The following is a 72,089-nucleotide window of genomic DNA, read 5'->3' on the forward strand; positions in this document are numbered from 1 at the left end:
AAGACTAAAAAATTAAGACAAAAACAAATGATTGACATACATTCAGAAGACGATATTATAGATTTTTCTCAGCTCAGAAAAAATTTGAAACCGAGGGGGATCATGTGAATAATTGTTCTACTGACAATTCATTGGTGAGTGACAATGATTAAAGTGAGGGATCTGATTTACCTGGTGAGGTTCTGTTTGCTAAAAGTAACTGATCACCGAGCAAGAAAGGAATCCACATATCTCTTCACTATTTAAACATGCTCTCCCAAAAGATGAGCTTGAAGGGTTCCATATAGTTACTTCTTGTTTTAAATGGCATGTTCCTAAGAAAATGTAAACCACCAAATGTACCAGCTTCGGAAGGTTGGACTGTAGTTTACCTAATCGCTGTTCCAAAAATATATCATTTTGAAATATTGAAAGTTGCAGATGGACTCTTTATGTGAGGTTACCTAGATATCAACAACATGCGTAACGAAATTATGACACATTTCTTTTGGCCAAGAATAAGGTAAAGTTTTCTCAGTTTTTTGTAAATCTAAATGGATCGGAGAAACCAAACCAGAAAATTTCGTTACTCCGTCACGTGATTATTGACCCTGTTGACCCAAAAAGACAATATTTGTGTTCAAGCACTTTCACCTGCTATAATTTTATGAACATTAGGTTATTTGTTTTGACTGGGTTATGTACTGTCATGATTTTTTGAAATTGTATAATTCTTTGACTATATATTGTATATAATATATTGTTGTAAATGTGTATATATATATATATATATGTATAAAACTTTAAAATATTACAAATATGTAACATGCTCGCCCTCCCAGCCGTGGGGGGTGTATAATGTGACGGTCAATCCCACTATTCGTTGGTAAAGAGTAGCCCAAGAGTTGGCGGTGGGTGGTGATGACTAGCTGCCTTCCCTCTAGTCTTACACTACTAAATTAGGGACGGCTAGCACAGATAGCCCTCGAGTAGCTTTGTGCGAAATTTCCAAACAAACAAACAATATACATATATATAATATCTTAGTTAAAAATTGTCTAAAGCCAATTTCAATTTTTAATTCTCTAAGGAGGAAGGTGTAACGGATTTAATGTTATTTTAATATCTATGTTTGTTTCAATTTAATATATATTTAGAAATGTATGTAACTTGTATTGTTGGATGTGTATTGCGCAAGTCCCTCCTGTTCTTAAAAATCTGTAGAAGCTTCTTGAGTGTAAGAATCAACAACATATATTTTAGGAAGAAAAGTACTAACGTATCTCCAAATATTGTTGGGCCAACTGAGCTTTCTAGAACTTCGCCTAGTTATTATAAATCGATGCGTCAAGAGACAATTTCAGAATATTGTTTGGTCGCTACAGTCAGCGTACTATAAGTTTCGGAAGCAATAATTGTTACAAACGTTTATTAACCGGAAACTACAAATATTAGACCAAGAACGTTTATAGATTTCGAACATTTCAGACTTCAGTGAATTAACATCAGGTGTTAGTATTTCTACGAGAACATTAGATATTTTCGTCGGGAAAAGCTAACGTATGAAGAATAGAGCTAGCTAGCATTCCCGTAAAGCGAAGTGTATCAAGCTGAAAGTAATTTGCACCTCGTGAACCGTCAACAAAGTATTTAGTTCTAGACCAACTAGAGGACTTAATATTGTTTGTAAAACTTTTGTATATAAATCATTATTTGTAATAAATCTTATTACAAATTGTATTGCTGTTTGTTTATGAAAATACATTTGTGCTAAGGAAAAAAAATCTGTGTATCAATTTTATTGGGAAATATCATAAATTTAGCATGTATATATTGACATTCAATTAACTTCTATATTAAAATTAAAATTTCCAGCTATTTCAAATCGTAAGACGTAAAGTACGTAATAAACATAAGAATCTAAACTTTCTTTTCGTATTTAAAATATTTCCTACGTCTCACAATTAACAATATTTTTCATCTTGAAAGGTTCAGCAGGCTCATTCATCTGTTTGTCTGGAGACGGTGTCTTCAGGGTAAGTTGTTTGGAGGAATAGTGTCAGGTAAAAATCGGAGACAAATTACAGTCTTACAACACTAACTTTGCTCATAAAATATAACGACTTGCAAATGTTTAAATAAATGGTATTTTTAGTGGAAGTGTAACATGCAAGTAATGTTTAAAATTTGATAAACATTAATTTTTCATCAGCAGGTGTAAGTGGATTGAATGAAATATTTGTTCTTTGTGTGTGTGTGTGCGGTATTATGCGGATTTACAACACTATAAATAGGGTTTCGATGCCCGTGGTGGGCAGAGCACGGATAGCCCTACCAACAACTGTATATACAAACAGTTTTAGAAATATTTGTATGTTTTTGTCCATTTTTGCAAGAAAGAAATTTAACTTTTTAATAAATTATCTTTACATAGATAAACTTTAATATTTTATGTATAAATCACAAATTATTTATGAAAATGCGTGATTGAAACTATTCAGGCTTAGAGAATAACAATAACTGTATCAATATTTACATAATAGACGCTATAGATTGTTATGCTAATAATTACCTTAAACACTAGAAAAGTTCCATAATTACGTGAGTCACGCTAAGAAGTGTTTTGTAACACACTCAACTTGAAGAACACGTTGCTTTCCTCAGCACATTTCCTAAGGTTTATCAACCAACATGTGAAGCCGGAACTCGTGATACATAAACAACTTCAGCTCAGTGTGTGATATATCCACTGGAGACTGTTTAATATTCTGTTAACCTTCTGCTTTTATATATTAGACTTTATTAACTTCATGCTGAGCCTAGGTATACTATTCTTAAAACACCGCTTGCAGAGTCATGAAGAAATGGACAGTAAATAATTAAATAGACATGAATATTAAATGGATATAGGGAAGAAAACGTAGTTAGCTACATGTTATGATATCGTTTTTAATCGGCTTTTTCAACGTGCAACATTAAATACACTTAGTTTCATTTTGAAGATAAGTTTACACTGAAATAAAAAAAATAGTTAACATATGTAATTTCCGTAAACAAAAGTTTTGTCCAAATAAGGTAAAAGATCGTTTATTCTAAAATTTTTTTCCAATGTTTGACACACATTTAAGTTAAAGTTGTTATAAAGTGAATCAACGTCTTCTGTGTATCTTCAGTTAATATGAAACAGTTTGATGTGAACGAAACCGATGAAATACACTTTAGGGCAATATTAATACGAAGACGGAAGGTAAGTTCCTTCGGTTCCATGAGAAACGCACAAACAACGTTCTATCAGTGCAGTAATACTCTATTATTTTTTGACGAATACTCATGTACACGACATATAATGATATTATTTCACGGCGTACCAGGCGCATATCATTTTCATCTTTTCCAATTTTCTTATGCTGAAATTAGGTATTGCAAGACTCCGTAAAGCAATTTCCATTGCACATAAGCGTCAGTTTTCCGTGCTAACGTAGAATAACACACTTGCCATGTATTAGTAGAGTGACATTAAACAGCGCTGTGGGAAGACGTTTAATGAAGGAGGTTAAGCCATAACTGTGATCGTTTTCCTCCAAGTGGGTAATATTATCCCACCTCATTTCTTCACTCGATATTTTGACGAAGCAGTACAATACCAATTACTTCTTTACCAATATATATATATATACACCAATAAATTACTTGCAAATTGGCAAAGAGACACTCTTTACTCTAACAAGGGAAATTTCCTTCGTGAATTTTTAGACGAATTCCAGTAAGTAAGGAGTAAACCCGTGTAGTTCCCTCTTTTAGCTAATGGAATGGTGTGTGTTCTATAGTTCAGAAATGTAAAACAAATATTGACTGCTTTTAGTTCGGTTGACGTGGAACTGAAGAGACGACATATGCGACGAAAAGTTTGACTCTAAGCGGTTTGAAATTGTCTTTTAGATTAATGTGTTTTATGGTTCATAAATAAGAAAACTAAAATACTTCTGCAGTTTTTCTGATTCAGACGAATCATGGGTATGTTAACAATTTTGATCAAAGCGTTAATCTTCCAGCAGATTAAAATATAGACCAATCAATAAATATTATTTATTTATTATTATTATTTGACAACGTTTAAGGGAAAGTGAAGAAACCTTTGATGCAGATATAATTTTACAAACTTTTAGTTAGTTAAAATGAAATTCCTCTGGTAAGACAGCGGTATTACAACGCTACAATTCGAGGTTCAATTCTCAGCAATAGACACAGCAGATAGCCCATTGTGGCTTTGCTCTGAAACAAATAAATAAATAATTTGTGTATTGGTATAAAACTTCAGTCTATTTTAATAAATAATTTGTGTGTTGATATAAAATTCATGTATATTTTAATGAATCCTTCGTGTGTGGGCAGAACCTTAAGTTAAAATTTGTAATCTAATTTCAATAATATTAAATGGTGTGGGAATAAATAATTTTTGTTCTCCTTTTTATGTTCTGGAAACTTCCTATATAGAACATCTCACGAAGTGGGAAAGACAGAAAAGACCCATTTTTACCATTTTAACCATCACTTTTCCTTTCTTAAGTGTTTCAGCAAGCGTTACTTTGTCACTTTCTCATAAGACAGAAATAAATAGTTTTTAAAAGTTGGATTGCATGCATTCATAGATGTGTAGTCACTAGTTTGAAGACCAGTATGATGTTTCTATTACTGAGAAACAGAGAGACGGAAAATTTTATTTGTATGTATATCTAAGCCCAAAACTACACAATGTGCTATTTATACTGTTACTACTACGAGTATAGAACCCGGTTTTAGCGTTATAAGCCTTAAAACATGTCGCTGTGCCACTGGGGAACAACTCAGATAAGAGTGACTAAGTTCAGTCCTACAAAGTATCACAGAAACGTATACATTAAAGTAGATTTATCTAAATGTTTATATAGTCTGTGAAACATCTGCATACATTACTGTGAAAGGTATTCTGTTATATATGCTTATGATATGTATTGTAATCAATAGCAGTCAATATGGTATGTGTTGTGACTAATAACAGTCATTGTGATCAGAGATCTCAATAAATTCTACATCAAACAATTTCTGACAAAGTAAATTAAAGCTAGCATTGATCTAGGCAAAAATAGCGCGTTGTTGTTGTTTTGCTGTTTTGAATTAAGCACAAAGCAACACAATGGACTATCTGTGCTCTGCCCACCACGGGTATCGAAACCAGGTTTTCAGCGTTGTACGTCCGCAGACATACCGCTGAACCACTGGAGGCAAAAATTACACGTATTTAACGTGATTATTTTAAAATCACATTCCTGCTATGCGTCATAGTGATTATTTAAAAATCACATTCCTGCTGTACGTCATAGTGATTATTTAAAAATCACATTCCTGCTATACGTCATAGTGATTATTTAAAAATCACATTCCTGCTATATGTCATACAAATTTAGTCCTAATTTCGTACAAAATACTCATGTCTCTTCAAAATTTCGCTAGTTCACGTTTTTCGACCTAGCAACAGCTACACTAGGTAGATCATATACTAGTCTTTGCCAGTAATTCTGTATATAGCGTGTTAAAATAAATAACAACAATAAAATAGCTAATTTACAAGTCAAAATAAAATATCAAAGCCGAAGTTATTTATAAAAGGGTATACATCAGTCTTGAGAACAAATTTTAGACAATGGTTCAACATCGTAGCTTTTCTGAACTTTCTTTGGACCATTTCGTCTGTTTGTTTGTTTCTCGTTAAGCGCAAAGCAAAACACCAGGGATTTGTAGCGATATAAGTTCTCAGACCTACCGCTGTGTCACATGGGGTGGGGACACTTAGTATCAGAACCACAAACCAATAACGAATGTAACAAATATTTATTGTTTGTCCAGTTGATAAAAAAAATAAATTTACGTTCGTTATTATTGCAGAAAGAAATATTTGTCTTTTGTTTAGATGCAGGTAAACCATCATTTCTGGTCAATAAACTAATACCTGAAAAACTTAGGCTCTGTGGAGTACCAGAAACTGAATAGAATTTTAATAACTAGAACTACATGTGTGTTCACAGCTACACGAGGGCTGTCTACGCTTGCTGTCCCTAATTTAGTAGTGACAGACAAGAGGAAACGAAACAGTCGTCATCATTCACCGCAATATTTTCTTTTACCAGAGAATAGTGGGATTGATCATCACTTTATAACGCCCTCACGGCTGAATAGACGAGCATGGATGGTGAAACGGGGATACAATCCCGCGACCCTCAGGTTGCGAGTGAAACGCCCTACCCACCTGGCCATTTTTACACAATGGAACTATTCTTTCAGAGATATTTCGGGATTTTTTTTTCTGTTAGCAAAAGCCTTTTACATTTAGAAATATATGATATATAAAATATACGATACTTTGGTAATTTCTTTTGACTGATTTTTTTAACATCAGTATGTTTTGCTATGACAAAAGAGCTCGTGATACCTGAAGGGTTAGGTAGAAAACTGCTTGTTCATGCTTCGAAATCGATAGACTAAAAAACTTCAGTTGTAACATAAATTCTTGTAACATAGTCTATAGTTTGGTTAACTACTAGCACTGTAAAGTAGGTTTAAGATTTAAATATTACGACCTGAATTATGTTGAAGATTCTATCTGCCAGAACAGCAGAGGAAATTTGTAACATTTCAGACTCCACTACTATAGTTCATAAAATCGATACTTCGAGATTAATAGACAAAACATTGTCGAGAGAAAGCATTACGATAAATCCCTGATAAGTGATGAATCATCTTTTATAGATACGATATAATTTGTTATACCCAGTTATGGTAGTTGACGTTACAGGATAGTTCAAGGGGTTCAGATTGTCATAACTTTACAAGATGTAAAAGTATTTTTAAGAAAAGATTAATTTTTATTTTTACGTTAAAATTTCACATTATTAATGATAAGGTTCTTCCTTATAAGATACCATCGTTAACAGACGCAAATTTTATTAAACACTGTGAAAAATAAAACGTAGCTAGACACTATTCTAAAGATTCGACATGACCAGGTGGTTAAGGCGCTCAACTCGTAATCCGAGGGTTGTGGGTTTCGAATACTCGTCACATCAAATATGCTCGCCCTTTCAGCCGTGGGGCGTTACAATGTGATGGTCAACCCCACTATTCGTTGGTAAAAGAGTAGCCTAAGAGTTGGCGGTGGGTGGTAATGACTAGCTGCCTTCCCTCTAGTTCTATACTACTAAATTAGGAATGGCTAGTGCAGATTGCCCTCTTGTAGCTTTGTGCGAAATTAAAAAAACAAACAAACACACTATCTTAGCTTAAATGAACTGTCAACTGATTAGCTCTTATGGAACACCAACTTACCTGTCACTAGCGCGCATGGCCAGGTGGTTAGGGAGTTTGACTTAAAATTTGAGGGTCGCGGATTCGAATCCCCGTATTACCACCCCTACTCGCCCTTTCTGGCGTGGGAGCGCTATGATGTATGATGATACAGTCAATCCCACTATTCTTTGGTAAAAGAGAAGTCCACGAGTTGACACTGGGTAGCGATGACTGCTTTGTTCGCTATATTATTTCGCTGCTAAATTAGGGACGGCAAGTGCAGATAGCCCTCGTGTAGTTTTGCGTGAAATTCAAAACAAACTGTCACTGTATTTTATACTCTTGTATAATTAATGGTGTATCGTGTGCAATTTGTTTAGGCGCGTATCATCTACACATTGAGAATCAGCTTGTGTTATTTTTTATGTATTTCGGAAATGACGATGTTTCTTCATCTACATTTAATGAAACATGTATAACATGTATTATGTCGGAGTTGTTCATAGAGATAGTTGTCATTTTTTAATTAAAAGAGACTTAGTACTATTTCACGAATGGCTTTAAAAATATTGCACGAAAGTAGTATTTGGTATTGAAATAATTTGAAAGTATCTTCGACACAAGTTTTTTAGTGGAATTTAAAAATAAGTATATATTTACAAAGTGTTTTGTGTGTTTGTGTTTTTCTTTCAGCAAAGCCACAAAGGCTATCTGCTCAGCCCACCGAGGGGAAGCGAACCCCTGATTTTAGCGTTGTAAATCCGGAGACATACCGCTGTACTAGCGGAGGGCGCAAAGTGTTTTAATAAATCCTAAACACATAACATTCAATATGATTTTAAAAATAGATAGATATTTACAAAATGTTTTAATAATACCTAAACACATGCCTTTGAGTATGATTTTAAAAATACGTAAATATTTACAAAGTGCCCGGTCGCGCCCAACATTCTCGCACTTTCAGCCATGGGGGCGTTATAATGTGACAGTCAATCCCACTATTCGTTGGTAAAAGAGTAGCCCAAGAGTTGGCGGTGGGTGGTGATGACTAGCTGCCTTCCCTCTAGTCTTACACTGCTAAATTAGGGACGGCTAGCACAGATAGCCCTCGAGTAGCTTTGTGCGAAATTCCAACACAAAAACAAAACAAATTTACAAAGTGTTTTAATAAATCCTAAACACATAACATTCAATATGATTTTAAAATACACAGATATATACAAAATGTTTTAATAAATCCTAAGCTTGTGCCATTCATTGCGACTTAAGATTGAGACATTTAACATTTAATCTTCAATTTGACTTAGCACGATTTAAAAAAGAACTAATGTACGAGTAGAGAAGGGTAACTTGATTAATTCTGTATGATTTGAAAACTATTACATTTCAAATAACATACGAAACCAAGTATGTAAAAGGGATAATTTATAAAAAGAATTAGGTTACATATTTGATACTTATGGTTTTTGAAGTCCAATAATACAATGTCTCCAACTCATGCCACATTTTTTTTCGATTAGTGTAGATGTAACGAACAAATAGTCCCTGGAAAGTTCTATACAAGTTTGATTTAAACTCGATACAGTGAATATAGACACGAAACTCTTGTTGAATATAGTTTGCAGAAATAATTTGTGAGATCATAAACATCGTTTAAAAAGAATCTTCCAATAGAAATATTTCACGACTTATCTGTCATATGTAATCGTGAAGGACTGCATTAGAATTACTAATAAAATGTAGCTTTCAAAAACCTTATGTCCTTTCAACTTAAATTTAAATTTCTATCGAATAAACCTATATAGAAAAACAAGAACAACAGAAACACTCTTCAAGTACAACACAAGGTTCATACCCACAGGGAATTAATAATGTAAGTAGGTAAGAAAAATTGACACAGTACAGAACAAACTCTCTAGAAGTATGAATTTATTTACGATATTTTTACTAAGTTAGTTTGTTTTGAATTAAGCACAAAGCTACCCAATGGGCTATCTGTGCTCTGCCCACCACGGGTATCGAAACCCAGTTTTTAGTGTGTAAGTCCGCAGACATACCACTATGCCACTGGGGGGGGCTTTTCTAAGTTATACTGACCAGAAATTATTTATAAATTTTGGAATACTTTTAATACTGACCTTGTTCCAGTCTTAATGTAGTAGAAAGACATAATAAGTACGACATGATTGGACATTAATGCTGGAATCAGTAAAAGAAATAAAACTACCTTCGGTAGTAACAGGCTGTTGTGAAGGGCACAAAGAAAAATTCAGTTGCATAACAAATATAGTGAAGGAAATACGAAGTTGAAATCGTTCTTCGGTAAAAGAGAAGCTAATTCCACGATTTTCTTGTCGCACTAATTACAGTAGATGAACAATAACGTTAACATCATGTTATAGATTCAATCATTGTCTTCATTTCCTTTGTTCTTCGGACTGGTGTGGCCTAGTGGTTAGCATGAAAAAAAGTGTTAGTACGAGAGTCATGGTTCGAGTCCTCTTGCCATAAAACACGAACTCCAAACTCGAAGCACTGGGTGCATTAAAAGGGTGACAGTCAAATCTCATTATTCTATTAAATTCACCAAAGAATTACCAGTTAGATGGTGTTAAGCAGCAACCTTCCTTATAGTCAATATAGTGTATCAGATATTTATATATATCCGAACAAACACTGGTCGTTAAGAATAAATTTTGACGGAATTATTGAGCTTATAATGCTCAAAGTTCGTTTGTTGCTAAACTTCGTTAGAAGTATCAACTTTAAGTGTGGTTGAATTATGGAAATATTTAGTGTGTTACTAGGTCTTATGAAGATAAAAATTTATTTTCCATGAATAAGCGAAGTCCGAGACGACTTGAGATATAGCCCACGACTTTCCTATTTGGTATCAGGTTCGAAATACATTGAAGTTTCGTCTTCATTTTTTTCAGAAAAAAAAATCCAACCTTATAGCACAAAGTGCGTAACAAAATAAAGACGAACTTAAATTCGAGTTTTTCTCGTTTGCTATCAAATTACAATAAATTACGATTGGTCAAAAAATGAAATAGTTGATGTACGTCCTAAAATATATTATTACATTTCTTTCAAACTAGACAGATGAGTCTTACTTGAGTAAATTGATCTTGTAAAAAACAAAATATTTCATTAAAAGTTCCCTTAGAAATGTCCATGTCAATCAACAAATGTTTTCTTTTAAACTGCGTATATTTTATTCTTAGGATATTTGAACTAGTGAAACACACAAAGACTAGCTGCCTTTCCGCTAGTCTTACACTCATAAATATAAGACGGCTAGCGCAGATAGCTCTCATATAGCTTTGCGTGGAATTGGAAACAAACAATCATTTAAATGATCTAAAGTCGTATTGTATTAGATTTACACTAGAAGCTATGAAATTTTAGACTCAGCTTTTCTATTTATTTACAGTAAATGGTCTTTATATGCTCTTGTGTTGTCGTGTATGAGTTGATTACAGTTTGTAGAGCAAGTTTCAATCTTGTTTATATAAGTTTGTCATAAAATGAGATTATCACTGATACAAGAAACGGAACAAGGACTATTTACCATTCTGTAGAAGCCAAACGAGATTTTGCTTTTATATTAATTTCGATATCACGTTTTGAGATTGTATACTACTTCCTGCCACGCACTTAAGCTAGTCTCTATCTGTGCAAGTCTCGCTATTATCCAATCAAGTCACAAAAATTCAGCTATATCTAATATATTTTATATTTTATAAATAATTAATTGTCAGTCTTCATATTTACGAAATACTTTGAGTAAATAATATGTAATCTGAGCCAGTTATCTGTTTAGTATCAGTTATGTATGAGCCATGGATGTTCGCTGTGTGTTACTAATATTTGCTTCTGCTCTCAGTTATAACTAAATCAAGTCATGGCTATCTTCTCTGAGTCATAAGTGACTCAATTCGGTCAGTTGTTACTGGTTACTGGTCTTAGCAGTAATTCCCATAATCAGGTAAAATTGTAAGTAATGTAGAATCATAAAATATAAATAAATAATAATGTATAGAATTAAAAAGCTAGGTTAATTAACCAATAGAAATCACAACACTAATTTTAAAAATATATACATTTCTAGATTAAGCCTGTGTAGGGTTAAATGTTTCTGGCTTAGGCAAAATCCTTGTAAATTTGGATCCTAGAGTATGTGATGTTGGGGATTATAACACCATCACGAGGTTAAGTGGTTTTTCTTCTGTACTTTTGGTAATTATTCTTTACTCCAAGTTCCCGACAAAAACAAGACAAAAAATGCCTATATCAAAGGACATTGTCTTAATTTGGCAATACGTCTTTCAACTAAACTCATCTGACATCATGGAGGAGACTCTTTTACTTCAAGGTGTATTAAATCCAATATGACAAGGGAAACTTTCCAATTAATCAACAGTTCTACCTAAAGACGTAGTGATATCGTAATATTAGTTTGCCAAAACAACTTAAGGTATGAGTGTTAAGATTTCCTAGCGCCTGTTTTAACAATTTGGTCATACGGAAAGTTATAGAAATTGCATTTAGTGACTTAACCTTATTATGTCTTTCTATAAAATAACATGAATACCTTGTTCATTCTACAGGTGAAAGAAGTACTCAACAACTGAACAGGAAGTATGACTGAAAGTCCTATATTAGTTAACTAATAGCATGTTGGTCTTGTTTTCAGATGGAGATCGGGCCCGGCATGGCCAAACGTGTTAAGGCGTGCGACTCGTAATCTGAGGGTTGCGGGTTCGCATCCCCGTCGCGCCAAATATCCTCGCCCTTTCAGCCGTGGGAGCGTTATATGTGACGATCAATCCCACTATTCGTTGGTAAAAGAGTAGCCGAAGAGTTGGCGGTGGGTGGTGATGACTAGCTGCCTTCCCTCTAGTCTTACACTGCTAAATTAGGGACGGTTAGCGCAGATAGCCCTCGAATAGCTTTGTGCGAAATTTAAAAACAAACAAACAGATGGAGATTCTTCTTGGCTATGTAGCAAATCGTTTCTTTAGGCACACAGACATCTTTTACAAGTGTTTTTTGAGTTCATGGATTCTAACCCGTTGTTTTACTTACCACGGTTGGGACATGACTTGTTAAAGGTCTCTTTGTAAATGGTCTTGGTACCTTAAGTTGATCCATAGTTCTTTGTTTCCAATGCCATGAAATACAAGTAATATGCCTTTCTTGGAGGATATAAGGTCCCCATCTCATCACGTTTTTATTATCTGCGTATATGAATGTTTTATGTGAGAAAAGACTATCAGATATTTTCCCCCAAAGTGATTAATTATCAGTGGTATAACGTATTTACGAAAGCCAAACAGTGTTAAAATTTGGTTCTGATACATACTGTTCCATCAGGACTTTACATTGGCTGTTATTTGCCGATTTACGCATTCAAGATTGTTTTAATATAATGTTATTATCTGTTGGAACTCGTTGTGACTCTTATATATATGTGTCTATCGCTTTTGTGTTTAAGAATTATTTTCGTCAACACATAGAGTTTCATTGGACAAAACGTATGCCTGATTAAGTGTCTGAAATGCTCTTAGCAAATTATTATTTTTCTGCGAGAAACAAAAGACTTAAAAGATGGTTTAAGGTATGTTACGAAAGCTTCTCCGTGAAATTAATCGTGGTTGGAAGTTACAACAAAAGCAGAAATATAATCATTTGGGGAACTGGATAGATGCCATAATGAACCACGCTTTTACCAGGCTAACTTGCTGATATCTCTAATACCACAAGAAAGGCCATATTAGATGTGCCAACAAGATGTGGCTTCATTAAATCAGAGGATCCAGCCACATCTTCCAAGTCAACGTGACACTTCTTCCATAAGTTGCAAATACAGACGTATATTTCTCTATGACATTTACAGGCAATTTGTATGATTTCTGTGCTTTGAGGTTGTTGAAATTGGCTTTTGAAAGCAGTCGTCAGCCGACAGACGTTGAAAAGTAAAGAGGAAGGGAGACAACACTCATCTTGGCGTGTGTTGTGAAAATATTAAAAAACACAACAAAAACCTGTAGTATAAATTTCACTTCAGATCAATAATCCAAGATTGAAAGTGGTCTAAAGTTATTTGATTCACACTTAAACCTCTTCTGTGCGGATAAAATTGAAACACCAAAGTGCATTTGTTCTTTGTAAGTATTCTGGTTTTGATATGTACTACTCGCACATATATTCTAACAAAAAACAATATACTTCTCTGGAGACCTAATGTTTTGGTCGTTCGGCACTTGTTTATGGTTCTCTGGTGAGTCAACGGAAAGTTATTCACTTACAACGCTATTTTCGGGGTTCAATACCCCACAGTAGCTCGATCGCAAATATTCCATTGTATAGCTTTATGCTAAGTAAATCATCAGCAACATACTGATGGTTCTAAGGGAAACAAAGAAAACATAATAGAGCAAATCCGTATTTTATTTTCAGAAATAATTCATTCCATATATGCTGTAGGTATTGTTATTATAGTTTATTTGCGCTTCACTGCAATGACAGAAATTGGTTCGTTTGTGCTTGTAGAGCGTAGCTCTAATTGATTTTCTTTTAATGTGAGACCTGAGTATGACAAGTGTCGTTGCCTTTGGTGTAAGTTACTTTTTGTTCCTTAAGTTTACAGAACATTTTTGTTTGTCTCTTACTTATCAACGGTACCTTTACTTGGATTCCTGATTAAAACCTTTTCCGTAATGATTCTGATCCGACGGTTCTCCATTCGCAGTAAAAGACATGGACAGTCATCAGTAAACCCTTTTTACACCTTATTTTCTCCTTCTAATCTAGCAACTCATTTGTTACCGTCATAATCTTTACAGATTAATAGATATTATAAAATAATTAGGCATGTTCACCATTATGAAACTATAAAAAAATTTTACATTTCAAAAACTGTAATTTAAGTTAATAATTTTAACACTGTAAGACTGGAGGAAATGTGGAAAGTAACGGGTAATATATGCATGTTAGAACGTGGATGTTAATTTTGCCCATTACGGGATTGAAATCAGAGATGTGTCAAAGTAGCGTTTTGGGTCTAGCTTTCATCGTCCACAAGTAGACTTTTCATTTGATATTAAGACCCGTCATCTGGCTAAACAATGTAAAAATAGGTTTGCCTGAAGCGCTATCTGTGTAAAGAAATAGGTTGTTTGAAATTAAGTACAAAGCTACACAACGGGCTATCTGTACTATGCTGACCACAGGTGTCGAAACCCGGATTTTAGCGGTGTAAGTCCCCAGATATGCCGCTGTGCCACCGGGGACGTAAAGAAATAAGACTAATATTTGTGAATAAAATATTTTGACCACATGTATATGTATATATATTTTTCACGTTCCTCTTAATTCGACTTTCATTTTCTACAGAATTTAAAACAGAGATTTGAAAAAGAATTGTTTCAGATCAATCTCAAGAAGGCTTCACGTTCAATATCACTGCTCGTAAGATCAGAGACGAATTAAGACGAAAGCGGAAAACAATGTCAGGTCCAACGTAATTTTCATTACATATATTACTCCCACTGTTTTCCAATGCTTTGCTCTGGCTTTTGATATTCAAATATTAATTTCTATATTATTATACTACATATATAAACAGAGTTGCAGGAGAGCGTCTGTGTATGATTCTCCAGTCGAGCTGATAAGTTCGGGTATTCAAGAACAACCGTCTTGGGAGATAACTTGCGGAAGACAAGATATGGATTTTACAGACTATTCAACTGGAATTTGAGCTCCATAATAAATAAATATATATTACAAAGAATATAAAGCTGCTATTAACGCGATATTTTCTCAAATATTAGGCGTATTGTTAAAATTATTATTATATAATAATTATTATTATACTATTTCTTACTTTATCGTTTGATCACAAGTGGTTCTGGAAAACGCCTAATTTTTAGTTCATTTCTCTCCTTTTCTCCGGCCCGGCATGACCACATGGTCAGGGTGCTCGACACGTTTTCTGGAGGTCGCAGGTACGAATCTCGGTTACGTGCTCGCCCTTTCAGCCGTAGGGGCGTTATAAAGTGACGGCTAAAACCATTATAAAGTGGTAAAAAATAGCCCAAGAATTTGTGGCGGGTGTTGGTGAGTAACTGCTTTCACTCCAGTCTTTCATTGCAAAATTAGGGACGGCAAGCATAAATAGTCCTCGTGCAGTTTGGCGTGAAATGCAAACCAAACTCTTTCCATCTTGTCTTAATATTCCATCTACATTTATTTATTTTGCAATTTATCACCAATTACTTATAAATTTTTAAAGTTATAAAATTTTACTCTTCAGGTTTTTTTAAATAAAAAGCAGCCAGATTTAAAGTATCCTCATATTTATTATTCAATCTTCTATTTACATCGTATATTTTCTCCTATCTTTTTTGTTTGACATTCTCCTGTAACTATTCACTTACCAAATTTTGTTTTTTCTTGAAAATTCGTCAAGTATCTAATCATTTTTGCAAATAGTTTTCAGTGCAGAAAATAGATTATTTTGACAAACAGAGGGTCGTGGCGCTGCTGGTCATGCTGTTGTAAAATTTTGTGTCTTTGTGACTAAAACGTGGAGCGTTAGTCTAACGGATATAAAATTTAGCTCTTACGAATCCAACAGCTCGTTTCAGAGCAAAGTCAAATCTAGTAGTCATCGATTAATCTGTTAATCGAATGCCAAACTCTCAACCCAATATAATAGCTAAGAGCAAAAGCCCTCTGTATTGATTTTCAGGTTTATGTCGTGAAAGGTGAGGCATACGCTAATGGTCGATAATTTTTAATATAAGTACAAGGTTTAGGGATTTACGAGTTCTGATTGCTTTGTTCATTTTCGATTTCTCATAGCTTTGTGTTGGGAGAACGTTCTACTTTTATTTGTCTTGCAGCTCGTTGTTTTCAGTGAGTGACGAACAGAAGACGTGTAAAACACCTTACATTTATATATTTCAAACTGATTTACTAATGTGTAAGACAACTATTTTATCAATATATAAGAGCTATTACATTTGATTTACAATGGAATATATCCTCTAAACACGGACAAAAAGTAAACGTTACAAAACTGAACAAACGTTAATTTTGAAGTGTTTTTCTATGCACCTTTGATACACATTGTTCGTTGTATGGTTTTCATTTTGCTAAAAAAATAATATTTTGTTTCTTTATTGAAGATAAATATTTCATCTGGTACAGTTATATTTGTGATTGTGATATAAAATAAAGTAAAGATAATTTTTTAAATGCTATTTTAATACGTTCCCTATAAAAAAGTACCATTTTTGGAGGCTCAAGTTATTCCCAAATCTGAAAGTCAACGAGTTTATAAAACACCTTGGACTAACTTTATTCGTGTGCTTGTTGAACTGTACAATGTCATTCCTTAGCGAATGTTTACTTTATCAGGTCTCGGGCACAATACTCCCACGTATAGAAAAGTAGATTATTGAGTTGAAGCAAAAAGGCAAGTTTCAGAAACTTAACCAATACTGCTATAGCAGATAAATCAATGAAATTCTCTTTTAATCTCAGTATTATTCCTACTTGTCTTCTCCAGAGTGGAATATTTTATTGTAAATCAATAAGTTTTGCATCAGAATAAGTGAAAAGTTAAAATATTCATTCAACAAAGTTTTTCAAACACTTTGGAAGTGTAATATATTTACTGAAGCTATCCGTAACTAAGTCATTTTAATATGTTTACTGATGCATCCCAGTCTTTTATGATCAACTGCACCGGTTCATGAACCGTTTTCTTATTTCTCTCTCCTATTCGTTTCCTATTCTGATTACACTTTTTTTACTTTCTTTCATTTTTTCCTCTTAACTCGCTTCTTTGCCACCACTTTATGGTTACTTTTATCAGTATTCAAAGACTTGGAAACGAAAGAGTTTCGATATGGGAGGCACAGGAGAATCATAGTATTAAATGTTTATATGAATACGTTAACAAAAATACGTATTCGTATTTCATAGTATAGTCTGTGACATAAACATTTGTACACTAAATATTAGTTCAGTGAATATGATAATAGTTTTGTTTATATATAAACAAAAACAATCCGAAACGAAATTAAAAAAAAAAAAACTGCACCAATTGAGAGGATCTCAGGGTACAGGTCATAATGTGGGATAGCCATCTATATATAGACGGTCCCACCTGAGTCCAACTTCAGAGTCACCTCAAAAACGTAAGGTACCTTTTATGGGACTAATATCAAACAGATGAATACAGGGAATCGACGTTGGCTCACAATAATAATAGTTTAAGGTTATGTTAGTTTAGCAATTATCTTATGGTCAATCTTCTCTGTAAGTCTAAGTTTAATTTCACAAATTATATAAAAATGTACGTACACGTGCTTTTGTACCGAATTCCATTCATCGAATTCAATACTTAAATTCATGAAACACAAATAGTGTACTTATATACATAATAACTCTACATTAGGTTTAATCGTCTGTCAGAATTAACCTTTTTTTTATCCAACAAAAATAACTAACATAAATACCACTGGCTAGCTCCAATTTTGAATTATTTCCAATGGCTGAAACGGAATTTATCACATAAAAGGTATTCACAAGGATGTATATAACATATCAGCTTTTATTGATAGCTCTAGATAGAAAAGTAGAAATTGAAACAGGCAGGTTTATAGATACATAGATACCCGTACTTTGATAAGCGTAAAAGGAAATCAGTTCAGTTTTTTTAAGTACACGTGTAGTTTAGAATTTAAAAAGATAACTCAGTTCGACAAGACATCTGTAGTTTAAAATGTGAAAGTCACAATAATTTAATTTGCAAGATATTTATAGCTTGAAAAATAATCTTAGAAGGATAATAACAGTGTATGATGACTGTCCAATTATGTTATTTTAGTTGCTTTTTGACAATGTATTGTTAGTGTTATAACTTTATTTATCATGCAAAAATATATTGTTGGTGTTATATCTTTATTCATTATGTAACAATACATTATTAGTGTTATATTTTTATTCATTATGTAACAATACATTGTTAGTGTTATATTTTTATTCATTATGTAACAATACATTGTTAGTGTTATATTTTTATTCATTATGTAACAATACATTGTTAGTGTTTTGTTTTTATTAATTATGTAACAATACATTGTTAGTGTTTTATTTTTATTTATCATGTGACAATACATTGTTAGTGTTTTATTTTTATTTATCATGTGACAATACATTGTTAGTGTTTTATTTTTATTTATCATGTAACAATACATTGTTAGTGTTTTATTTTTATTTATCATGTAACAATACATTGTTAGTGTTTTATTTTTATTTATCATGTAACAATACATTGTTAGTGTTTTATTTTTATTTATCATGTAACAATACATTGTTAGTGTCATTTTTTATTTATATTGATAATAAAAGCTGTTAATATTATTATATTTTATTGGCTGTTTAAAGTTTCTAACTATATGGGAACTTTAGTTATTCCAACAAGCTTAGTTATCTACTAGTAAATACAAGAAAAGAGGCATGTGTGTATACAAAGATTTATTAGCGGTTAAGTTACCTCTACAATGTTTAACATTTATCAGTACAGAGGATGATAAGTTACCGACGTAATGAATTTGTTACGATAATCCATCTTGAATGATAATCCTAATCATTCGTTTCGGCAATGAAAACATCACCAAGATTTAAAGAAACATTTTGAACTTTCCAGTCTTTGAAATATTTCTCTCCAATCTCTTTGTTAGTAGAAAATAGTATGTGGGCTTCCGAAACGAATTCGGTAAAATCTATAGTCACTGGTTTTCTCTCAAAATTGACACCGACCACATATCTTTCCTTAGTTGGGAAATATCTTTCTAATATGATCACGCATCCTTCATCAGGATGAAGAACGTAAGTGAATGGTCTTCCATCACATATGGCACTCTTACCATCATAGATAGCTTTCATCCACAAGGAGGGTGATTTGTTTCTCAGTGCTATCAACTGACTTATTAGCGAAATCTCTGCCGATTTATTCTCGACGTTTTGGCTAGAAAATTCAGGATTAATGGGTAGCCAAGGTAGGGTTCCGTTTTTTGTAAAGTTAGACTCTGTTGAGAAAGTCCACTGCATGGGACACAACTGGCCCTCTCTGTAGCCCTGAAACAACAAATTAAATGTTTAACACATGAATATGCTGAGTCTCTATTTGTTTGTTTTTTGTGTGTGTTGTTGTTGTTTTTGGACATAAAGCTACACAAGAGATGTTTGCGCTGACCCTAATGTTAAACCGATATGCTAGACGAAGAACATCTATTACATTTAACACCAGTCTGCGGATTACTGTTTTCTGACTAAATAATTAAGTTTGACGTTTCGTTTACAACGCATCCATGGCCCTAAAGTGCGAATTGAATTGTTTTTTGTGGTGTCAGGACGCGAACCATTAGACCAAACTTGGCTCTAGTCGCAAAAATATATGTTTTTCTGTTGAATTTATGTTGTCTATACATTTAATCAACATTTCGTATTAACGAACAGGCAATGACAATGCGAAAGCTATATAGATGTTGTAGTAGTTTTTACCTTTATTTAGATACAAAGTAGTTTGACACGTCCAACTTTTAGTTAATCTATAAATAGTTAACTTCAACAATGCATTAAAACTGTTAAAGTTTCGGAAATGATTAAAGGCTAATTTACTGCACATAAATAGGCTTTTTACTAACTAAATCATAAATAATATTATTATGTCACACCTAATGTAGGGCACACAATGGTTCAGGGGCAAGTCTGTAGGCTTATGACGCTAAAATTCCGATTTTGAAACCAGTGAAGGCCAAAGTACAGCTAATATATTGTGTAGTTTTATGATTAACACGAAAAACAATAAGTGCTTAATATAGGGTTATACGAAGACTACAAAGTTCGTTTTAAGGCGCCTCCCTTTTCACGCAACTTTTCTTTTATATAATAAGAAAACGAAATGACAAATGGCCATTTTTTAACGCAAAGCTAAACAATAGGCTATTTGTGCTTTATCCGTTGAAGGGAATTATACCATAGAATTTCGCGTTTAAATCCACAGACTTACCACAGTTTCACAGAAAGGACGTAACAATTAGTAAAAAAAGTTGTGTCTGTATTGTTTTCAGTTAAAGACGTGTTCTTTTTTTGTAAAAATGCATTTTTTTTACTATAAACTCCAGTTCATAATTTGTTAAAAACTTATTGCTCATTTTTAGTTGTCCAAACAGCAACGACTTTGAGTATTTAAAGTGATTAGACTGAGAAGCTGAGCTCCAGTGGCCCAGCGGAAGGTCTGCGGGCTCACAACGCTAAAAACCAGGTTTCGATACCCGTGGTGGGCAGAGCACAGATAGCCCATTGTGTAGCTTTGTGCTTAACTACAACCAAACAAAAACTGACGAGCTTTAAAATACAAATTTAGCATTAGTCAAAACTTTCTGTGTTGCAGCATTTTAACAAGAGTTAATTTCTATTAAAAAAAAACAACGAACGCATACATTTTTAATTCATAAAGAATATTACTCAAACACTCTTCGCCAGGTGATTAAGGCACTCGACTCGTTATCCGAGGGTCGCAGGTTCGGATCCCCGTCACAACAAAACATGCTTGCTCTTTCAGTAGTGCGGGGTTTATAATGTGACGGTCAATCCCACTATTCGTTGGTAAAAGGGGTAGCCCAAGAGTTGGCAGTGGGTGGTGATGACTAGCTGCCTTCCTTCTAGACTTACACTGCTAAATTAGGGACAGCTAGCGCAGATAGCCCTCGAGTAGCTTTGCGCGAAATTCAAAACAAACCAAACACGTTTAACGAGACAAACAAATGATCAGGGAATTAAAAAATGAAGTTTCACAAGAAATACACACTAACATAACCAGATATTTTAACATATGCTTTATAAACCCTCTCCATCAATATTATTGCGTCGATGTTATAAAAAAATAAAGACAACAAAAGGCATGAAAATAAATGTATTTTTTTAATAAAGGTGTAGATTGTTTGTTTGTTTTTTGCTCGTATGCTTGTTATGTTTGCAACTGTAAGTACGAACGCCAATATCTTCATACACAGAAGACACAGAATTTAGTCTGTAAAATCCTTTCTGGATATCATCATTATACATGATAGCTGTCGGAAGTCGTTGGATTGAAAGAATACAAATGTTGAAGGGACCTAAATGTCGCTCTCTTTACTTTTAAAGCACGTCGTAAAAATATGTAATTTAGCTTTATCATCTGAATAATTAGGCTTAATTTTAACCTACGTTAAAATATTCGAGTAATAAAAATATGCACCATTTGCACGATACTTCAAAATGGTACAATGGGAAAGCAGAAAAATGATTGGGCAAGATAAAATTAATGGACAATTGTGGAGAATATAATATAATTACAAGGAAAAAGCCAAGAAAAATTAATATTATAAACCTCGCTCACTTTGTACAACCAGTTGTTCTTTTAAAATCCAAACGTCACATGTACTTATATATATAAGTGTTTACATTCTTTTATCAGACTCACGACTGTAATGTTTTCCTAATGCAGTGGCTTGTTATTTAATAAAATCTCTTTCCCTTATCGTGTAGAACTTCATTTATCTTTATTCTCTTCAACGTTCATTTTTCAGGTTGTATATCTGAGAATTCAGTACACGTACAACTATAACTAAAGAAGTATTCAACACACGGGAATGAACGGTGTTTTGATTTCACATAATTCTAGATAAGGCTATTTGGTTTTTAGCCACTCTTTTGAGAAGCTGAGTTTTGTTGGTATTAAACCAATGAAAGTTTCGCGATTTTTAGTACAACGGTAGATGAGGACGGTTGATCGTAGAATGTTCGAAAATACTCATACGTAGGACGGGAATTATTTTGCGACTAATTTATGTAGTTTATAAAGAAAAAACCAAAATGATCTAAGATATAAGAAGATAATATACTTTCCAGAATACCGATAATTACGTTGTGGCAAAAATATGATGATTTTGTTTGCTGATGTTCACGGTAATCCAATGTACGTGAAGTGAAATAAAATCAGAGCATTATTCAGGCTTTCCGTTATTCCTATTAACCCTGTCATAATTGGTCTTACATAGTTTGAATATAAACTTGATAATCAACTCAATCATCAAATTCTATTACAAAGAATAATACTTGTTGATAGTATGTGAGTGTGTTTTAGCGTTGTAAATCCCTAGACTTACCGCTGTATTAGCGGGGGGTTAATAGTATGTAATCTAGTGTTTCTAACTAATTCACTTTACATTTCTAACGTTTTACACTTAAGTTTAAAAGTTCACGCGCCTGGGGTTTAAATCATTCTATTCCATTCGTAATATGGTTGGTCTCGACATAGAACATTATTTACGGAATTGGCGATTAAAACTTCGTAAAAAATTGAAATTGCTTTATGTAACAATTTATTTATTATTTTGAAACTCGACATTTTTACAAGAAACGCTCACCTTCGTCAATGTTTTTCCTAAGGAATGGAAGCTTCAAAAAATAAGTGTAATTAGTTGATAATCCAGTAATATATTTTTTGTTTTGGTTCAATGATTTTTCGAAAGATCCGTATAAGGAAAATGACTAAACTCCATTACTAGTGTTGAGACCATACTAAACCAAATTTTTTGCATTGAATATCAAGAATATTAATCCAGTTTCTCCACTGAGAGGAAATTAGAATGATAATATATTAACCTGACAGTAAGTCTCCTTTTAAGAAAAAATGTTGCGCTATCAATTAATCACATTGTAATGACTAGTTCACAACATGGAATAAGACAAAGTCCTGTGCAGTTCTTTATTCGAAAAGATGATTGAGTCTCTTCAGGTATAAGTTTAATTCAACTTTTTATTCAAGTCTTGAATTTGTTAAATTTCGCACTTAGTTTTTCAAGGGTTATTAGCGCCAGCCCTTTCTAATTTTGATGGCATAGACTAGATGGAAGGCATTTAATCAGCACCACCTACCACCAACCTTTGGGCGATTCTCTTGTTTATTTGTTTGTTTTGAATTTTGCGCAAAGCTACACGAGGGCTATCTGCGCTAGCCGTCCCTAATTTAACAGTGTAACACAAGAGGGAAGGCAGTTAGTCATCACCATCCACCTTCAACTTTTGGGCTACTCCTTTACCAACGAATAGTGGGATTGACCGCCACATTATAACGCATCCACGGCTGAAAGGGAGAGCATGTTCGGTGCGACGGGGATTCGAACCCGCGACACTCGGAATACAAGTCGAACGCTTTAACACGCTTGGCCATGCCGGGCCGTAAATTAGTGTGTAAAAAGCTTTTGCTCGTTTTTATATACACATGTTAAGGAATAAAGATAAACATAAACGTATTCAATCTAAACAGAAAAAAAACAATAGTATATCAAGAATTGTTTTTATTGATACTTCCTCATTGTCCCCAAACCCACGTTAAGAACAAAGAGAATACTTAGATTATATTGTATGTTTATTGTGTTGGAAAATTTTAACAACCTAAACTTTCTTGCACTGTTCTTTTATAAAACACTTGTTAATGAACACATTCAATAGTGTATATCCCAAAAATTATTTCAAGGCAGGAAAACAAGGAAAATAGTGATAAATCTTGATAAGACGTAAGATGTGGTATTAAACATATTGACTCCCACTGAATACCAATTCATGACCGACTGAGGATAGTAGATTCTAGCAATACGCTACTTTAGAGCATAAAAATGATACAAAATTCCATTGGGTAACATAATTTATGATCCATCTAGCTTGGCCTATGAGAACTGATATCCGAATATGGCTAGAACGCATTTATAAACATTTTGTCCAGAGATACGTCATAGATCGTTAGCAGTATATTTGTATCAAAGATTTATTTCCTAATAGGGCAGCTCGCAGCATATAGACTATAAATAAATAAACCTCCATCCAATAAATGTTAGCTGCCTTGAAACCTTATACATATATGCGTGTATGTGTGTGTGGTATATATATATATATATATGTACATCACATATATAAGCAAATCATATCTATAATATTTAAGACACAATACAAGCATGGGTCCTTATAAATTTACATGTATCAAGCTTTAAGTACGACTTAATTTAAGTAATACATATTAAATTATACATATATATCATGTACATATTTTTTATTAGCTAGATGAGACAAAGTTACTATTAGGTGAACAAAGACCATAAAATATTCTTAGTATTTATGAATAAGTGTTTATATTAATAGAATATTTGTTTCTTTGTTCTCGAAATCAAAATAATATGTTTTAGTATAAACATTCCAGTATCTTCAGTTTATTACTATAAATCATTATAATATCGTTATTAATTATACGACTGTTCAAAATAACTATGTCATTAAATTACCTGCGTGTTCACGCAACTCAGTCAAATTACAAAGATTTTTCATAATTAAATTTTCATGAGATTAGGCATTAATTTACAACGGTATTTAATTTGTTTATCATTAATAGCTTTAAAGTAAAGAAACGCCACAAATCATGTTTATGTTCTCTCATTGACGTTTCTTTCCAAGATGTTTTCTTCTTTCCTATATATGTGACGCCATCTTTGTTGATGAAGTTTTCTAACATTTCCAAGATAAGAAGATGTTAAACTACGCTTTTCTTTCTTTAGAACATGTTAGAATTAGTTATGAATATTGTGTTGTTTTTCTAAAGACACAAATATCAGATATACATACAAAACGTTCGTAAGAACATGTGCTCTAAATAACACATTAAGTTTAAATAAACTCAATTACTTGTCTAATTATTTTGCACTGAAAACGAAAATAAAGATAATAATTTTATGAGATTCGATCAATTTGGGGTCGAACCTCCATTAGTTAACGTAAAAAACCTTAGTGGTCACTACTGATTCGAGATACTTTGTACACTTATAAAATTACTAGTTTGATTAACATTTTAAATTCATTACCACAAGAAATAATTTTATTATCAAACAGGTTGAAAAGAAGCTCTCAAGGCAGACTAGGTTTTGTATAAAACGACCAGCTGTAGAAGATGTTAAGTAGCTCTATGTTACCGATCCTGTCTTTTCTGCTCTTTATTTGAAATATATTAGTTGTTTTTTAAGCCATTACTCAGACGGTGGCGATGTTGTACTGTTTTTTATGAGAAAATATCGAATTAAGAGGTTTTAAGACTCTTCAAACTAAGTAATTTAAAATGTGTATTTACCGCTGCAACTTATGACGTCACGTAAACCAACAAACACACTAGTGGGTTGATGATTATATAAAAGTTATATAAATCTCAAAAAACTGCTGATGTAGATACTAAAGACGTGGAAGTTTTAGTCAAAGTGCTGAGAGACAGAAAACTATATTTCAAACCTCAAATTTCTAATTTTATTTAAGGAGAAGAAAAAAAACACACATAACAACAAAATGTAAGTTTATATCACCAGTAAAATATTTCTGTTATTTGTTCTTGTGTGTCTTTTCTCATAGCAAAGCCACATCGGGCTATCTGCTGAGCCCACTGCGAGGAATCGAACCCTTGATTTTAGCGTTGTAAATCCGTAGATTTACCGTTGTACGGGGAACTTATTTGTTTTTTTTTCTGGAAAAAAGTACAGTAAAAATATGGCTTTACAAAAATAGCCAAATATTTTAAGTATTTAAATCAGCGTAAAACAGTTAACTCAATTAACCCCTCAAAGAAATGGCAGAAAATAACACATAACTTGCCAATGATATACATGTAACACACTTTCGTTTTCTTTATTATTTTGGCGATCTTTCTGGATGACCATAAACGGAGGACTGATAAACACACGAATTAACCCTGACTGGGGCTTTCAGAAAAAATAACTTATAAACTTACTAGACATACATTTATAACAATTTGTATCTATCTACCAGTAACATAAAGTGCAAGGAAACATCGTAATCTGTCCAACAATATCGTTATAAACGGTGTGAATAACCACAAGATTACAATAGATGAAGAACGTTTCTTTCAATTGAGCTTTTGTCCGTTTATACGAATACGCAGTTCGCTAGTGAAATAGGAAGTAATCTTTTTTGTTGTCAAAGCCCAAGTTATTTATAGTAGATTAGCCTAGAGTAAATTACGTTTCTGTAAGCATGAGACATCTAAAATTTCTGTTAAGCTAATGCAGAAGTGTTGTGTAGCAGAGCATTTCCGTAAAGAAATAACATGGTACCAACCTCCCTCTGACATCACCCTTCAAAGATAATGTGAACTTGATGAAATTAACAATTATTTCAATAACGAGGATATATTTTTTATTTTAAAAATAATTTAAATCTAAATAAATATGGTCCACTAAATGGTAGAATGCCTGGATACTTATAGTTATTTATATGGATAACAATTGTTCGGCATTTTTTACCTTTCCAGTGAAGATATCCAATGAGTCCCGGAGGCTAATTTCGTCACCGTAGAAGAGTGAAATTGACCCAGGTAATACCAGAAGTAAAAGCATTGTGCTCAAGGTATAATTTCCATCTAATCTCGTACTCAGCCTCGTTGTCTCGGCGCTACCTAGATGCCAATTAATCCAGGTCGATGGTGAGAGGGCGCTCCATTCATCTGCTACATTTAACTGCACTTTAAGATCCAACGGATTTGACAGATTAAAATTTAGTTGAAAATCAATGATATCACAAAAGTTTAACAGAGACCTCAGAAATCGTGACCTTTTTTCTTTTAGGGTTTGTAAAAATGGAAATGGAACAAGTAATATATTTTTCTTCGTGTCCGAACTGTATTTGTCCAGAAGAATACGCCAGTGTTTCATTACGATGTATAAGTCTCTCTCAAGCCCAACTTGAAGGAGCTCTAAATTTTTAATATAAAAACCGTCCACACCTTTCTGCAACCAGAACTCCAAAGCAGAGTTCATTTTCCTTTGAACTTCCGGATGGGACCAGTTTAAAAACAATTGACCCCCAAACGGTCTGTTGGGATTTTCTTTTTCATCTGCGAGGTTTTCATGAGTATCCACAAACTTCCCCTAAAATGTGGAAAGATCGAACCTATTTAACTGACTCACTTTATAACACACTTTTATGAACAAAAGAATTTCAGAATAATTCCCAATTAAGCGTATTATTAATATAGACAAACACATGCACACACAATATTTTATAGCTTATTAAGAAAATCAAGTAAAGTCTGTTAGACTTGTCGATGTACACATTAGTCGTATACTCTCCAATAATTCATTTCCCCTGTCTTACAACATACTAAGTTATAACATGAAATATCAGGGCACATTAAATTATGCATCTTAATATTAATTTTGTTATTTCGCGGTGCTAAACTTGAAACTCTGTTACTTTAGAATTCATTATACGTTCAGCATATCTCAAAGTCATGAAATATTGGTGCACTAAATTTACTTTATAACAATATGTTTGATTCATTTTTACGACGTTTCCTGTTAACGATGGTGGTTATACTTAAACTGTAACTAAGATAGTTTCAGATTATTCCCCTTGAATTATGTGTTTTCATACAAAGAATATGAGCATGTGATGTCTAAAGCTCCAACAAAATGGGCGATTCTTCAACAAAATAATGTTCTAAATGCGACATAATGAATAATAAATTTCAAGAGAAAAAATAAAATGATTATTACTTTGTTGTTAAGATCTTCAGTTCATCTGCCCATTTTGTTAATTCACGACCCTAACCTAATATAAACGAATCTTTTGTGTAAGGAAATCAATCAGATTAAAGAATTATCATCGTCCAGTCTGTTATTTTCCAACAAAACTTTTATTTTCATTTTTTGTGTTATATTCAGTGCGCGCCAAATCCTGTGATATTGGCATAAAACTTAAAAAGATTGAAAAAATAATAAAATACTATTTAATAATACCTATTATGTGGGGTAGTGTCCATTTTAAACGATTTTGAAGTGTTTGTTGAACCAAAGAAAAAAAAGGTTTTGTCTGTTATTAAAAAGATTGTCATATTATGTTCCCTGATATCAGTTTGAGGAATTAATTATACTTCATATGCTATATTCCTTTATGATTTATAAATGCAAGTCTTCAAAGTTTTGCTAAACAGTTGAGAGATACAGACTGTAATAAAGTTGAGAGATATATGTGTTGAGAAGGAAAAGTCCTTTGTTTCACTGCTATGCATATAATAACGTGATCAGACAAGTCTAGACACGCTTACGAACGACCCTAAAAATTGAAACAAGATACGATACGTCATAACCTAATGAGATATTGAATAAAGAACATGGCCGATTGGTTTGGTTTGTTTTAAATTCTGCACAAAAGCCCCACGAGGGCTATTTCCGCTAGCCGTCCCTAATTTAGCAGGTAAGACTAGAGGAAAGGCAACTAGTCATCACCACCAATCGCGCCAACTATTGGGCTACTCTTTTACTAACGAATAGTTGGATTAATCGTCACATATAACGCCCCCACGGCTGAAAGGGCGAGCATGTTTGGTGTGACGAAAAACATGGCCGAAGAAAGAAAGGCCATTCATTCATTGAAGAGGAGAATCGAGTCTATATACAAAATGAAAATGGAACAATACTTTTTTTTTCCCCTTTTGGTCGCAGCATGACGACTCATGGAACTAGCTCTGAGTTTTTCAAGTATAAACTTTTAGCTCATAGCTCCGTCATCTCTTGAAAAATTTGAGATATAATTACAGTTTAGGGCTCAGAAGGTCAAACCCTTTCAACTGATGTATTTTACAATGTCCATATGTATTCTATTTATACACTGCATAAATACGAAAAATTCTAAAGTATTTAAATATGTAAGTAGATGAATAGAAAGACTCCAAAATTTGTTTAGCTTCCTTTAAATATTATTTGCAATTGAAGAATATAAGTTTCTCAAAGTTGCATTTTTGTCAGTAACATTCACACATTTCAGATAATTTTAGGAAAATATTCTTCATATCTTGCGATAAATAAACTTGTAATTAAAGTGTATACTAAAGGTTTTATGTTAATTCAGGTCTGTAACAGAATTAAGTGTTTAATTTTTTCAGCAATAAACGTATTTCTGACGTCAATACACGTAGTGAAAGCCTAATAGCTTTCTATATTCGACAATGTTTCTTCATATTATGTAACTTGTTGCCCAGGTTATATATAAAAAATAATAATAATTTATTGAATCAGTTACGAAGTATAAATATTTTTACATTTCCATCTTTATTTTCAACTACGGATGACCCGGATGGCCAGGTGGGTTAAGGCATTCAACTCGTAATCTGAGGGTCGCGGGTTCGAATTCCCGTAGCACCAAACATGCTCGCCCTTTCAATCGTGGGAATGTTATAATGTACGGTCAATCCCACTATTCGTTGGTAAAAGGGTACCCCAAGAGTTGGTGGTGGGTGGTGATGATTAGCTGCCTTCCCTCTAGTCTTACACTGCTAAATTAGAAACGGCTAGCACAGTGGCTTTGCGCGAAATTAAAAAAAATAAACTAATTTTCAACTACGGTCACCTGAGTGCGAGTGATTAGTTTACTTCAGAAGTTAAGCCACCTATAAAATGTATTTTATGAAGTTCAGCTTTGAAATACGGATGAAATGTGTAAATCAAATTTTGTTTTATTGATTTTAAATATAATAGGTAAATTTTAAATTAGATTACCAAAAAAAGTCAAACTGTTTACGATTTCATAAATAGATATACAACTTTTGAAATTAATTAACAGGTTCATGAGTTTAAATTACTAGCCCACGCCATTAGCAAACTATACAATATATAATAAAAGACATACATTTTCCCGAGAATATATATAAGCATTGCAACGTTTAATTTACCTTTGAGTTGAAATTTTCATATCATACCAATTCAGATTGGCTGAAATGGGTTTAATTCGACGAATCTATGACATAACTTCATTAAGCCAAAAATCTTAACAATAGGTTTTCCTAACAAAATTTGGTTGTACAACACAGGAATAAAGCACAATATAAGCAAATTATATGTTTAGTGCACCAGGCTTCAAACCTAAAGATCCAAGGTTCGTCTCGTGGGACGACTGAGAGTTAAAACTGGACAAGGCCTTTATGGCGGTGGTTGCTGCTGGGTGGCCCTTTCCTAGTAGTCAGTATTTCAAAATTACGGACGACTATAACTGACCACTAAGACTCTATGACCTGGCTATTTAGTCAACGTGCTGGAAAAGGCGCTGTTCAGTTTGTAATTACTCCCCCCCAAAATTTAAAAAAATCGATTTTCATTTTATATATATATATGTTTTAAGTTATTTTCATAGCAGATTGTCTCTCTGACCTATTTTTCTATCTTATTAGATATATTTTAAATATATTTCTGTCAAGACCTCTGCCTCTTTGGAAATGCATTCGTGTCACCAAAGCAGCTGCAACACCTTCACGCTATAATGAAGTTTTTAATTAAGTCCGTATCCATAACATTAACGGGTTTTCTTTGTTCTTTGAGTTGACGAAAAATGTCTACACATTTTAAAATTTCAAGAGAATTTGCGACAACTTTTTAATTCTAAAATCGTACATAATTTTTCAACTTGTGTAACTAGGATGAATTAGTTACCTATAAACATACGTGTGGCAAATACTGACAGAGTTAAATTTCTGAATCAACCTTGTGTTCACATAAATATTAAACAGTTATAAATGTATATAAACTCACTGTTAAGAGGTGAAGTAAGCTTAAGGAGACAAAAACAAATTTAAGCCAAATATGAGTTTGCTCTAATTTTACTGGAAAAAACATGGATTTATAAAAATGCAAACAGCCATGGCCTCTATGTTATTTTAAACGGTATCATGTGTATACTTTTGTCTCATTTTGTTTGCCCTAATTTTATTGCACAAAAAAAAAGATTTTTCGAAATGCAAACAGTCATAGCCTATATATTATTCTAAACAGTATCATGTATTTTTCGCTTCATTTTTAGAGTATAAACAGCGATTTAGAAGGGGGTACTCATCTTACTATTTCAATATTTTTCCAATAGAATGTGTTTTTGCTGTTTCAGTGATTTTCCTAGGCAAGTTTATTAATATTTGCAATTGATTTGAGAATGAATATTTCTGATAAGCATAGCTAGGTTACATTTTTGAAGTTATGTAAGTACTATAAATGAATGAAAACTTTAACTCATAAATGGCATTTCATAAATATGATATATATATATATATAAAACAACAATGCCACGGTTAGATATTAATACAAACTTTATAGCATGTCAGCGTAACCAATTATGATATAAAGTAATTTTAACTGCAGTTGAACCTAAGAATCAGTAGTTGGGATTTTTTTTTAATACAAAGCTACACAATGGATTATCTTTGCTTTATCCACCCAGGGGATCAAACATTGGATTTTACATCATAAGTCGTGAGACTTACCGCTGGTCCAATTACTCATTATCAACAAAATATTAATAGCTTTAAAGTTTGTTACATTGTTTTTACTGCTTGTAGATTACCCTAATAAAGTTTATATACAATGCTATTCTGTCGTACTGCACGAGATTAAATACCTGAGAAGACTTCATATTATTTAATAGTGTTCTACACAAAGAGTTATCAGCCCATAGTTGTTTTTAATTATGAACTGATACATTAAAGGGAACCCAGCTTGTAAACAGCAGTTCTTTGGCTGTTCTTATCACTGATAAAATACAATTCACTGGAAGATAGAGCCAAAAATCCACTGCAACTTTACGTTTTTAACAATATGGGATATTTAATACTAGTCCTATTTGCGATTTCACATGTCCGAAATTAAAGGGCATGTCATGGCTCGATGGTTAAGAAACTTATCTCGCAATCTATGAGTCACGGGTTCGAAATCCGTCACTAAACATTTTAGCCGCAAATGGACCTAATATCGTGTGATATCAGTTCTACTATTAATTACTAAAAGAATAACCTAAGAATTGGCGGAGGCAAGTGATCAATAACAGCCATCCCCCACCCTCTCTCTAATCTATCACTTGAATGTTACGGAAAGCTAACGCAGACGAGTAAAAAATTCACCAAACAATCTGAAGTTAGATTCTTGTCCATGATATAGTTTTATGATAAAAACTTACCTTACTCTTGTTTACTTCAACATAGAAATGCTGGTATTCGCCACTTTTGTTCTGTTGCCAGTGAGCTGCCCAGGGATGCTGATCGCTGGTAAGTGTCGGATTAATGTCCAATATCACGTGCAAACCACGTGCATGAATGTCTTGCACGAGCTCCTCAAAGTCTGAAATCCTGCCAAGGTGCGGATCAACGTTCTTGAAGTCAATAACGTGTGTGTACTCCAGAGGGTAGTCCAACGCGCTGAAAATTGAATTCAAACGTATTGATGCCACGTTTTGTTTCTGTACGTAACCCAGTCTCCACCGCAGCCCGGCGAAGTCCCCATATCCGTCGCCGTCAGAATCTTGAAAAGAGGCCGGAAAAATTTCATAGGACACAGTGCCCTGCCACCATCCTCTTGACGGGACACACTGGGACGTTTGGGAGGTCACTGACCTCAGCACAACACAGAACATTCCAACAAGAACACATATAAAAACTACGAAACACCCTAACCGCATTCCGGCCCAGTTCCAGTGGAAAAACAAAACATCCAAAGGACAGCTGCTAAGAGAAGACTTTCGAGTTCGTAAGGAATAATTAGAATCCGTGTCAGCGGAGACACTCTGTCTGCCGTACGGTAGATGAATGATAAATGGTTGATAATTATCCGACTCAAGTAGGTGCGTGGAACATCCTGGTTCCTGTCCTCCCGGTTCACTGTCTGTGGAAGAACATTTGGAGATTAAACTTAGGTTGGAACTATCTTTTTCTTTCATCTTGGCGTTGGTTGAAGTTGTTAAAACCATGTCTTCAGGTCCGCCAATAGAACGATCCATATCGACGAAGAGATTCTTTTATTTATTCTTTTTTTACGATAAATAAAAGCTGCCAACGTCAATTCTAATACTGAAAATGAGATTTTCTCTGTTTTCAAAATTTAGATATATCAGATCTGTACAAACTGTTCAGAGCTGACCTTCTTCGGCCTTATCATGCAGATTGTCAAGTCCAAAGAAGAATAAGCCTATAAACAAATGGTTCAATGAAAAAAAAAATTCCAGTGTATGTTAAACACTATCTTTATCTTTGGATAATCTAACGCTAAACTAATGAATGGGAAAAGGAAATTAAAGTAGAGATGTTTATGGATACCTGCGTTTTCTATGATAATGATATATACATTCTTCCAATTGAATATATTACACAAAATTATTGGTATTTTAAATACATGCGAACTAATAACCTGCAATGTGAACCTTCTCATTTTTTCGCAACGCTAAAATAAAATTTGCAGTCTTTCCATACAAATCGCTACAGCGTACAATATTAACAGATAGATGCATATTTAACTGTGTGTAAATTCTATAACCACAAAGTTTTGCTATATTTTCCTATTTTTCCTGTAATAATACCAATCATAACATGTGTTTTATTACCGTTTACATACATCTCCAAACTCTTTGGAAACAGTAGAGAACGTTATTACTCCAATATGAAAGAAAGAGAAAGAAAAAATTGCTAACTACATACCACTTAAAGTAATTACGATAATAATTCTCACAAACAATTGGTCCTGGACTGAACTAAGCGATTAATGAATACTTTAAAGTTGAAAAAAGAATATAGAAATGTGTTACGTTTCTAATACATAAATTTGACAAAAGAAAATATCCTTCATGACATTTGAGTTTTGAACATAAACTCTTAAGTGCAGCGGAACATTCTTACACAATATCGATTACTAATGAGCTTCGTTCCTGTTTATAACACTATCTATTTGTTTTTTTCAGAAGTGCTTAAGTATTCCTGTTTCACGGCTTTCAAAATATAGATTTTAGAGCAAATCCAAAGAAGGCAAGAACAGATGTGTTTTTTTTTTAGGCTCTTTTCACAATTTACGTAAGCCAAATGTACCTTTAAATACAAACCTTTACTGTTTTTGTTTTTTTTCACAGCACAGGTTTATATCTCTTTGTGTGAGTAGTAAAAAGAAAATTTCTCAGTTCCTGACTGCCAATTGATCACTGGATACTTCTTCCGTGCCGGCTACACGTCCCCTCGCAGTCAGTGACTGAGACGCTAATGCCTATCTCCCTGGGGTGACAATTTAGTTCAGCCATCTGAGAACGGACATTTTGCGAGATTACCAAGTCTTCTATAAGGGTTCAACATAGGTGAGAAAAGTGTACTCTCCAGTTTTATTATTTTCCTTGAAGACATTTTGATTGCAATAAGATCTTAAAGTAAATGAACATCTTAAAATATAACAATACTTAAGTTTCTGACCAGGTTGAGGGGAAAAAATAAGGGGTGGACAAGGGAAGAAAAGCTTCAAAGCTATCAGAAAGAACAATATTGATTATTTTCCGAGACTTTATTACCCTATTCTGCAGTAGTCGTATTCTTGGAGCTTCCGCCGACGTTTCTGGAACACGAAATAATTCTCCTCAAGACACTGCAATAAATTGACTTAAGAGGGAAAATAACCCATAATACCATTCTTTTGTAAAGTATTCTCAAGAAATGAAGAAAAACATGAGAATGTATTTTATATTATTTAAACAGTATGTGTGTATTTTTCTAATAGCAGAGCCACATAGGGCTATCTGGGATGTCAATCGAAGGGAATCAAACCCCTGATTTTAGCATTGTAAATCCGTAGACTTACCACTGTCCCAGCGGGGGACTGTTTAAACAAAAAGCTATGCTTGTTTTATTTCTTATTGAGCACAAAGCTACACAATGGCCTATGTGTGTTCTGCTCACATAGCAGGCATCGAAACCCGATTTTAACGTAGATAGAGCCAAGACTTGTCACGGGATCAGGGGCTCAAAAACATGGGTATATCATAATTGTATCCTTCAATATTAATGATGATTTAAAATGTTTGATATCTAGTGAAAGAGAAACAAGGGCGAACTGAAAAAAAATATATATATATGTAGGCCCGGCATGGCCAGGTGGATTAAGCCGTTAGACTCGTAATCAGAGGGACGCGGGTTCGAATCCCCGTCACACCAAACATGCTCGCCCTTTCAGTCGTGGGGGCGTTATAATGTGACGGTCAATCCCACTATTCGTTTGTAAAAGAGTAGTCCAAGAGTTGACGGTGAGTGGTGATGACTAGCTGCCATCCCTCTAGTATTACACTGCTAAATTAGGGAAGGCTAGCGCAGATAGCCCTCGAGTAGCTTTGCGCGAAATTCAAAAACAAACAAACAAACCTAAACATGGCGAAAGTTCACATAATAAAAGAGATAAAAAGGGGCAAATAGAAAACAGGTAAGACAGATGTAAAAAGTGTATCAATTTATAAAACTTTTGTATTAAACGTTTCACTGTTGTAGCTCAAACTCTAGATTTTATGGAAGACATTGCAATAATTATATGTATGTATATATGCGGTCCTCTTCATGAAACGTGATTTTTAAGTCATATTTCATTTTATAGATAATAAATGTTCTGCGTGCAGCTACACAATCTTAATGGATAAAGGAATTAAACAAAACCTGCATTTAAAGTGACTCATAAATTTAGATTGAAATCACGCATTTCATTTTACAAAAAGCATGCTCCGGTTTCGTTTCCATCCTCTCCGTTAGGTAACGTTCTAAGCAAAATTGTAATCTATGCTATTCCTTCAGAACCACTGTATAAAGTTTTATATTTAAAAACGGAGTTTAAAAAGTTCACTAAAAAAGTCTTGTCATGAACTTTAATACTGATCAGATGAGTTTGTTTGTAATTAAGCACAAATCTACACAATGGGCTATCTGTGTTATGCCCATCAAGGGTATCGAAACTGAATTCTAGCGTTGTTAGTTCGCAGACATGCCGCTGTGCCACTAGAGAGGCAATCAGCTGTGCATGGCTAAGTATCAAAACTCCACCTTGGACTGATTTAACCAGATACCCTATAGAATGGCCAAAGTAAAACAATTTAGTTCTTCGGGATGTTGCCCTTCAGAGGTCCAGTAGTAATCTTGGCGACCTACAACCTTAAAACTCGAAGTCCGATCAACGCGATGTGATCAGTATAGCTAATTTATTGTGTAGTTTCGTGCTTAATGGCAAAAGGAAGAAAAAAAACCAAAACCTTCATGGTAACAAGCATGCATAAGAAAGAAAATATCTGTGAGCAGTACACACAAATATATGTAGTTAGAGGAAAACAGGTGATGTTTCACAAATAATAGAAACAAAGTTCTTAAACAAGCAACAGAATGAGAGATTTATCTTCTCAGCTAAGACCCACTGAATACACATTCTACGACAATGAAGTCACACATGCAAGCATCACACGCAGAGGACAATTTATATTAAGATTAGGAGAGGTTGCAGGTGCTGCTTTTTACAGTTTCTTCTTCCTATAAAAATTACCATGAACTGGTTACGGCAACTCATAAGAAGATAGCTTGTCTTAAAAACACCAGAAAATCAATCAAGTATAAAGCTTAAGTCAGATTCTTAAAGCTTTCCTTCTGAAAGATTTTATGATGGAAAAAAATCCTGTGACAGTGGCAGGTCCAAAACTGTAAAATACTGGATAGCAATGTTAAAGATTGAAATAAAAAACATAACAAAAAATAGGATTATTACTAAACTGCACTTATGGATCACCTTTAAAGAAATAATGTGGTGTGATATGAGGCCTCATAAGAAGTCAGGTTCAGGCATTGTGCTCTGCAGCTTGACAGTTGTTCTTGTGAGAGAAAAAAAAAAACAAACTAAAGTTAAAGTAAAGAGGAAAGTTTCGCAATCTAACTTAATTCAATAAATTGCAATAGATCAAAAATGTTTGCTCCTTATTTAGTATAGCAATCATAAAAGTAGAGGTTAAAGAAAGATTAAAAACAACAACATTATAATAGCTAAACTTAGCAGTAACTTATCACTGGCCACTGGAGGTCTTCTACACAGATATAAGAAGAACAAACAAAGAAATTAAATTACATCAAACTAATTTATCTCGTATCTAATGTAAGTGACTATATAAACACAAGACAAGGTAAAGTTGTTGTTTAGCGTTTAATGGCGCAAAGCAACTAGGCTATCTGCGCCGAACAACAGGTAATAAAAAATAAAAATTAAAGTTAAATTATTAAAATATATAAAAAACGAATCATTTTAAAATAAAACAACTAATTTTCGAATTAAAAACTTAAATAGAATTAAAAAAACCAATAAATCTTAAAAATGTAAAAACACAACTAAAGTGGACACTGTCAGGAGTAAATTTGTTCGTTTGTTTTGAATTTTTAGTGTGACCGGGATTTGAACCCTCGATCTTCGAATTACGAGTCGAACGCCTTAACACGTTTGGCCATGCCGGACCACATCACATATAAACAAGTAGTAAAACTATTTCTAAAACGGTGCCTGGAAAGTAAAGAATAGATTCCTAATGTAGAGCTTTTAAGTGACATTAGAATTAACATGGCAATTTCCATAGTCATGTAGATACTAATAATGCATAGCAGAAGAGCTTCATCATATAAATACATAGGAGCAGTAAGTGTTAGTGTCCTCAAGAATGTTAAAAGTCATTTTGGGGTAAATGAAACTTTATCTTAATAAATAAAACAAAAGAATAGGTATACAAATAACTTTAAATTATGCATATATGTACATACAGTATATTATTGTATTACGAAACGTATATAATTAAAGTCTCTTTAACCACTGGAGAGGTTTATGTTTAATTCAAATTTGTTCTTTTCTTATTGTATACTCTCTTTAGCTGATACAGAACATAAAGAGATTTTTATGTTTGTTTAGAATTAAGTACAAAGCTACACAATGAGTTATCTGTGATCTGCCCATCACGGGTATCGAAACCCCGTTTCTAGAGGTGTGAGTCCGCCGATATACCAATATGCCACTCGGAAGCTTTTTGTTTTTGTAACCAGAAGCAATGATAAATATAACCACTCCTTTAGACGTTCGTTCTTTAACCCATTTGGAATGTTCTTGGGTAAATAATGTTTGTTGTTCCGGACATAATGTGTTTGTTTTTTTTATCAAATCTTTTGTTTGGTGCCAACAGACTTTAGAATTTTTGTTTTTTAAAAACAACATGTAACATATCTAATTACTACGTTTAGTTATATTTGCTTTTTATGTGAAATATATTTATAATAATAACGTTTGATATCTACACACCAATAAATTTTTAATCGGGAAACAATAAAAATACTAATATAAATCTACACTGCATATGTACGGTATACTTAGAAAAAACGAAATATTTCTAAATTTAGAATTGAAAACAAAAAATAAAAGACTCAATCACTGACCACTAAAGCTCACCACTAATGACAACTATTCAGTGTTAATGGAATCCATTAATAACAACCGTTTGCTTTCTCCCATTCAACCACTACACAATCTAATTAACTAGTTCCTCTTCAACCCCCAACCATGTAATTTTCTTAGCTAATCTTTTGTGTAGCGTAACATCTAAAGCTTTTTTTTTTTTTTGGAAATTTGCATCTTTTCTATCATTCAAAGAACAAATAAAAAATTTGGAGGAAAGATAACAGATTAGTAAAGCTAGATTTCCCTTTTAAGAATTCAGGTCTGATTTTGTTCACGATATCGCATTTTATTAATTTGGTAAAGCTGCTTTTATCAGACTTTCTTTAGTAATATAACGTATAGGGTAAAAAGTAATTGGTAATTAGAGACTAAAATAAAAACAATAACTAATTAGTAGTTAGATTTAGGTTATCTTGTAGGCTGTCATCCATGATAGTGATTGCTATTTAATCGGAAACGTCTCATTCTCAGTTCGTGATGAAAAATAAATCTAACGAAATGATTTGAATTAGTCGAAAGATGAACGAAGGACACAATACAGCCTATAGTTTTATACGCAGATTTAGAAACGTAACGTGTTATGCAGCTACTATCATAATACTTGTCCGTATAATTAAAAAAATAATTATTAATCCCTAAGAAGCTTGTGAACTCCAACTCGGTATATTATATTGAATGGGTGTTAATTCAATTGGAAGATTATCTTGAAAAACGTCATAAAGGGTTATATAAACAAAGCCATTAGTTTATCAGTTTCAGTTATTTTGGGGAGCACACTTTACAAAATACAACATTGTATCTGTATATTCGTACTCCAGTCTTCATATGACTTTTGAAATAGCTACATAATCATTTAATTATTACAATTATAAAAATACACAAAGGTCTTAGTTGGTGTTGTTTGTTTTTACCTTTATTTTAATTTGTCTTAATTAAGAGAAATAACTATTTTTGTTTTTTGTTGTTTTGTTTTTAATTTCGCGCAAAGCTACACGAGAGCTATCTGCGCTAGCTGTCCATAATTTAGCAGTGTAAAATTAGAGGGAAGGCAGCTAGTCATCATCACCCACCACCAACTCTTGGGTTACTCTTTTACTAAAGAATAGTGGGATAGAACTTAACATTATAAAGCCCCCACGGCTGACAGAACGAGCATGTTTGGTGTGACAATGATTCGAACCCGTGACCCAGATTACGAGTCGAACGCCTAAACACACTTGCCCATGCCGGATTATCTATTTTTGTGCGCTTGTTATTATTATAAAACTAACAATATTCATCCATTTTGTCAAGAATAGATATGAATAAAGGTAATTATTTGTAAGCCGTAATATACAAAGAATATAAAGAAGTTATTAATGGTGGTTTGTTTTGTTTTAAATTTCGCACAAAGCTACAAAGCAGGATAAGACCGTCAACTCGTGGACTACTCTTTTACCAACAAATAGTGAAATTGACCGTCACATTATAACGCTTCCACTGCTGAAAGGGCGAGTATGTTTGATATGACGGGGATTCGAACCCGTGACCCTCATATTACGAGTCGAATGCCTTAATTAACTGGCCATGCCGGGCCTGAAAAGATGCAAGCAAAATAAATTTTCAAATATTTAGTGACTAAAACCTTAAAGTTTCAAATTTCCGTCACACTAAACATGTTTGCTTCTTCAACCGCGGGAACGTTATAATGTGATGTCCAATCGCACTATTTGTTGGTAAAAGAGTAGCTCAAAAGTTGGTGGTGTTGACAAACTGCCTTCCCTCCAGCTTAACGCTGCTAAATTAGGGACGGTTAGCGCAGATAGCCCTCGTGTAATTTTGTGCGAAATGTAAGACAAGCTAAAACCTTATCATCACTCGGTCGTAATACCTCGTATATTTTATTCTACTGATCCTCTGAACTTTCATCTCGTACTATGGGAAAATTTCGAATAGAAAATTAAGAAGTTACAGTAGAACTTTGGAAACTTGAAATTCATAAAAACACCAGCCATTTTGACCTGGTGTATAGGTTACAAATATCACAAATACCTGAAGGATGTCACACGTATTTCTAAGGGGAAGGACGCTGGACGTGGGTGAAGAAAAAGCTACACAATATAATATTACCCAATAGTTAACCATACGGGTATGTTTTCCATTAAGGTCCCATCACTTCTTTACTTCTCTGTTTTGTTTTATTGCCTTTCTGTGGATGAAATTCGGCTTATAAATATTAGTTAGAGTTTCAAGACATTAAATCTTTTGATTTCATGTAAGAGAATCTTGAGATATTTTATTGGTTTACATCAACAATTGTTTTAGTTTTTTAGTAGCTTAGTTTTGCACTGTCTCTTATGCATAAACCTTAAATGAGCGAAAGGGGATTAGTATTTCACAGTTGTGTATCTAATTAAGGGGATATAACGAAAGTCCGCACATAAAATGTATATTAAACTTTCTCATGCACTTTCTAAGAGTGTTTGTTTAATCTCACAAGATATATATATGTGTGTATAACGTTAATGAATGTGTACGTATAGAAAAATAAATATTTCAGTTAGAAATGTCACTCTTACAAGTGTCTATTAGAAGAGTCTGAGAAAACACCATTCATAATGCAGGACTTCGAGTGAATGTAACTGTTTCTTTTTTCTACAGATCTTCGTCGGCCGTCACATAAACTGAGAGATACACAAGTGTAAATGATCCGATTCGAAAACAAATAGTTTGTAAGAAGCTTGGGCGAAATGAGCTCTCGAGAAAAAAACAAATAAGCTAAAATATCCATTTCTATCTCGAATTCCTTTTCAAGAGTACATTTCATCAGAATTGATTTGCTCAAGCGAATTTAGAAAAGAGGAAAATCATGAACGGCAGTTTAATAACTTCGTAGTTTGTTCATAAGAAAATTTCATTGTTTTCGTTCTTATGGTCTTTCTATTTAAAATTTACTCATCTGACTAACTAACTTTCGTTTATCTTCTATCTGTCCTATCCCTATTTGTTGTTTGTTGTATGTGCTTTCGACAAGGCTCGGCATGGCCAAGCGTGTTAAGGCGTTCGACTCGTAATCCGAGGGTCGCGGGTTCGAATCCCGATCGCACCAAATATGCTCGCTCTTTCAGCCGTGGGGGCATTATAAGGTGACGATCAATCCCACTATTTGTTGGTAAAAGAGTAGTCCAAGAGTTGGCGGTGGGTGGTGATGACTAGCTACCTTCCCTCTAGTCTTACACTGTTAAATTAGAAACGGCTAGCGCAGATAGTATTCACGTAGCTTTGCACGAAATTTAAAACAAACAAACAGTCTTTCGACTATTCTAAATTATATAGGTTTTCTTTTACTAATAACTAATAGCATTTTCATCTAGCCATATTCTAACACCGTAATTCTGAATACACATATTTTTGCAACAATAACTGTATCTTTAATTTTTTTTTTAAATTACATAGCTTGATATTACTTAGGAGAGCGTATGTGTTGACAGTATAAAAAATCATTATAATTATACTTGTCATAAGACGTTATGTTAGGCCTATGACATCTTCATACACTACATTATTAATCTAATTCTTTAGATAATATCAAGAAAAGGTTTATAATCATAGTGTTCCAACGTTATGTTAGGCCTATGACATCTTTAAACATTACATTATTAATCAAATTCTTTAGGGAATATCAAAATATATAAGCCAGTTAATACAACAGAAGTTGTTATGGTATATATTTTTTTTATAAGTCAGCGAAGAATGATTATAATTACACTTGTCATAAGGCATTATGGCTAGGTGGTTAAGGCATACGCCTCATAAACCAAGGGTCGTGGGTTCGAATCCCCGTCACACCAAATCCTATCTGTGTGTATAACATCGTTACAAACATAAAAATAAGCATTTTTGGTAGACATACCAACATAATGACGAAAAAGTCAAAGAGATGTCTTTATACAGATATTCCCGTCGACAATAATTTATAAAGAGAGGCTAAAAATAATTTGAACATGCTCTCTCACTTATCAGCCATTGTTATATATAGACTGGAGAAAGACTCGCAAAGCAGTGATTTTGTAAGTCGTTGATAGACTTACTCGTCATTAGTTTACTTGTATATATGGTTTTGTATTTCTCTTTCCCTGATAAAGCCAGAAAGACTCAATACTGCTTCTCTTATTTATTTATCATTGATGAAATCGACTTGAAAAAGCTTACAATGTAGAACAAAGTACTAACGACTTTATCGAATATAAGTTGGCAAAGTCCGTTTCAGTGTAACAGCTTCTGTCAGTAACTAGCAATTTCAATATTTATGACCTTTTTACTGTTAGTCATTTCGATTTATAGTCATGCTACTGTCACTCAAGTGCAAACTCAGTATTTATGTGTTTTTTTTACTGTTCGTTACTTGTATTAATGGTTTTTTTTGCTGTTACTTTCTTACAACGTCAGTATTTATGGTCTTGTCATTGCCAGTCAGTTGCAGTGGTAGCACATATGATTTTACTGTCAGTCACTTGCAACGTCATACTTATAGCTTTTGTACTGTCAAGCACTTGTATTTGTGGTCTTGTTACTGTTAGTAAATTACAACTTTAATATTTATGTTTTTAATGTAAGTCATTTGAAAGCGTCAGTATTTATAGTCTTTTTACTGACAGTCAATTTAGACTTTTGTATTTACGGTTGTTTTTACAGTATGTATAGTTTTATTGTTGTAAGCCACTTAAAATGTCAGTATTTACGATCTTGTTTCTATTAGTTAATTACAATATCAATATTTATAGTTTTAATACTGTTAATAACTTCTGTTTATGGTTTTGTTACTTTCAATCATTTGCAACGTCAATATTTATGGTATTGTTACTTCCAGTCACTTGCAACGTCAGTATTTATGGTATTGTTACTTCCAGTCACTTGCAACGTCAGTATTTATGATATTGTTACTTCCAGTCACTTGCAATGTCAGTATTTATGGTATTGTTACTTCCAGTCACTTCCAACATCAGTATTTATGGTATTGTTACTTCCAGTCACTTGCAACGTCAGTATTTATGGTATTGTTACTGTCCGTCGCTTGCAACTTTTGTATTTGTGGTCTTGCTGCTTTTAGTTACTTACAACAATAGGATACACAGAACTTGTAAATGAATCGGAAGTTTGTCGCTTATAAAAGAAGACAGCAAAAATCTGTTCCACAATACTGTTTTGTTAATTGTCGATGGAACAAGTTTGCTTTCGTTGTTGGAGAGAAACTGGTATGCGATATTTTTGTTCTCTGTCATTGATTCTAACTAAACCCGAATACCTACTAAGGATATCCTTTACAGTGGAATGTTTGAAAATGATCAAAATTTGGTGTGTTGAAAGAGTTTACTGAAAAATTACAAACCATTTTAAAAGAGAGGCACAATATTCTTAGGAGTGTATGTTCAGCTTAACATTGGTCTCAGAATTTTATTTATATTAAAGTGTTTCACAAACTCTTGTTGAACTAACGAATGAAAAAAGTGAAGCCTATGTATGTTTAAAAATTACTAAGTTTCTTTGACAACAATTTCTTTCGAAGAATCCAAAACACGGTGAAATCTAATGGACATCTGATTTCTGAAGAACTCCAATGTTGAAGCACACTTTATTATCTTGGAACGTGAAGTTCCGGAGCTTTATGTGATAGGTGGAGAGAAAGAGTTATTAATGGTTCACAAAGTGTGACTTTTGTTGTTTTTTCTAAAGTAACAAACTGGAGACTAATCTACGAATACAAACTGTTTGTTAATTGCTAAAGAAAGAGACCAAAAAGAAAACCAGTACCTTCAAGAGAAACTTCCAACATCAGCTGTCATCACTGTCATCTAATTAATTACCTGCTCAGCTTTTGTTTATTTCTTTTTGAATTGCACGCAAAGTTACAGGAGGGTTTTCTGCATTAACCGTCCATAATTTAGGAGTGTAAGACTAAAGCTAGTCCTCATCACCGCCAACTCTTGGGCTACTCTTTTACCAACGAATAGTGGGATTGACCGTTATTTTAAACCGCCCCAACGGCTAGGTGGGCAAGAATATTTGGTGTGACAAGGATTTGAACCCGCGACCCTCGGAACCCTTCGAACCCTTAACCACCTGGCCATGCCGAGCCTTATTGTTTGCTGGATTGCGGTTTCAAATGTTTTGTTTTAATACATATGTGGAAGAGAAAGTAGTGTCAGAGAACTCCTTTCAAAATGTGTATTTTCATATACATTTATTTACTTGTCTTCTAAAACCCTAACTGGAAAAGAGTACTTTAGTTCTTAAAGTAAATTTCTAATAATGTGAGGGTCAGAGGTAAGTTTACAGACTTATTATGGTAATCTTAGAGGTTCGACTTTCTGCGGTGAATAGAGCGCAGAAGCCCATTATATAACTTTGTTTTAAATGAACTGCCTTTAAGCTATGGTGTAGATCAGCCGTATTATTATAGATTTACGATGCTAAAGTCAGGATTTCAATCTCTGAAGTGAACAAGTTGTTTATAACCCATTTTGTAGAATTGCACGTACAAAACAACAAGAGCCAAACAAACTTTAAATCGTCTGTAATAAACGTGTCATAAAGCTGGGAGGTAATATGATAGACGTGATAAAGCTGGGAGGTAATATGATAGACGTGTCATAAAGCTGGGAGGTAATATAATAAACGTGTCATAAGGTGGAGAGGTAATATAATAACCTTGTCATAAGGTCAAGAGATAATATAATAAACGTGTCATAAGGTCAAGAGATAATATAATAACCTTGTCATAAGGCCGATAGGTAATATACTAAACGTGTCGTAAGGAGGAGAAGTTTGTTTGTTTGTTTGTTTTCGAATTTCGCACAAAGCTACTCGAAGGCTATCTGTGCTAGCGGTCGCTAATTTAGCAATGTAAAACTAGAGGGAAGGCAGCTAGTCCTCACCACCTACCGCCAACTCTTGGGATACTCTTTTACCAACGAATAGTGGGATTGACCGTACATTATAACGCCCACACGGCTGGGAGGGCGAGCATGTTTGGTGCGACGGGGATGCAAACCCGCGACCCTCAGATTACGAGTCGCACGCCTTAACACGCTTGGCCATGCCGAGCCAGGAGGAGGAGAATTAATATAATAACCTTGTCTTAAGGCGGAGAGGTAATATAATAAACGTGTCATAATATTAAAAAAGAACAACATTATACGTTGAATTAATATATCTAGTAACGCTAGTGTTTTTTTTTTATTGTAATGTTCGTCCTTGTGCATTAATTTACCAAATATAATTTTTGAAGCACATTTTAATTAAACGATGTCTTTAGTTTCAAACAATTACCCACGGTTTACATTTTTAATGTACTTGACAGCTGATGCCTTGAAGTTGTTTGTTTGTTCGTGAATTTCGTGCAAAGCTATATGAGGGCTATCTGCGCCAGCCGTTCCTAATTTAGTAGAATAAGACTAGAGGGAAGGTAAGTAGCTAGTCATCTCCACATACCGCTAACTCTTAGGTTACTTTTTTTACCAACGAATAGTGGGATTGACCGTAACATTATAACGCTCACACGGCTGAAAGGACGAGCATGTTTGGTGTGATGGGGATTCGATCCTACAACCCTCAAATTACTAGTGGAACTCCCTAACCACCTGGTTCATGCCGGGCCTCGTCTTGTAGTAATGAACAAAAGGGTAATATTTGGTTTAAGACATGAATATGAATTAAAATATGAATCCAATATAGATAAGAGTTATAATCACTCATCTGTGGTAATTAATACAAAACAAAATCATGTTGTAACTAGTACGAAACACACGTATCTATAATCAGTATGCTTATGTTCTTTATATTCAAAACAAATCTAAATATTTAAGTTTTACAATAAATTATAAATTTATTAAAAAAGTAATTCTATGAACAATAGGTGACTATACAGCGAAATGGTGTGAAGTGACAAACTGTGTTTATCCCGTTTAATGAATACTGTGTTTTGAAGTGAGGTCTGTTTTCATTTACTTTCAACACTATTGTGAGGCAAGAAATCCCGGTGTTTAATTGAGCTATACGTGCGCTATAAGAACAAAGCCAGGTGAAACAAGACTTGAAATGCTGTTAGTTGAGAAAATAGTGTTGAGGTTGAGTATTTATTGTATATTGCATTATTGTTAAAATTTGAAGAGAAAACAACAACTTGACAATGCTTTTAAGAGTAACGTTATTCCAATAATGATTAGAAAAATAAATGCGCCCCAATGTTACAACGTTGAATATAACTTTTCAAAAATATGCAAAGTAGAACATATAAACATTAATTAAGCAAGTGTATGGTTTGTTTTAAAATAAGCGCAAAGCTGCGCGAGGGCCACATGTGATAACCGTCCCTAATTTAGCAATGATAGACTCAAGGGAAAGCAGCTAGTCAACACGACCCATCGCCAACTCTCGGAATACTCTTTTATCAATGAATAGTGGGATTGATCGAACTTTATAACGCCTCCACGGATGAAAGAGCGAACATATTTGATGACGGAGACTGGATCTGGCGACTTACAGATTGCGAGTCTGAAGCCCGAACCACCTGACCATGCCAGGTCATACAGGTATGTAATACGCCAAAAGGTAAGATGTACGAACGTTATTTGTGTACTCGTATTTTTATTAAATCAAACCAAAATGTGTGTCGTTGCATTCTAATCCACTGATAATGGTGGTCAACAAATAGGATTATACAGAACCACTTAAGACCCTCATAGTACCGTATAGAAGACACCCAAAATACTACATTAAACCAAATATAGTTGTAGTACAACAAAATATGTAATTATCTAAATGGTGTTTGCAGTTATATCCCTAACGTAAAACACTGTTGCTATCACCGCATGGGGCTAAGAAAGATTTACGTGTCACCGCACGAGGCGCACATATTACCAAATAAAACCATAAAAAGTTTTATATTTAATGATGTTCAGAATCAAATATCCTAATACGCCCCAACTCTTATATAAAGTTGTCTTGTCTGCTAATTGTATTACATTTATATTGAAGCCCGACATGGCCAGGTGTTTTGGGCGCTCGACTCGTAATGTGAGGGTCGCGGGTTTGAATCTCCGTCCAACCAAACATACTCGCCTTTTCAGCCGTGGGGGCGTTGTAATTTAAAGGTCAGCCCAAAAGTTGGCAGTGGGTTATGATGGCTAGCTGCCTTCCCCCTAGTCTTACACTTCAAAATTAGAGACGGATAGTGCAGATGGCTCTCATGTAGCTTTAAGCGAAATAAAAAAAACAACAAACGTCTGTATAGCGACTGGTTAATATAATTTATCCCAATACTTTCTTAGCATAAAGTTTTTCAACATGAATTTTTGTGTGAAACTTTTCTACTTATCTATAGAATGAATCTTAAAATAACATCAACATGTCTAGTTCATGATGTTGATATTTATGAAAATAACGTTGTTGTTTTTTGTATGACGTTTAAAAATTTTCTTTAACAGGACTCGAAGATTAGGTAACATAGGTGCTACTAATATATTCTTCTAAGACAGTCAGTAGATACTAGATACTAGGAATTATGAAGTGAATATGATGTCCAATATATAACTTGATTTACCATTTGTTACTCACTGAGTTATACCAGTTTAGGGTAATTCCATCTCTCGTCTGCTACCCTGGACAAGATCAAAGCTAAGCAGTAAAGCTGAGTTTCTAATGATGGTAGAGTATAAGCTATATGTATAGTATTTTGAGTTCTCTGTTACTCACCGCAGGAACATATATTTATACAGGATGCTACTATTAGGGTCCCAGTCTTGTCCAGAGCTACAGATGAGGGGTAATTTCCTAGAATCTGTAAAACTCACCAACAGAGTTCGTATTTTTTTCAATGTGATCATGTTTCTTTCTGTACCTTATATATTTATAAACAAAAACAACTAGAAAATATGTATTGTTGTCATAATTGTATTTCAAACACTTGTGTATAAATGTGATATATAAAACTTCAAGCTTATATTTAAATCTGAAGACTTATAATGGGAGTCGATACTCGTTTTTGTTTTGTTTTGTTTTGAATTTCGAGCAAAGCTACACGAGGGCTATCTGCGCCAGCCGTCCCTAATCTTACAGTGTAAGATTAGAGGGAAGGCAACTAGTCACCACCACCCACCGCCAACTCTTGGGCTGCTCTTTTGCCAACGTATAGTGGGATTTACCATCACATTATAACGCTCCCTCGGCTGAAAGGGCGAGCATGTTTGGTGTGATTGGGATTCGAAACCGTGCCCCTCAGATTACGAGTCGAGTGCTTTAGCCACCTGATCATGGGCACGGGTAGACAGTCAATTGTGTAGCTTTCTATCTCATAATAAACATACAAAACGTAAACTATGCTGTATACAAAAATATCTGTATCATTTGCAGTAATCATAAATTTGAATATTTAGACATATTGCAAATATAATTTACATAAAGGATAAACAGTACTGGGCCATGAAATAATCTTTGAAGAACACCATATCCTATATCAAGTTTATCAGAATTCAGATCTAGAAATTTATTTGAATATTTTGTTTAAGTGCAGCTATTCAAGGGGCTATCTGCGTTGTGTCCACCTAGTATCAAAATCCGAATTCCAGCAATATAAGACCTCTGGCTTTCCACATTGAACATTTCGAACACTATTGGCCATAGCGGCCTAATGAAAATTAAGTACATTAGCTAAGCCAAAGAACAATAAGTTAGTTTTTGTGCTAAACGGGACTATATTAACCGTAATATCAACTTTATTTAGTAGTCCTTTTATAATTATTAAACTATGAAATATTTTAAGATGTGTCCCGGGCCCGGCATGGCCAGGTGGGTTAAGGCGTTCGACTCGTCATCTAAGGGTCGCGGGTTCGAATCCCCGTCGCACCAAACAAGCTCGCCCTTTCAGCCGTGGGAGCATTATAATGTGACGGTACATCACACTATTTGTTGGTAAAAGAGTTGGCAGTGGGTGGTGATGACTAGTTGCATTCCCTCTAGTCTTACACTACTAAATTAGTAACGGCTAGCGCAGAAAGCCTTCGAGTAGCTTTGCGCGAAATTGAAATAAACAAAACAAGTATCCCAATAGATTGTAGTGGCAGTTTTCATTTACGTCTTCGTATGATACTTCCAGTCAAACGCTCAGAAATAAACAGTGTCGTCTGTTTTTAAACACATATTTCTCTGAAAACCCTTAATTCGTGCTTGTTTTGATAGAAGTTAAATGAATAGAGGATATCAACTACCTCGTAATTCTAATTGGCAGTATTCACTATTCTGACTGTTTTGTCTAATTTATTACACAGTATTACCTATAAGGTAATTAAGTAAGTGACACCCTGTTGGAGGAAGGTCGATTTAAATAGTTCTTGTATCCTGCTAGAAAAAATAAAAACGCAATACTTGGTGGAAAAAAAATACGTTCGCCAGTAATTTTAAAAAGTTACGTAAGAAAGAAAGAAAGAGTTAAAAGACGTAGGATTCGAATATGTAAGTTTGTTCTCTTTAATTAAGATGTTACAAAAAAAAAAAACAAAATCATTAATTGACTCTACCAATGTCTCACATTTACACTTCTGTTTTCGTAAGTTAGCGTGGGAATGGAACATATAGATTGGTTCTGGTAAGAACAAAATAAGTTCTTAGAAAGTTCGGTAATTTGGCCACACAGCGTAAGTGTTGATAATACATTCTTCATATTAAAATTTTACTCCTCTATCAACGTATAGTATAGTAAATTCGAAACAGGTTAAAACAGAAAAGGTTACATTATTTAAGGAGATTACTCACCATGCGGTACTGGAGCCTAGGTTGCCATGGTACATTGTCCTTGGCTGATGACTATCTGGCGCCGTTTACTCCTTCGACTCACGCTTCATCTGTCAGTTCTGTGAGACTCGGAATATCGATCGCGCAGGCGCTGCGTTTGGCCACGCGCCAGCATCTCAGCCAATGATCTTAGAGAAAGCACGCGGGAACTCTTCCGCTATTCTTTAGGAAGCAGTAATTTCAGGATGTTAAGTTTCACCGATGATTCATGTATGAAATAGACTTCTTTTATCAGTTTTTTATCCTATTTCTTTTTCTCGGTTACGTCATAATATTCCATTCATTAGTAATGACCCAACAACTATTAATATATTTCATTATAAATTTACATTTCAAGTGACGCATATTTTGTGTTGTTTTTTTAAAGAAAACCTGTAAGATCAATGGAACTCAGTTTACTGTTCAGTGGTTATCGGATTGTACTGGCGATGGATAAACAGGATTACCAACAGCAGTTTCGATGTTTACTGGTTAATAAAAACTGCACTCGTAAACAATTTTTTTCAGTTAGTACTCTTAGACAGAATCAGTTAGAGGGGGTGGGGTAGAAAGTTCACTTGGTCGGGGCTTCAAGCTCAAAGGTAGTTTCAACTTTAAACACTTGTGTTTGTTTTTGCATTTATTAAGTTTCGCAACTTGTTTTTATGTGTCTCCCAATCAGACCAAAACGTAACAGAAACTCTTAACTTAGGGCTGCAGATTAGATATATATATATACAAATTAAATGTTCAAATTATATTTCACTTTTCTCTTGGGCTAATGATTTATTGTTTTGTTTTCATGTGTTATCATTTTTTTATTTCGTTATGGCCAGAGATATCAAAGGATAGTAGTGACTTGGGTCTCACTATACCTCTGAGAGGATCTGTTGATAGATAATTACAATATGTAAAGATTATATAATTTTTCGTAATGATTTTGAATATTCTATATATGTTGTAAAAATATCTTTACCATACTGATAACAAAGAAGAATCAATTGTATAATAATTGTAACTTACCTCAAAACGTTTGAAAGTAAATGAATTATAAAATAAATAAATAACGTCATTTTAAGATTTTTAAGATTTTTACTATTATTTTATATCATAGCTATAAAGTTTAGTGTTACGAACTTAATCAAAATCAACCCTTAAATGTATAACTTAAAAAAATTGGCTCACTTTGTCTTTAGCATGTCTTTTAGTCATTTTCACCTATGGTTTGCCACCAATGGTTCAGCGGTAACTCTGAAGCCTTATAACGCTAAAAATTAGGTTTCGATACCTGCAGCGATGAGAGCACCGTAGCCAATTGTGTAGCTTGTTGCTTGACTACAACCGAAGAAATCAACTCTTTGGTTTAAAATGTGAAAATACATTGCATGCACAAACTGTTCTAAATTTATTTAAGAATTTTGACTCTAAAAACAAGGCTGAGAAATGAAAAAGCTTTTCAGACATTGTATTAAAAATAATCGAGAGCACTGTCGTGTCCTTTCACAATGTTCAAAATTAAGATACATAATTAATGCGTTTAAAGCATGGCAATAGACAACACAAACTGTTGTGTACACGATTTAACTCTTACACATTTTGAATACCAGCTTTTAAGTTTCACTCCGATCACTGGTTCAATAATACCACAAGTATCACAAAGGACAACGAAACAATTCAATATACATCTAACTTTGTAAATATCATTTCTGCACTCATAATCTAGCGTTCTCCGGTGGGTCTGTGATAAGTTAACGGATATAAATGATAATCTACTTAGTATCCTTGAGTAATGTAATTATAACAATTCTTACGTTGTTTTTTGCATACTTCACATGCCAGAGCACGATTAAGTTGTTTTTATAAGTATTTTATGAAGGAACTGGTCAAGTGGATCTTGTGATTTGCTTTGAATTTCACGCAAAGCTACACCAGGACTATCTGCACCAGTCGTCCCCAATTTAGCAGTGGTAGGGAAGGCAGCTAAGCTAGTCAACATCACCAACCACCAATACTTTTGCCATCGATTTATAACGCCCCCACAGCTGAAAGGGCGAGCATGTTCGGTGACAGGGATTAGAGCTGGAGATCCGCAGATTCCCACCGAGCGTCCTTACTATCAGGCCGTTCCAGGCCTATATGTTTGAGACATTGCCAATTGAACATAGCAGGGTTTCTAGTCACATCCGTACTGTTGTCATGATTCAAATGTTAGAAATTTATAGGAGACGCTCGTGTTGCTTCTCATACGATTAAAATATTTTATTCAAATTTTCGAGATCTTGAAGTATCCTCCGTTAAGTTAACAGTATCTTTACGGGCATACAAGATTGAAATCCGGGGTTCAGTTTTTTGTGGTAGACCAATAGATCATCGTGCTCTGCGTTAAAAAAAGAAAAGAAAACAGCTTTATAGCAATAACAGGTAAATTAATGTCTAGGCAAACAGAACAAACATAAGGAAACAAAGGTTAAGCGAATACCACTAGCTATATAAAAACATATACATATATACTGCTGGTAGAAAACAACAAACATCTAATGTTGTTTTTGTGCAAACTTTTGCATCTGTTAAAGCGAAATACGTGGCAAAGATTACATTTATTTTGAGGCTGGAGCAACATTTCCCATGACCACGTACTTCAACCGTTAGCCTGTTCTTCATAGTAGCTGTGCTTATGATGAATTATTTAGTTGAGGACATGTTTCACTTTGGTTCTTAAAATGGTGATGATAATTCAGTAGACTTTTCCTTTTTGTGAAATGTTTGCTGATGGAAGTTCCGTATAGCCCTGCATTCTACTCTGGAGTTTTTGCTATATATATTATTATTATTACTATTTATTAATTTTCCTGTCACGTGTAACTGTTTAAAGTTCTTCGAAACTTATCAAACTATCCTTCTCGGTGTATTGCGTTTGAAAGATCTTCTACTAAGAAATGAAAAAACGTTGCTATATCTTACAGAGTCAATGTCGTTTGTTTGTTTCTCATTTTCAAGTCTCAACATTTCGCAGAAGCCGTAGATAAGATATACTAAACCTTTAAATCCATAATTTGATATACAGTGTTTGTTGCTTTTTGAATTTCGCACAAAGATACGCGAAGACTATCTGCGCTAATCGACCCTAATTTAGCTAAGTGAAGGCAGCTAGTCATCACCACCCACCGCCAGCTCTTGGGCTGCTCCTCTATCAACGAGGCCCGGTATGGCCAAGTGGTTGAGGCACTTCACCCGTAATCCAAGGGTGGCGGGTTCGAATCCCCGTCACACCAAACATGCTCGTACTTTTAGCCTCAGGGGCGTTATAATGTGACGGTCAATCTCACTATTCGTTGGTAAAAGAGTAGCCCAAGAGTTGGCGGTGGGTGGTGATGACTAGCTGCCTTTCCTCTAGTCTTACACTACTAAATTAGGGACTAGGCTAGTGCAGATAGCCTTCGTGTAGCTTTGCGCGAAATTCCAAAAACAAACAAACTAAATCAAGCCTCTAACAAAGAATAGTGGTATTGACCGTCAAATTATAACGCTCACACGACTGAGAAGGCAAGTATGTTTGGTGTAACAGAGATTCGAATTTGTGGCCTTCAGATTAGGAGTCTAACGTCCTAACCTCTGGCCATTGGTACAGAAACTATAAAAAGTATATACAATTGTATCAGATTTGGCTTCGTCCTATAGTAATGAGCTCGGCTATTTGATATTGTGAAAATCTAAGCTTACAGAAATAAAGTCTGAACTAGAGTACAGCACATGTCAACATATCTGGTCATAATCTGTCCGCTGAATGTTTATGTTGCAAAAGGTTCCTTCTTAAGGCCTTTCACGCGCAAAGCACGCTTCCTGCATGCTTTCAAAATCACATTTCGTGATCTACGAAGATGCCTGTTTACCAGCGCAATTTCAACGACGAAAGTCTTCGAAGCTCTAGCCTGGCCAGGTGGTTAGTGCTCCAGACTCGTAATCTGAGAGTCGCGGGTTCGAATCCCCGTCGCGCCAAACATGCTCGCCTTTTCAGCCGTGAGGGCGTTATAATGTGACGGTCAATCCTATTATTCGTTGATAAAAGAGTAGCCCAAGAATTGGCGGTGGGTGGTGATGATTAACATCCTTTACTGTAGTCTTACAGTGCTACATTAGGGACGGCTAGCGCATATAGCTCTCGTATAGGTCTGTGCGAAATTTAAAAGACAAAAAACTGACAAACAAGTATTTGAATTTGCAACCCCAGAATCAGCGGTTCAATTCCTCTCAGTGGACACAGCAGATTAGTTCGATGCGGCTTTGCTCTGACAAAACATCCACGCGTACTTAATTGAGTAGGCTTTTGTAAAACGTACTTAATTTTTTTTCTTACAAATTAGTAGTAGTGTTTTATATGGTAACTCATTGAAAAAAATTGAGCCGAATAAATTGTGTAAATAATATAGCCCAATGGAATCTCTTTTCGTCATCTGCTTCAATAGTAAAGCTTCAAAAAATTTTCAGGTTTACAAATACTAACGGATTTGATGTTAGTAATATCTTGTTTGTCCCTTTTATATAGGAAGTTTCCCAGTTTTGTTAAAATAAAGTAGCTTTCAGTGTTTCTTTTCTGATGCTAACAAGTGGTAATGTATTCATTTTATTCTGTGTATCAAGGGAGAATACACATATATCACATAAACCGTACAAACTTCTGTTTTCTACCACATTCTTGTATGTAGAAAATATATTAGGCAAACTATTTGAGTCATTCTATTCTGACCCTAGTTTGCGTACAGAATGTCTATTGCACAACGATGCTTTCTTCAAACCTCAATTTTTATGAAACGTATGTCACTGTTCGACTTGCTTTCTTCTAACTTAAGTTACGAGGAAACGTTCACGTAAACAGTTTGATTCGCTCTCTTTTAGCTCTAATTTTTGTAGAATATTTTACAGATAGTTTGGAATCTTTTGTTCAAACCCTTACTGGTGTAAAATATCTACAAAATATATGAGCTCTTCTCACTCGAATCTCACTTTTTGTGTAAACAGTGTACTTTAGGTCTTCTGTACAAATTCATTATATATGTAGAACAACCTTTTTTACAAATGAAGCGACAAAACTTCCAATACAACCAAACAAAAGTATACTGCAACAACTTTATTTTTCTAGCATCTTTATTTCATCTTTTTTGAAAAAAAAATGTTATATCTAGAAAACCCAAAATTGACTTTGACAATGATTTCAAGAAATCATAATGTTAATAATGTCATCCGTACTAAGTCGTCAAAACGAAGATATAATTCTTATTCTTCTTCATTTCAAACTGGACACTCATCATTTCTTAACACTTCAATTTAAAGTGTTAAGTAACACAGATTTCATTTCGTGCAACGTCACTGTCTAAAGGCAGAGAAGCTTCTTTAAAAGTATTACTAAACATATTTATACAGAAAGAGCCTAAAACAACTTCTACTTTGGTCATCAAACTTTAATATATTATTGGTTTTACAAACAATGTAATTTGCTGTTTTAAATATTGGGATGGTGTGGTGGTTATGGTGCTCGAGTCGCACACTGGAGGTCACAGGTTCGATTCCCTGTAACACAGAAGAGGCTCGCTCTTTCGGCCTTTAAAATGTGACAGTTAGTCCCGTTATTCTTTGGTGAAAGTATATCTCAAAAGTTGGTGGTGGGCGGTGTCGACTAGTTGCCTTTTCTCTGGTAATCTTGAAATTTGGCGCACATATTCCTCGTGTAGCAGGATCCCGTCTTCTTTACGATCATACTGAAGAAAAATAATTTTCAAATCACAATTATATTTCACTTGTACACGTGGAACTCTCAAAAACACACCAATTTCATATACAGGGTTTGTTTCTTTTTTGAATTTCGCACAAAGCTGAACGAGAGCTATCTGCGCGAGCCATCGCTAATTTAACAATGTAAGACCAGAGGGAAGGGAGCTAGTCATCATTACCCAAAACCAACTCTGGGGCTACTCTTTTCCCATCGAATAGTGAAATTCACTGAACATTATAACGTCCCCACGGCTGAAAGGGCGAGAATATGTGGTGTGACATGGATTCGAATTCGTGACCCTCGGATTAAGAGTCGAGTTCCTTAATAACCTGGCCACGCCGGGCCTTAAGGCAAGTGTCAGAGCATGTTATGGAAAGTTTCCGACAGCATACAAAATGATTTCCTTCTTCGAATAAACATCAACACAGCGTGATAAAATTTTCTTAAACTATATTCACTGTTTTTCTACGTTATAATTTCACAAGGTTATCTGTAAATATTTTAATGGTTATAATTTCAGAATGGCCCAGGATGGCCAAGCGTGTTCAGGCGTGTGACTCGTAATCTGAGGGTCGCGGGTTCACATCCATGTCGCGCCAAACATGCTCGCCCTTTTAGTCGTGGGGGCGTCATAATGTGACGGTCAATCCCGCTATTCGTTGGTAAAAGAGTAGCCCAAGAGTTGGCGGTGGGAGGTGTTGACTAGCTGCCTTCCCTCTAGTCTTACGCTGCTAAATTAGGGACGGCTAGCACAAATAGCCCTCGAGTAGCTTTGTGCGAAATTCAAAAACAAACAAACATAATTTCAGAAAATTAGGTGTTTTAATGATAGCATTATCAATAGCAACTTTGCTAATAATCGTTTTATGTTTAATTCGTATTTTATTACAAGTTACAGCTTTTATAGTAAGGAGAATTACTGTTCTTTCCTGTTCTGAAAATAATTTTCTTTACGTAAAAAGCTGTAATTTGTAATACAATAATATTTAATCAGTGAGTGAACTCAAAACGGAAAGGCCTAGTGGTCAGGGCACTTGACTCGCAATCTGACGGTCGCGAGTTCGAATTCCTGTCATACCAAATATGCTTTCTCTTTCAGCCGTGGGGGGTGTAATAATGAGATGGTCAACGCCACTACTTCCTGCTAAAAAAATAGTGCAAGAGTTGTCGGTGGGTGGTGATGACTAGTTGCCTTCACTGATAGTTCACGTGTAGATTTGCGCAAAATATAAAAACAAACAAACAAATATAATGCCTGTATCAATCTTCTAGAAAGAGCTCGGAAAACAAAAATAATTAATCAAAATTTAAAGGATTTTTTCCAAGAAATCAATTATAATTTTTGGAAATAGAGCACTTTTTAAGTTTCTCTTTACATGATGTACTAGAAGCAAAATAAAAAAAAGCAAAAATAAGAACGATCACCCCTTATTCTAAAAGAAAAAAATCTCTGTCTTTGCAAACGTTTTTAGCAACCTCTCCTTTGCTATGCCAACAGTGCTTGCCTTTTTTTACATAAAGCATGTGTACTTCCAAGAACACTGTTAGATAAGACGTATCTAGTCACGTTGTTTCTACTCGCCTATCATGCAAATATTATTGACGTGTAGAATAATGACCCAGACTTTTTCCTATTATTTAGACAAATGTAATACTGCATGTTAGGCATTAAGTATGTTTTTGTCTTTTATCTTTTATTTTGTTATATTTTGTTTATAAAATCTTACGACTGTACGACTTCAAAATAAAGATTCGGCATGGCCACGTGGGTTAAGGCGTAATCTGAGGGTCGCAGGTTCGAATCCCGGTCGCACCAAACATGCTCGCCCTTTCAGCCGTGGGGATATTATAATGTGTCGGTCAATCCCATTATTCGTTGGTAAAAGAGTAGCCCAAGAGTTGGCAGTGGGCGAGGATGACTAGCTGCTTTCCTTCTAGTTTTACACTGCTAAATTGGGGACGGCTAGCACAAATAGCTCTCGTGTAGCTTTGCGCGAAATTCAAATAACAAACTTTAAAATGTTGATGATCCACGTGGACTATGTAAAATATCTTACTTTCGAACCACGAAGCACGAAACGAAGTAGTTTCTAAAGGCACTTTGTTGGTGAATATGAATGGTACTGGTTTGATTGGGCTTAAAAATAACGTTTAATACATCAAACGTTAATAACCAGAAGATTGTGTCTCCAGTGCACGAGTCTTCACGTGAATTATATATTTTTATCTTTGGGCTTCGAATATTGTAGTATTGCTGAAAGATTTTTGTTTCTTAATATTAGAGTCACGTGCACGTGGGCATTGTGATTACTTAACCATGTTAGATAAGGTTATTTAGTTTACGTCTCGGTGGTTCCAAAAAACGAATTTTGATCCCCAAGCTATAATTTTGAAAAACATACCCAGTTCTGTTGACATGCTAATCACAAATAAATATTGCATTTCAGGTTTATACGACTGCTTAGAAGACTTATGTAAATTAAGAATATTAAGTATTTTACAAGCACATGAAGACTTATGTAAAAATATTCCTGAATGTTATTATTAATAAGAACAGATATTCAACGATATTCGAATTAGGGATTCGATGTGGTTTATTAGCTCTCAAGTGACACAAATAGTGTTTTCTCGTAAATCAAGGTGACTCAACCTGTACGATCGTAGTCTAGGGTTTAATGTGTAGCAAATAAATAAACATGAAACAAAATAAAAAGCTGTACTTCACAATTTGTGATCATGGGACGTTATAAAAGTGACGTCAAAGTGTTCCCTGTTCGGTGCGCCAGAAGTAGTCGGAGGTAGGAGGTGTTGATTAGATACTTTCCTTTTAGAGACGGCAGAGGGCTCTCGTGTAGCTGCGTGCGAAGTTCAACAAGAATGTTGTCTGTTTATTTGTAGTTAAGCGCAAAACTACTAAGCAAAGGGCTATCTGTGCTCTGCCCACTAGTTTCTAATGTTGTATGTCCGCAGACACACCGTTGTGCTACTGAGGGGGAAGGGACAACAAAAAAAAAGCCACCCAGTGGTACAGCGGTATGTTTGTTGACTCACACCGCTAAAAATCGGGTTTCGATACCCGTGATGAGTAGGGCACAAATAGTCTAATGTGTAGCTTTGTGCTTAATTCTAAACATAGAAAGAAAAACCCAAAGTGATCTAAGCCGTTATGTATGCAGGGTGGGACTGAAGAGAATGGAAACAATGGAAGGTCACAACTTATCACCAGAATGGGGATTTCCTATTAAAATTTATTTACGAGTAAAATATTTTAATTTAAAATTTTTAAAAATGTGAATCTCATAAACTGACTTCTAGAACTAGTTGTTTTGAGCAGCTAGTTAGATCGCACTAAATCATAAGCTAATGCTTCTTTAGCGTCCAAAACTACTTAAAATAGGAAAATACACGTAAGTGGTTCTAACAACCTGAGTTGTGGGAAATGTTGCAATAAGCTCATGAGATATAAGGTTTCTAACACCTTAATTCATTTCAGCTAAACAATTGATATTTAGAGTCTGTAATGACAAACTTGCGTCTCCCAACACCTTGGTTATGGCAGTAATCACATCAGCCAAAGGGAATCAGATAATGCAGTTAGCGTCTTTAACCACTTGGAATATGAATGTGGTATTCTTTCAAATAATTGAGTTATTAGTGCATAGTAATCGCTTGCAAATTGAGTGAACGAAGAACCCAGTCAAAAGTGTTTGTGTTATATTTAATGTAAGTGACTGATAAGAATGAATTGTGTAGACGAAACATATACAAGCAGTGAAAGGAATATAATAAATATAAATGTTAGGCAGCAAGTTAAAGATGAAGTAAGCCTTATCCAATAGAAACAAAAGAAGAAGATATTCGCATGGAATTGAAATAAAGTGGCTACCAGGACAAATCAGGGAAGTAAACTACAAACAAACCGCTGCTCTTCATTTAACAGTTGTAAAATAGAGGCGCTGTGCTACTTCTCTTAATCTTCTCGAAGATAAAAAAGAAGCTATAGTATTTTTAGCAGCAGGACTGGCAGCTGCCACATTCAGGACGTTCGATCTCGAGCTACATCATGCCTATCGTTCACATGGGTTGCATTCAGAAAAATTCGTAAATAAACACCCCATGTGATCGAACAGCAGATATACCAATCAACTGAGAACTAAGCGCAATCATGGCCACTTCACTCTGGCTGTTGAATAGCATTGTATGTAGAATCTATAGCATCATGAATTTTAGTAAACATGCATATCCATAGTCTGTACATAAGTTATAAAGTGTGGGGTGAACTTAAAAATTTGTTACACTGGGTGTGAGCTATGGAATTCGTAAAGCATAATGAGTTTATTCGCCTAGGATAGGAAATGAGTTCTGTGAATAAAATGTATTTTTTATCCCCAATAATCTGGACTATTGGATTTAGTATCCAATTTGCCTAAAATGTTTTTACCTTAATAATTACCATTCCTGGGTCATGGATCTCGATTCCACAATTATCATATTAAACTACCTCCGCTAGGGGATCTAGAAAGTCACAATTGAAACTTTTATTCTCCTGAGTCATAAAATATACAATACTGGAAGTATCGTTTCTAGTCTCTTGGAACATGTAAAATAAAGCATCACAATAAATAGGGGCCAGTATGGCCAGATGGGCTAAGGCGTTCGACTCGTAATCCGAGGGTTGCTGGTGCGAATCCCCGTCGCACCAAACATGCTCACCCTTTTAGTTGTGAGGGTGTTATAATGTGACGGTCAATCCCACTATTCGTTCGTAAAAGAGTAGCCTAAAAGTTGGTGGTGGGTGGTGATAACTAGTTGCCTTCCCCTCTAGTCTTACACAGCTAAATTAGAGACAGCTAGTGTACATAGCCCTTGAGTAGCTTTACGCGAAATTCAAAAAACAAAATAAACAAACACAATAAGTAACTCAAATCACCTGTAAAGTGTCAAAATTAGTGCTTCCATAAGTCTGGAATACAGAGTCTCATAAAATGCTAATAGCCTCTTTAAGCACTTAGTCTACAGAGTTTTAAATTACAAACTTAGTGTCCTGTTTTACCTGTGCGAACGAAGGGGTTTCATATATCGCAGTTAGCTCGTTTTCTCTGACGACAACAGATAGCCACGTTTTGTTATGCAAACACTCAGACTAAAGAATATGAGAAATTGTATGTATTCTATAATTGTCTGTGCAAAATGGAATTAGATGCTCCAACTACCGGTTCTATCTGTGTATAATGTGGAATATTGTAAGCAACTTTATGTAACGAACAGTATATTTAATTATCTGAGCTATTGGATTCCTAAAATGTTCTATTTCGAGTAAGTAATCGTCTGGAACATAAAATATTCAATGTTACAATTAGCATTTCCACCTATCTAGTCTATAGAGTACCAAATGCTGCAACTATTATATTTAAAAACCTAACATATAAAGTATTAAATGCCACAATAAACAAATAAAAACTTTGGAATATTAAGAATTAGGTTGTGAAATTATTGCCTCGAACCAGCTGAACAATGGAGTATTCAATGTTGCTGAAACAATGGAGTCTTCAATGCTGCCGAACCAATGGAGTCTTCAATTTTGCTAAAACAATGGAGTCTTCAATGTTGCTGAAACAATGGAGTCTTCAATGTTGCTGAACAATGGAGTCTTTAATTTTGCTAAAACAATGGAGTCTTCAATGTTGCTGAAACAATGGAGTCTTCAATGTTGCTGAACGATGGAGTCTTCAATTTTGCTAAAACAATGGAGTCTTTAATGTTGCTGAAACAATGGAGTCTTCAATGTTGCTCAAACACCTCTCACGATTTGGCTTAAGAAGTCTTGAGTGCTTCAATTGCTGTTTGTAATTCCTTGTTATGAGGTCTCGTGTATTTCAATTAATGTTCCTATACACATGGAAAATGAACTATGACGTTCGAAACTATTAACTCTAATCATCCTAGATACTGAATATTAGATGTTACACATATTTTCTAGTAACCTCAGTTAAGGTAAATGATATTTCACAAGAAACGCCTTCAACCATCTGTAATATATGTCTTTTAATGACTCATTAACGTTTTTTAACCATTTGAGATGTTAGGCACCAAATGGTGCAACTGACATCCCTTTAACTGTCAAAGGTTGTAAATTATTAAATGTTTGGATTAATGTGAGCAACCAACTAATAAAGAAAAGTTGTCTCTATTCACCTCCGAACGTGTTAATAATTTTTTCTAATTATCCGAGATATGGAATCAAATATCTGAATTTTCCTTGTTAATCATTTGGGCCATGGAATATTAAACATAAACAACGTACTAAAACACGAAACAAATATGTCAACATAAAATTTGTATATCAACAGCAGTCAATTAGCACTACAAGTGTAATTTGTTAAATACTTAAAAACTGGAACAGATGTGTCTACTGGAAACAGCTTATAGAACTCTCTGGACAGGTTTTAATCTCCCATGTATATACTTGTATTTCAGTACAAGTTAAATACAACTTTTAATGCATTTTAACTAACATAGCATACTTATTCATATGGTTTTACTTTAGTGCTGATGTATATTGCGTTCAAAAGTACCACACTAAGTAGTAGTTTAATTATTTTACCAAATGTTACAAAATTACGGCTATTTTTAATATTCCAGTGATCAAAATGTATTGTTATTTCGTATGACTACAAACATTCTAAAAAGTCAAGAATAGACAAATTTGCTTGGAACAGCCAATAAAACACTAGGAAAATATTCAGTGTAATTAGTTTGAGCTATGTGAAACAGAATGCCACAAGTATAGTTTCTAACTGCTAAAGACCATAGGAAATCAAATGTAACATCTATTATTATTATTTATTTATTTTTTGAATTTCGCACAAAGCTACTCGAGGGCTATCTGTGTTAGCCGTCCCTAATTTAGTAGTGTAAGACTAGAGGGAAGGCAGCTAGTCATCACCACCCACCGCCAACTCTTGGGCTACTCTTTTACCAACGAATAGTGGGATTGACCGACACATTATAATATCCCCACGGCTGAAAGGGCGAGCATGTTTGGCGCGACGGGGATGCGAACCCGCGACCCTCAGATTACGAGTCGCACGCCTTAACACGCTTGGCCATGCCGGGCCAATGTAACATCTAATTTCTCTATTTACCTATCATGCAAATATTATTGACGTGTAGAATAATGACCCAGACATTTTCCTGTTATTTAGACAAATGTAATACTGCATGTTAGGCATTAAGAATGTTTTTGTCTTTTATCTTTTATTTTGTTATATTTTGTTTATAAAATCTTACGACTGTACGACTTCAAATAAAGATTCGGCATGGCCACGTGGGTTAAGGCGTTCAACTCGTAATCCGAGGGTCGCAGGTACGAATCCCGGTAGCACAAAACATGCTCGCCCTTTCAGCCGTGCAGGCGTTATAATGTGACGGTCAATCCCACTTTTCGTTGGTAAAAGAGTAGCCCAAGAGTTGGCGGTGGGTGGTGACGACTAGTTGCCTTTCCTCGAGTCTTACACTGCTAAGTTAGGGACGGCTAGCGCAGATAGCCCTCGAGTAGCTTTGCGCGAAATTCAAAAACAAACAAACAAACACCTGGGCTATGAGGAACAAGAAACCACAACTGAGGTACAGGGTCTTAAAGCTGAAGTTTTCTTCTCTAACCACACAACTGATGTTGAATCAAGTTACACAGTTACTGTCTGTAACAACATGAAGTGTCAAATGCCTCAACCACCCAGATCATGAGATCCAGAATGCAGCAGTTCTTTTTGTGATCACCCAAACTAGGGAAGTAAATTCAACATATTGTGTCTACAGATAATTGATCTGAAATGCCTCATTTAATGGAATTTATTAAACGCCGAAATTAACATTAGCATTCCTTACTGTTAAGGATATAGATTCTTAAAGTTCGTTAATTAACTTCTGTAATAATTCAGGTTCCAGAGAATCAAGCGAGGCAACTACAGTGTAACAATTTGAAAATTAAATACGACAATTCAGTGTCTCTAACAACTTTAATTATGAATCAATTATCTTTCCCGTCTCTTTGGGCAAAGGAGATTTAGATGCTGCAATTATCAGTTCTAATCGTTTGAAATATTCTCTTATGGTCTCTTACGCTATGCGACACAATCATCATCTTTAATTACTTTGGCCAAAGGGTCTCAAATGCCCCAATGAAACTATCTAGCCTCTTAAGCTAGGGGATATCGAATACTGCAATTACAATTTATAACTAGCCTTACTTTAGGTTATCAAATGCTATAATAAGTATCTCAAACCCTTAGAATATAAAGGATCAGAGTTATGTAATCTCTAATGCCATAAATGGCATGTTTAAATAGGAGTTCTCGTACGTCATAGCTAGCGACTACAACCAGTTAAGGTATGAAGTATGATATTTCTGTACTTACGCACATAACTCCCTGCAATATTCTCCCTAAACAGCTCAACCAAGAGTAACCAAATTCTGTAATTAAATACCTATGTTAAACTGAAATACAAAGTCTTGAATGACTTAAATCACTTTTGCAGCCGGAAATTCCTGGAGTTACATTCTCTAAACACCTGGTTATAGGGATGCATGTGCTTCAGTTTCAATTCTCACTCTTCTGAGCTGTGTATTATCAAATAACTCGACTAACATTAGTATATATATATGATTATTAAGGGATTCTTTCTGTTCTGTAATAATAAAATGATAGTCCAAAATGGGCTTAGTAGAGTAAGTGCAATTGAAGTTTATTCACCGAGGCTATAGGTGCGGAAAGATAAAATTAGTGTCTTCTTTGTTTCCTTAGTGCAGGGATACACAGTTGACTATCAAAATGCTGTAGGAAATTCGAACCTCGAATTTTAGTGTTGTAGTTCTTCGCACATACTACTGACCCATGACGAGACAAATGTCTCCATCCCCATAAGCTATGTATACCAAAGAGTGTATTTAGAATTCTTAACAACAGGAATGTAAGTTATTGAATGTTTCCATTATCTTCTCTAATCGTCACAGATTTGGGGATGAAATTATTTATGATTGTAGTTTTAATCAAGTGATTACAATTGTCTTCAATGCTTCAGGTATGTATCGTAAAAGCTTTGGTAAATTATTTTGAAGTATCATAATTAATTTTTCTAGCCATACGGACTATATAACGTATGAAATACCGTAATGATTATTCTTACCAATAACCACTATAAATATGGAAAAATTACATGAACCAGTTGTCATATTTAACCACTTGGGAAATATGGCCATAAATTCTGCTGATGTCTCAAATTATCCAACTTGTTGGAATATGAGCTCTAATGAACCTCAATTAACTTTCAGTACTCCTTGGGCTATGGATTTTAATAAAGCTACAGTTATCTTCTCCAACAATTCAGTCTACAAAATATTAAGGGCTACAAATAGCATGTTAATTGACTTTTTTAATTACCAGTGCTATAAATTATCAAATACTACAATTATCTCCTTTATTTCAGGTCATTTCATAAGTAATGCCCGGAAATTTAATACAGAAAGTGCATCATCATTTCTGTCTTTGTAGAAAGCTTTAATGACTAAAATATGTAGTAGGACGCGTATAAAAATGTTCAGTTAGATAAAAGAAACTAACCCAACTCTACTTTTTCATATCATCAACCAAATAAACCCTTATGAAGATGAATGTGTCTGAGGAGCACATTAGACATATAATGCTTTACGAGTTTAAAAAAGGCAATAGTGCAGCAGAAACTACACGAAACATTCAAAATGTTTATGGTGCGGAGTCTGTCAATGAAAAAATGTCGAAAGTGGTTTCAAAAGTTCAGTTCAGATAACTACAGTTTAAGTGATGCACCACGTTCAGGTCGTCCTGTTGAGTTTAATGATAACTTGCTGCTAGTTGCACTTGATGAAGATTGTTCTGTAACAGTTGAAGAACTAGCACAGAATCTTAATTCAACCCATTCAACAGTTTACCGTCATCTGCAACAGCTTGCAAAGATGTAAAAATTTGGAAAATGGGTTCCCCATGCTTTGACAAAAGCCAACCTTAAAGCAAGAGTAGACATTTCCACTTCTCTGCACTTTCGTGTACGTAACTCACCATTTTTGGACATATTAGTGACTGGAGATGAAAATTGGATATTTCATAAAAATGTTGAGCGCCACAGACAATAGTTCAGTGTAGGTAAACTGGCTAAAGCACAGCCCAAAATTAGGAAAGTCTTGTTAAGCATTTGGTGGGATATTGTTGGTGTGATCCACTTTGAGTTGCTGCTACTAAATGTAACGATAACATCAGACTTCTATTGTCAACAGTTAGAGCGCTTAAATGTTGCACTGAAAGAAAAGAGGCCTGCTTTGATCAATATTAAGGTGCTGTGTTACTCCAGGATAATGCACAGCCCCATACAGTAGGGATCACACCTGCAAAGGTTGAAGAGCTAGACTGGGAAAAAACTTCCATATCCTCCTTATTCTCCAGACCTTGCCCCATTTGATTATCATCTGTTCCGAAGTTTACAGAACTATCTTGATGGAAAAGAGCTTGGAACACATGAGATGCCAAAACTACCCTCTATACATTCTTTTCCTCCAAACCCCAAGAATTTTATAGAAGTGACATTCAGAAGCTTGTGGATCGTTGGCAGGAAGTAATTAACAATAGTGGAACATACATTATTGAGTCAATAACATTAAAAGCGTTTGCAATCCTTTCTCATCCTTTCTCTTTTTCTAAACCTAAAATCGAACATTACTTTAGGGATGACCTGATACCTGCGAATTTGAATAAGCAAGTGTCATTGCTAACATATCTCACTACCTGGGTTATTAAGCATGAAATGTCTCTATTAAGTTTTTAACTGTTAATGGCTCACTGTTTAGTGTCTAACAAAATCGTAGTCAAGGAAAATCATCACAATTAGTGCTTATAATTGCTTGGTATATGGGATCTCTAATGCCAAAATTAGAGTTTCTAACTGTTACAGTTATGAAGGATGCCAAGTGGTAATCACAATGATGGATAAAAGTATTGTCTAGTAATAGGGGCATTTAATGTCTCAATTACACTACACAACAATTTTTCGAAACGTTTTGCTTCCTGAAATGTTTTTGCTGATTGTGACAGGTACCTGGTGGGTATTCACAAACATAGTTTTGGCTTTGCTTCATCACGTAGACACTCTGAGAAATAGACAATTAACTGTTACCGGCAATAACGTATTTAATTGCGTTTATGTTTCTAATACGCTATTAAGTTCAACATAATTAAAAGTGTTTTGCTCGTGATTTTCTTTTGTATTCAATGTCCGGTGCATCACGTTGCAGTGTCCAACAGTAGTCAGCAAGCATTGATGGATTCCAGTTGCCCTGACATCGTTTTTCCATTGTAGCAAAACTGAAGATTTCGATGAAACGGTACGTGATGGGCAAATTTGGATGTGATTTTCGTGATCAGCAGCCACAAATCTATAAGAAACACCCAACAGTGTTCAAGAAGCAAATACTTTGTTGTGCAGTGTAATACTTTGTTGTTCAGTGCTATTATTTTGCTCCCCTGGACTATAAATTCAAAAATGTCACAACGATCTTCTCTAACCACATACGAAGTACCACTGGTTTAATAAAAGGACTTTTGTAAACTCTTGTATTATGGAATTTCCAGTGCCGGAATTAGAACATTCATTCCGGAATATGTACTCTCAAATGTGTCAACAATAATCTTTAACAGCGAGATCTACGGAAGAATAATCTAACTATGGGAAATAGATTCTAACAACTGGCGTTTCCAATTACTTTAGCTATAATGAATCATATTCCACAATTAGCATCATTAAAAATTGGGCTATAGAGTATTGAACTTTATATTTATTATCTTCTCTGATCAGCTCAGCTTTGAGCAATCAGATGTGGCTATTGACACCCAGAATCACTTGTAATATGGCATTTCAAACATACATAACATCCGAGCTACGAATTCTCTAATGTCACAATTATAAGTTCTTACCATCTGGGAAATAAGATACAGGAAAGTTAAGGATGCAATTAGATTGAGGTTTGAAATGTGAAGTGCTTCAGTTATATAAGCCTGGGAACTTAAACAGCATAAATGTTGTTTTGGTTTTAATAACGGATTTTTCATTATTCAGCTATGCAGATTATGAAAATATTTTTTTTTCTATCATCCAAGAGCTTGTTTACAAACTGGAAAGAACAAATATTTTACTTAGATCAAATTTACAATAAATATGACAAAATATGTTTGGTTCATTTACACAACCTCTTGTTACCACAGCAATGAATAAATAAAATTGAAAAGAAAAATAATGTCAAAGTGCACGTACAAAGTACTATCTAGAAATGACACGTCATGTGGTCTGTTAACCGTTTATGTACTAGTGGTGTGTTTCGTGGGTTCTAGAACAATCGATAAGACACTCACATCGCGATTGGTTTAGAGAAATCTATAGTTAGTGGTTTGTCTCCCGCTAGTACAGCGGTAAGTCTACGGATTTATAACGCTAACATGAGGGGTTTGATTCCCCTCGGTGGACTCAGCAGATAGCCCGATGTGGCTTTACTATATGGAAACACACACACACAGCTAGTGGTTTCTCGGATAAGTAACAATGAGTTAGTATAAAAATAGAAATAAATATAAATAAAGCATTCTAATAAATATAAGTAAAGCATTCTAATAAATGTAAATAAACTATACTAATAAATGTAAACAAAGCATTCTAATAAATGTAACTAAAGTATACAAATAAATGTAAATAAAGCATTCTACTAAATATAAATAAAATATACTAATAAATGTAAGTAAAGCATTCTAATAAATTTAAATAAAATATACTAATAAATGCAAATAAAATATACTAATAAATGTAAATAAAGCATTCTACTAAATATAAATAAAGCATTCTAATAAATAGAATAAAGTATTTTAATCATTGCATTGATTTAAACAGTATGTCGAATAAGTAAAATTATATTTACAGAATACAGTTGTTTAGAATTTAAATTCCTGGATTCTAAGGGTGACATAGTAAAAGTGGTGCACTAAACTGAATAATCGTAGATACAGTAAATATGAATGGAACGAATAAAACAACTAGAAATTAATCAAAAAAGCTGGTGTTTTTAAATATACCGAAATAATGTAGAAGACTTTACTGAGACAATGGCATGGTACAATCTGCCTTTGAAAGAAGAATCAATCCAGTCGCTTAGTTTGCAACATTTTCGAAGAGGCGTTTGATTGCAAACGGGAAGAACTAAACTATTAACTTTTCTAATAATTGAATTTAAATTACAAATATTTTAATCAAGAACAGCTGGATTTTATTTTTTAAAATAGGTTTATATTTTATATATTGACATTATATATTTATGTATTACACGAAGAGCTCTTCTTTTTTTTTAGAATGGAATGTGAAACAAGGTCAATACAAGTGCATTTGTCCAAAATTGTGCTTTTTGATTTTTGGGTACTTTTAGGTCATATAAGAATAGGAAAGCAGGTTGACCAAATGTGTATCAATTCTAATTTGTTTCTTGGCTCTTTTGACGTTCAGTCAATGAATCAAATGCTCTCCTCTCACTCAGCTCTTTAGAGTCAAATGTTCTCATATCGCATCTCGTCTATGGTAATGTGAATTATGATACGGGTGAGACAACGAAACGTGTTTCATGGCAAAGTTACCACGAGTGTCTTCAACTCTTTTATAGTCTGAACAAGTATGTTACGATAGCTAATTGCTCCTTCGTTCGAACGGCGTTTCAAAGAGAATTTTTACGAACAAAATAACAAAATTCTTTTTATCGCTTGTAAAAATCTCCCTCTTTGTGAAAAGTCCCTAAGAACTGTTGAAGACCTTTTAATTAGTTGAAATAATTTAAATACATCGAAGCAATTAAACGTATATTTTATACAGACCGTGTGAAACCGACTTTGGCAGCTCTGAATGTTACCACTCGATATATCTCATTATATTCAGTTAGTTTTCAGGTGAAATGTTGTTTATGATTTTTGACTGCTCACTGCCTACTTCATTTCAAAATTTAACTTTTATCATGTTTCGTAAAATTATAAGGGCCTTTAATAATTTACTCCCTTGACATATTTTGTCCAAACAAGTCATCTAGAACAGTTCTTAAAGACAAAATCAATTTACTTAAACTGATCGATGAAACGCAATAATTACAAATTAATTAGGGCTCGAAATTATTTTTGAATAATTGCACAAACACAGTTCAAAATGCTTCTAAAGTAACATCTATATACAAAAGACATAAAATTTTAGTCATATATTGATATTAGGTAACGGCATTGTTAACATTTATACACATAAAATGTTCATTAGATGCTGATATAAGGAAAGTGCATTGCTAATACTTATATATGTAAAATGCTCATCACATGTTGTTATTAGGAAGATACATTGTTAATACTTATATACGTAAAATTTTCATCAGATATTGATACTAGGAAGTGCATTGTTAATACTTATATATGTAAAATGCTCATCACATGTTGATATTAGAAAGGTACATTGTTAACACTTATATACGTAAAATGGTCAACAGATATTGATGCTAGGAAAGTGCATTGTTAACACTAATATACACAAAATGTTATTAGATGTTGATATTAGGTAACAGCTTCGTTAATATTCATATACATAAAATCTCGCCCTTCTCCAACAGCACAGTAGCACGTCTACGCATTTCCACTGCTAGAAACCAGATTTCGATAACTGAAATGGGCAAAGCACATATAGCACATTGTGTAGTTTTGTGCTTAGCTTCAAAGAACAAAATAAAAGGTTCATCGGGTATAAGGTAAGCACATTGTTAATATTTATATATGTATATCATGCTACCTGCTAGCATTAGAATCATAACACTTTTGTAAATACTTCTTTCAAAAATCGAGAATAGAGGATAATAGAATGAACGTAATTCCTCGTCTCTGTAGGTTTGCTCATCCTCTTCTTATTGGTTGTTTTCCTTTGTCCACAGATCGAGCCATTATTATTAGATGCAAAATATTACGAGCTGTAAGAGGATTTTATAAAATGTCATCACATTAATTTACTTTGTTGAAAATATTCCGTCGTTTCTGAGAATAATAATGTGGTTGTTCCATTTCATATTAAAAGCCAGAGTTCGTGCCCAAGTTGGATCATACTGTATTACAGTAATTGTTTGAAGTACTTTTTGTTTTCTGTCGTCAGCGAATTAACTAAGAATGTAAAATTGAAACATTGTTGAAGCATGTTACTCATATCTATGAGTGTTCAAATATGATCGAGAACTAAAAAATAGTGTTACTCTAAAGTTTAACATTCATTTTAACATAGGTTTTTTTCTAGCAAACAGCATAAGGAAGAACAGAGCAAGTTTGAAAACTGTATCTTAAAGAATGGACAAGGTAATATCAAATAAAAAGTGTACTATGCTAAACCACGTCTCTCAAAGTTTATGGTACGCCCATGCATTATTATGTTTTATAATTCAATATAAGTCGGATTTAGAACCACACATTATCGCCTCTCCTTGCATTCATTCGCTATGAGTAAACTCATCTTGGTTTCAGATAAACTTAAGTAGCATTTTAAATGTTTTTTGTACGTTCCCCCTCAAAAAGAAATAAAATATCGTAAATTCTACGATAAGAATAAAGAAATTTGTATTTATTTTAAAACAGAATAAATTGATAAATTCTACACAAAAAGAAAATATAAAGGTCTGTTACTCATTTAAACATAATTCTTGACAAAGAAATTCTTATGTATAAACGAATGAAAAGTGG

General features: G+C 34.2%; 1 protein-coding gene across 2 annotated transcripts; it reads right to left on the minus strand.

The window, feature by feature from the left end:
* Nucleotides 1-18,845: 18,845 nt before the first annotated feature.
* On the minus strand, nucleotides 18,846-50,589 carry LOC143252326 (amino acid transporter heavy chain SLC3A1-like). Of its 2 annotated transcripts, none has more exons than XM_076504291.1 (4): nucleotides 50,496-50,589; nucleotides 32,410-33,413; nucleotides 26,721-27,344; nucleotides 18,846-19,458 (listed from the first exon to the last, which is right to left on the minus strand). In XM_076504291.1, the coding sequence occupies exons 2-4, from the start codon at nucleotides 33,223-33,225 to the stop codon at nucleotides 18,964-18,966; spliced, it is 1,935 nt and encodes a 644-aa protein (XP_076360406.1). In that variant the 5' UTR covers nucleotides 33,226-33,413; nucleotides 50,496-50,589; the 3' UTR covers nucleotides 18,846-18,963. The 2 variants fall into 2 exon arrangements, with proteins under 2 accessions (XP_076360406.1, XP_076360407.1); XM_076504292.1 differs by having other exon boundaries at nucleotides 32,410-33,110; nucleotides 50,496-50,583.
* Nucleotides 50,590-72,089: the final 21,500 nt, after the last annotated feature.

Source organism: Tachypleus tridentatus, chromosome 6 (genome assembly GCF_004210375.1).
Source record: "Tachypleus tridentatus isolate NWPU-2018 chromosome 6, ASM421037v1, whole genome shotgun sequence".
Classification (NCBI taxonomy): domain Eukaryota; kingdom Metazoa; phylum Arthropoda; class Merostomata; order Xiphosura; family Limulidae; genus Tachypleus; species Tachypleus tridentatus.

Bases quoted from the DNA above. Each gene is read 5' to 3' on its own strand.
- LOC143252326 (XM_076504291.1), bottom strand. From the start codon at position 33,225: ATGGATCGTTCTATTGGCGGACCTGAAGACATGGTTTTAACAACTTCA. The intron at 27,345-32,409 runs GTAAGTTTTTAT...TCCACATTTTAG, and splicing joins TTGAAGTAAACAAGAGTAAG to GGGAAGTTTGTGGATACTCA. The intron at 19,459-26,720 runs GTAAAAAATGCC...TTGTTGTTTCAG, and splicing joins TGGATATCTTCACTGGAAAG to GGCTACAGAGAGGGCCAGTT.